Source organism: Olea europaea, unplaced genomic scaffold (assembly GCF_002742605.1).
Source record: "Olea europaea var. sylvestris unplaced genomic scaffold, O_europaea_v1 scaffold1107, whole genome shotgun sequence".
NCBI classification, from domain to species: domain Eukaryota; kingdom Viridiplantae; phylum Streptophyta; class Magnoliopsida; order Lamiales; family Oleaceae; genus Olea; species Olea europaea.
In genome coordinates, this window is record NW_019228437.1 from 66,280 (window position 1) to 138,368 (window position 72,089).

At 33.7% G+C, this 72,089-nt stretch overlaps 1 protein-coding gene, 1 long non-coding RNA gene and 1 pseudogene across 2 annotated transcripts; 2 read left to right on the forward strand and 1 right to left on the reverse strand.

Annotated features, from left to right (window-relative positions):
* Positions 1–13,858: 13,858 nt before the first annotated feature.
* Positions 13,859–15,433, reverse strand: LOC111373280. The gene is made up of 2 exons (XR_002698931.1): positions 14,364–15,433; positions 13,859–14,199 (listed from the first exon to the last, which is right to left on the reverse strand). It is a non-coding gene; the product is annotated as an uncharacterized LOC111373280 (long non-coding RNA).
* Positions 15,434–15,532: 99 nt separating this feature from the next.
* LOC111373279 (polypyrimidine tract-binding protein homolog 3) lies at positions 15,533–33,984 on the forward strand. Its single transcript, XM_022995783.1, has 15 exons — positions 15,533–15,673; positions 16,441–16,507; positions 18,300–18,371; positions 18,460–18,536; positions 18,660–18,741; positions 22,096–22,219; positions 22,518–22,582; positions 22,675–22,724; positions 22,838–22,879; positions 22,972–23,023; positions 23,123–23,159; positions 23,271–23,284; positions 23,595–23,702; positions 23,792–23,935; positions 33,363–33,984. The coding sequence occupies exons 2-15, from the start codon at positions 16,451–16,453 to the stop codon at positions 33,750–33,752; spliced, it is 1,314 nt and encodes a 437-aa protein (XP_022851551.1). The 5' UTR covers positions 15,533–15,673; positions 16,441–16,450; the 3' UTR covers positions 33,753–33,984.
* Positions 33,985–48,896: 14,912 nt separating this feature from the next.
* Positions 48,897–50,742, forward strand: LOC111373288 (annotated as a pseudogene).
* The last annotated feature ends 21,347 nt before the right edge of the window (positions 50,743–72,089 follow it).

Here is a 72,089-nt window from a genome sequence, read left to right on the forward strand (position 1 = left end):
TCATTTATGTTGGTAATAATAAACTGCACTTTGTATATTTGATTTGGCACCCTGAGTGTGCTGCTGTTGTGTTTACGTGTGGCGCTGGAGTTGGCCCTTCTAGATTTTGGATATCATAGATTGCTGCTTAGGGTGCACCCTTAATAGCTAGTTGAGGCTGGCTTTCTCTAGTATACATACAAATAGAGAACTCCAGACTGATCTCTCTCACTCTCACTCTCTCACACACACACACACACACACACTAAAGGTGAGTCTTCTATTTCTCGATAACAAATCACTACAGAATTATTTCACCTTATTTGCAAATAAATGGATATTTTAGAAAACAAAACCAAAATGGTGGTGGTTGAGTTTCGGACTATTAAAGTTGGTGATGCAATTTTTTTTAACAAAACACACTACTCTTTATCGACAAACACTATTCGTATCGCCTCTCCCCCAAATGCACCCAAAAGAGATTTTCTTACAACAAAAGAGCCAAAAGTTCGAAGTTTCAGTTGGAAATTCGGTAAATTTCATTAGTTCCTTACTTTTATCTACGTAATCTTTGTTGTACTAGTCTTTAAACTTTTAAAATTTTGACATGCGACATGCCCCTTGATAACAAAAAATGCTATTTGATTTTCCGAAAATATTTCATTTATTCCAAAAATATCAAAATATTGACGTCAACTGTCTTACAGAAATTCAAAGGGTGTAGAATCCATTAGTTAACCGCCCCCTCATTTTCGACATTACATGAATGTTATTCAGCCCGTTAACGTTCAAATAAATGTGATACGAGTATTACAAAATTTTACAAGGTCGAGACAACTTAAATGCAACAAATTCCTGCTGGGATTTTATTTTGTTTAAAATTTGTTTATTTTTCTTCGTTTTTAACTACACATTCTTCAATGAAATAAAATTATGTCTAAATTTAAAGCTTTTCATTCTTTTTTAATTACACATTGACCATAAAATTCACTATTTCACAAATGATTTTTTTCCCAAAAACATATTTTAATAGAGTCCAAACAAGGGCAGTAAGTTGAAAATACGAGTGTTCACGTGTAATTTAACCTACAAATTTTAAGTTCCCCATGAATTGCATTAAAAGTAGTCAAACTTTAATTTCAAATCCTATCACAACTATTATCAACTTATTATTTAGCCCTTGTTTGGTTCTCGTTACTTTTAAAATATATTTTTCTCTTTTCCTTATAATGACAAATTAAGTGCAATGTTACGTTATATCTTTATTACTAAGCTATTGTGACTTTAATAACATGTTACAAGATACGTTTTGTTAAAATATCTTCAAAAGGTTCTCTAAATACAAAATGTTCTTTATTTTAAAGAATTAATAGTTAAAAATAAGCCCAATGAGACTATTTTAATATTTTAAAATAGAATGAGTTTGACTCTTTAAATTAAAGAGCCAAACTCAATCTAATACTTGGAGCTAGCTTGATTTCAATTTTCTTCAAAATATATTTTTTGCTTTTATTTTCAACAACACATTTTTCAATAAAAAAATATTACACGTAAAATTTAACCACATTCTCCACCAGCCTATTATTCTAAAACACATTTTCACAATTTAGCGGGGTTCAAACATGCTAATAAATCACAAATTTCAATACTTATGAAATTAAATAGTAATTAGCACAAAACATCCTAACATTTCATGATTTTAGTAGAAAACATTCATACCTTTCGTTTTTTGGCGCATTTCATCCAACGGCTTGATTTCAATTTTCTTCAAAATATATTTTTTGCTTTTATTTTCAACAACACATTTTTCAATAAAAAAATATTACACGTAAAATTTAACCACATTCTCTACCAGCCTATTATTCTAAAACACATTTTCACAATTTAGCGGGGTTCAAACATGCTAATAAATCACAAATTTCAATACTTATGAAATTAAATGGTAATTAGCACAAAACATCCTAACATTTCATGATTTTAGTAGAAAACATTCATACCTTTCGTTTTTTGGCGCATTTCATCCAACATTTACCTTTTCTTGTGCAAAACATCATTTTTCTCAATAAAAAGCTATAAAATAACTAATATAGCCTTCTATTTGAATAAAAATAAATAAAGAACTAAATGCAATCGTAGTTCCAAATAAAAAAATAAAGGTAGTGATGAAATGCGTCAAAAAACGAAAAGTAGAAACGTTTTTCACAAAAATCATGAAAGGTATGGACATTTTGTACTAATTACCCTAAATTAAACTATTCAAACCATATGATTGACTATTGACATATAAAAAATTATGCAAAATAAAATATGAGGAAAAATCAATAAATGTTTTAAAAAAAAAAAAGCAAAATGAAATATTGAAATATAGAGCATGTTGAAATGAATAAAAATTTTGACTTTCTAAATTTAAAGATGTTCGGTAGAAACGTTTTTCACAAAAATCATGAAAGGTATGGACATTTTGTATTAATTACCCTAAATTAAACTATTCAAACCATATGATTGACTATTGACATATAAAAAATTATGCAAAATAAAATATGAGGAAAAATCAATAAATGTTTTAAAAAAAAAAGCAAAATGAAATATTGAAATATAGAGCATGTTGAAATGAATAAAAATTTTGACTTTCTAAATTTAAAGATGTTTTTTGTAATACATAAAATGATTTTTTTTTTTTTTTTATAAATAAAGAAACTCTTAAAAATGCTCTTACATGTTACAATGACAATTGTGATAAGCTCCTTGAGCTTGTTTGATACCCTTTTTTTTTTTTTTTTAAAATACAAAAAATACATTTTGTATTGTGTTTTGATGGAGAATGTTTAGTTAAAAAATAAAGAAAAGTTTTGAATTTGTGTATAATATTATTTTATTGAAAAATATATGATTAATAAAAAAAGAAATATGTATTTTGAAAAATGAGAATCAAACAAGGCCGAGATATCAGTTGTTGCATTTTAACCTAGTCACCAAATAGAATTGCTCGATTGAAAATTTCAGAAGATTCTCAGCAATATTAAACAACATTTCTATCTTTTTAGGCTGCTTCACCTCCATAAGCAACATTTTGTGAATTAACTTGTGTTTTCCTTCATAAAAAGAAATTGACTAAAACAATAATCTTCAAATTTCACTTTGCTATGACTTAGTTGAGCTTGAATCTATCCCCATACTTGTTTTAAGAGTGTATGTGGAGATCCCATTTTTTGTAATTTGAAGAGAGAGGTGAGTAGTAAATAAATTACGATACTACATTTAAAACAAAGGGTGAAAGTCAAATTAAAGATATCACGTATTGATGAACTGTTGCATTTCAAGTAATGCCACACATTTTAAAATCAATTATAAAACTTTAAATGTTGCACCATGATGCTTGATCTCAAATGTATCTTAACCACAGCACTTTCAATTTATGAGTGTGACTAAAACATTGACACGCTACGTCACATATAAAATATCAAATACAAAAACTTTGAAATTGCAAACAATAATATTAGTTCAAAATCAAAGAGCTCAACACAACTAAACGCTAGGATCCATAGATATAGTAAAAAAAGTGAAAATAAAAGCCAATGCTAAGTTATAACTAAACAATAGAACTGTACATGGTTCGATTCAATTCGGTTCTACCGAGAATCGAACTGGATTCAATATTTTAGGGTATTTAGTAAATAGAATAGTCGGGGTTCAAATTTAAATATGAAATCGTTTGACTTAGATTTCATTTGGTTCCATTTGATTTGGTTCGATTCCATTCGATTTTTAGATTTTGTATTATAATTAATTTTTTTAGTATTTATAAAGCTACATTAATTCAACTAATAATATGTTTAATCTTAACTTTCACAAAATAACGTAATTTAATCTTTTGTGTCTCTCTTTACTGAGTTCTTTATAGATTTGATTGTTAAAATCATAGAAAGAGGAAGATAACGGGCTCACAATAATTAAGAGAGGGAGTAATTGGCACAAAACGTTCCTTCCTTTCGAAGTTATTGTGAAAAACGTCTATACCTTTCATTTTTTGACATTTTTGCCCCTATTTCAACATTTCTTTGCGTTGAACGTCATTTTCACCAATTTTTGACATTAAATGACCAATATACCCTTCCATTTAAATAAAACAAGAAAAAAAGAAAAGAAAAATAAAGAACAAATTTCAACAGTGGGCCAAACTTTTAAAAAAGTGCAAATGAGTCCAAAAATCTTTATTAAAATATTTTTTTTTTAAAAAAATTCTCTCTCCTCTTTTTCTCCTCCCCGCGCCTCGTCCACCACCGCCAACGCCAACGCCGCAACTGCGGGCAAAACCACAATGCACAGAACACAAAATTCTTAACTACTTTCAGAAATTTCTCAACAAATTTTAGAAACCACAATGCATAGAGCACAAAATTCCCGATTTACCCAAGGATCCATCGCTGCCAATTGGTATTGTCATTACCTTCTTCTTTGCGTCTCTCCTAACACCACAACTCAATGGAATCTATATTTACTTTAGTTTCTCACTCCTCAATTGAGAGAAAACGAGTAAACTGAAAAGAAAAAAAAAGTACTGAAATTTAAACCATTTTTTGGGCGACGGCTCGTAAACTTCTTCAGGCGCTTCATCATTGAGGAAAAGTGGAGAATCAGCCACGTTTCTAGAGTGTTGATGGAGTCATCTTGCTCATGAAATCTACCTTCCATTATTATCATGCATTTGTATCTATATATGTATGTATAAGTCTCATTTTATAGTCTCCAGAAAGAGTTGGTGAGGATTGGGAGAGGTAGTGGAGGGTATAATTGCTAATGGTTGGACCATATACGATGAGGATGAGAGTGATTGGAAGAGCCATGCCTTTGCAATTGCTCTGTCCATTCATCTTATCAAGAAACAATTTCATTCAATTTTAAACTTGTTTACTTAAAATTTCTGAAATTTGTTGGAAAATTTCTGAAAGCTGTGCATTGAGGTTTTGGCCGCCACCAGTGGTAGACGAGGCATAGGAAGGGAAGGAGAAGAGGAGAGAGTTTTTTTTTTTAAAAAATATATATATATTTGAATAAATTTTTTGGACTTATTTGCACTTTTTTAAAAGTTTGGCCCATAGTTGAAATTTATTCTTTATTTTTCTTTTCTTTTTTTATTGTTTTGTTTAAATGGAAGGGTATATTGGTCATTTAATGTCAAAAATTGGTGAAAAGAACGTTCAACGCAAAGAAAGGTTGAAATAGGGGCAAAAATGTCAAAAAACAAAAGGTAGGGACGTTTTCCACAATAATTTCGAAAGGTAGGGACGTTTTGTACCAATTACCCTTAAGAGAGGCATTGTCGAGTTTTAATTCGATTTTTCCATAACGATAGAAACGACACTACGGTAGAGTAACAGTTTTGGATAAAATTTAGATCAAATTGATTAAGTTCGCGTTGAACTGAAAATTAGAAATATGAAAATCATATTTTTGAGTTTGAATTAAATTTAGCAAATTTATTTAGAAAAAATAAAATAATTTGATTTATTTAAAATAAATTAATTAAAAAATTAAGGAGATTCAATCTTATTCGATTCTTCATCAAGAATCGAACCAAACTCATTGTTTCTCAATTCAGATACTCGTTCGAGTATTTGACTTAAGAAGAATCATTCGGTTCGATTCGGTTCGAGAGTTTTTTCCAATCCTACTAAACAATACCATTACAACAAAATTGAAGTTATCAAAGATAAAACTGAAAATGTTACATATTCAATCACATGTCATAATGTGTTATATATAGTGAAATAAGTTAAAAACTTGAACCAATTTAGCCCTTGTTTGAGCCCCATTCTTTTGATAATAATGAATTTTTAAATAGTCTTTTCATGGAAAATGTATGGTTAAAAAGTAATAAAAAGTTTTGAATTTTCGTATACTATTATTTTATTGAAAAATATGTGGTTGAAATAATGTCAAAATACTATTTGTTTTAAAGAATGGAGATCAAACAAGGACTTACATATCGAATTAGCAAATTAAAATAAACATGAAGTTGATGCACAAGCTCAAATGTAGTGATGGAAAAAAAAAAACCCGTGATAGAATGGGGGCAAAAAGCCCACCCCAAAAGAGTGGGCGGGCGAGAGGAGGATGCACCTCGTGAAAAGAAAAAAATTAAAAATAATTTTATTTCTAAACAATTCATATGTTAAAAATTCATTTTGAATTTGTATTTTATTTTCTAACAATAGCATAGCTAAAAATTTTGAAAATGTTTAAAGTGGGGGCGCCCCACTGCCATCCCTACTCAATTGTAACATATTGTTCCACCCCGAACCCTCTTCACTGCCATCCCTACACAAATGTAGCATATTGTATTATTAGGGATGATAATTTGAACCGTCAAAATCGAAAATCGGGGTTAACCGAATCGAATGGGGCAAAAAAAATCGAACCGATGGTGCAATGGGGCGGATATGATTTTTATTTTAATGAACCGGTTCCTGACGATGCGGGTATAGTATTTACGCCGTCGAACCGAAACTGAACCGATTACCCGCTAAAAAAAAAAAAAATTTGAATTGATTATTGGGTTTTACACTACTTTTCTATCTAGCTAAAAACAAAATCCCCCCCATTACATCTACATGATTCATCCAGCAATCCACTTACTATTAGCCCATAATAATAGCATTAGTATGACAGTATATAAATAAAAACCCTACTCTTTATAAACCACAAACTCACGCACGGTTCCTTTTATTGTTAATTTTTTCTATTGTGTGTAAAAAATTCTACTTCTTCATCATACTCTAGAGTTTGTGCAACGTTTAGCGAGAAGGAAGCTGACGAAGATATACTTTTTTTTAAATTTAAATCTTAATAAAGACCATTCTGGAATAGGTAATATCGTTGTATTCTTTACTTACATTTCTTATTTACTATATAGGAATTAACTTTGAGTGTTGATCTATGTTAGTAAGACTTGTGAGGAAGAATGAATCAAGTAACTTCGATGCACAACAATTAAGAATGAAGAAAAAGTTTAGTTTTGTTATATCTATAATATTGTTTGTTAAATTTGTATTTTACAATTGAAAATTGGGATAATGTTTGCATTTTCATTTGGAATATTATTTGATAATGTTTGCATTTTCGTTTAGAATATTGTATTTTTATTTTCATTGACTTTTTTCATAAATTGTTATATATCAATTTGATGGATGAACATATAAAAAATAATTTATTTTCGTGGTTATTAATCGAACTGAACCGTGCCGAACCGAGATACGAACCGAACCGAACCGATTTACGTGGTTATGGTGTGGTCAAAAAATTGGTGGTGCGGTTATGGTTTTGGCCGAACCGACCCATAACCGAATCGTTGCCAACCCTATGTATTATGCAATTTATCCATATCATTACGACGCACTATAATATGTGCTTTACATGCTAAGATATAAAAATGCTCAAACCTGTAAAAATTTCTTCCAAATCATGTACACAAGCATGTCAAATACTAAAAAAAATGAGCAACATATCATGTATACAAGCAAGCAAAGATTAAATTATAGAATGTTGCTCAAAACATTATCAATGCATGAAAAAAAAAAAAAAAAGGCGACACATCAACATTGTGACAACTTGAAAATAAATACACATATTAGTGTATTGTAAGACATTGAAAAATGCATAAGATTACAAGTAAAAATGTAGAAGTAATTAAACCGCTTGATATGTGAAAGCTCATAAAAAATAAATAAGGTCGCAGCCAGTTTGCTAACCATAGTTTAACATTTTCTATTGCAACATAAATTGGATAAAAATATATAAAATGCATGAACCTTACACAAAATATGAAAGGGAAAAATCATTCGCTTGAGGATAAAAAAGCTGCACTACTTTTTCAACTCTAACGAGTAAGTGTTTCAATATTCTCAATTTTTGGGTTCAAGATCAGATCACTACAGACACGTTTACTCCGTTGGAAGACAACTTGTTTGAGACAGATAGAGTAAGATGACCAGTTAGGATTTCCATAACCATAATTTCTTCGCTTTAGACACTGTTTTCAAAATCAAAATTATTATTGTGATGAGGGTAGAATTAAATATGGGTATTATGATTTGACTGTTAGAGATTTAACAAAATTGTTGTAAAATCTGATAGAGATGAGAAGTGTTGAGAAAATCATGAATCGGGTTTTGAAGAAAACCAAAAAATAAACAATTTTTTTTAAAATGAGAATTCATGAACAGCGTATATGAAATATCCGTGAAATGAACATAAAATGAACTACCGAATGAATAATGAATAAAGACAAATCTGGAACAAGAAGAAATTTCGTTGAGGAGATTGGGTGGAATTTCGGATTTAGGGCCCTTTTGTTTGGATTAAAATCAGATTTTAATCTAAGGGGGATGTCCTCAAACGGGAGTTCAATGGATTTTGAAATTTTGTGTAAATTGAGGTGTCCTCAACTTAGATTAGAATATAATTCATCAAAATATAGGTGTCTTCAATATAGATTTTTAGAAATACTTAAAAATTTAGGTGTCCTCAACTTAAATTTCAATAATTTATTAAGAAATTTAGGTATCCTTAATAGCTACCTAATTTAGAAGAATTTCAATAATTTGATGGATTTGAGTAGATTTTAAAAGATTTCAAGACATAAATATAAATACCCAAACCTTATGACAATTCTATACCCAATCTTCAAAATTTTAAAGACTCTCACGAGGTGCTCACACCTTTCTCTGCTTCAAAGACTCTCACCCATTCTCACGCCTTTCTCTACCGTTAACAAGTTCATCTCTCTCTATCACTGGCTCTTCTTTGCTATGAAGCTTAACGTGAACAGGTTTCTCTCTCTTTGGCCTTTCTTGTGAAAGCTTACCTATATATGTATGCTATTTTATCAATTGATTATGATTTTTCGAAGTTTTTGTTGAGTAACTACCAAAAATCTATAACACTACTTTTTGTTGAATATTCAAATTAGCTATATATATATATATATATAATCAGGACCTAGGCTTATTTGCTAACTTTCTTGGCATTTTTATATGTGTACTCATGTTTGCTATCATTATGTAATGCTGACCCAAAATAGGAAGGCAACTGAAGAGTTCCATTGGTATCAACCTCTATGAGTGTTTTGTCAATGTAATTATGTTTATGCAGTTTGGAATGAATACTTTTCTGTAGCAAGAGCTTCTCTTAGACAAATTTATACTCGCTGCTAATTCATTGATAAACATGGAATAATTCCCCTTCTATTTGTCAATTAATATATCTTTGTTGAAAATTCCATCTGATTCTGAGCACCGTTCTGTTGCGGGACGAAATGGGTAACGTTCCCCAGCTGGATGACATGTAATGAGGAAAGTATCAGAAACGATGATGCCAGGTGAAGTTTTTGTGAACAGAAATTAGAATTATAATTTTTAGGCTGTGCCTATATTACAGAAAGTTGAACATGTTCGAGAGAAATTTGAGTTATATTTTGATATGGGAAGAGATTGAAAAAAATGAAGTTTTGCGCTTATCGAGTTAGTTTTGAACTCTTATCTTATATAATCTCAAAAATTGAATAGTAGCAAGTAATTTTAAGAATTTTAACATGTCAATAATTTACTATATATTTTCTAATAGTAGCATTTGGTGCCACTGACCCCACTAGAGGATGGGTGGGAAAGTTAGCAAGTTTATTGTGCAAAATTAATAACCACAACGGCTCACTGTTAGCCTATTGGACAACGTTAGAGATTGTTTTTATTTTTGTTTTGACGCTTGCTATGTGGGTTAAAGTGGATGTACTGCCAATGGAATGATTTCGACAACATAGATTGATTTGCTTTATAATTTACTGACTTCACGAGATACCAATTGAATAGACTCAACAAGATTTGTTATTTGTGAAGCTATATATATATATAGAGATAGAGAGAGAGAGAGAGAGAGAGAGATCATGAATGGAAATAATGCATGGAGCATGAAAGAAAATTCTAAATTGTTAGAACTTCTGGTTGATGTTGCCAATCGTGGATGGTGTAATACCAATGGGGTTCTAAGTAAATAAATAGTTGAAAAAATAAAATAAAGCCTTCCCGCTCTAAATGAAAAGCTTGGATGTCAAAAGAACTGTACTACGTACCAAAGTCGATTGAGTTATTTTAAGCAACAATATCACAAATACTTTGAACTTATGCGGCATAGCTCTGGTTTTGGATGGGAACCAATCACAAAAAAGTTCACCTGCTAGTGACAAAGTGTGGCATAATTACTTTGAGGTAAGTGTTCCATATAATTTTTGGATAGAGATTAAATTATAATTCTTTAACAATAAAGGGTGACTTATCATTTTTTACTATATTTTGTTCTTTAACAGTCCCATCCAAAACAGAGGTACTTTCGTACCGACAACTTTCTTGACTATAAAGACTTAAGAATAGCAATTGGCAATGGCATGAACACATATACCGACTATGACACCAGGGCATGACATGAACAATTATCGTAATCGTCATGGAACAATATCACAAAATGTATTGACGACTTGCAATTTTGATTTGGAATTCATTACATCCTTAGTGGATGGGAATGTTCAACTCATGATTCCAGACCACTAAATGATACGTTAGTAAGAAGAAATGGACTTAAAATACCAAGAGGTAATCATTTTTTTCTTGAATTGATTATAAGTTATCTTTTTGGTGACATGAGATGATTTATGCATGAATTCTATACTTAGGTAAATATTTTCTTGTGGATTGTGGATTTTCAAATCGTCGTCAATTATTAACTCCATTTCAAGGTGTTCGGTATCATGTCAAGGATTTTGGTGGCCAGGATTGTAATCCAAAAAATGCTAACGAACTATTCAATCTTCATCTAGCTTAAGAAATGTAATCGAGATAATAAGCATTTTCAAATCGTGATTCACGATTTTTAAATTAGTACCTCTATTTCCATTTAAAACACAAGCAAAGATGGTGTTAGCATGTGCAAGACTGCACAATTTTCTTAGCAAAGAGTGTCGTCTTGATGAATTTCCTATTGAATCAAATAGTGAAGATTCATCTACATCATCATTACTAGTAATTGAAGAGGTTGAAAATATATCTTTGTTTGTCTCCAAGTTTTTCACATTTTACCATATTAATTTTTTTACAGTACTTATTTTCAACTACATATTTTTCATTAAAATAATAATATATGTAAATAAAATTTTTTTATTTCTTTTTGAACCACATAATACATCACTCACAAATAATGGAGCATAAACAAGCACTATATTTGAAACTCAAAAGCAACAAAGAGAGCATACAAATTAATGGAGATCTAATATGGCTTCAAATATGTGGGTAGCTATTTTGAACGAGTTGAATGAAGATTAATGGAAATTGAATTATGCTAAGATGACAGTTTACGAGTTTCTTTTAATAAAAAAAATGGTTTTTTTAGTATAAGATAAGACATCTTGACGTTTTAGTATCCAATTTCTCGTCACATTACAAATAAACTTGCTTACATGGGAGATGGGAGTCAAGAGAAGTAACATTTCAAAGGCAACTAAAAACATGTGAAGATGAACTTAGAGTGTGTTTGATTGATATGAAAAATATTACCTAGAAAAGAAAATATTTTCCATCTTTCGTGGAAAATAAAAACCACCTCTACCCAAGGAAAATAGTTTCCTTAAAAACAAGGAAAATTAGGCATATTTTCAAAAGTTGGAAAATGTTTTCCATGGAAAAAAATAGCAATCAAATACTCCAAGTGAAAATTTGGATGGAAAACTAATATTTTCCATGGAAAATAAATGTAATCAAACACACCTTTAGATTAACCATTAAAATTTGCACATTTCAACATAATAAGCATCAGAAAGTTGCGCATCTTGACATAATTTGGTTCACAAAGAAAAATAAACTTGAAATAATAGGTCTAGCTCTTTTTTATTTAAATTTTATTTTATTTATTTATTACTATTATTTTTACGGAGTTCAGTTAACGATTTGATTTGGGCAATTGAATAGTAAAAATACAATTATAATAGAGAAGCCTACAAATCCATGAGAATTTATAAAATCTATGAAAATCTACAAAATAGAAATTTATGCAAATCTAATGCAAATCTGTTAAATTCTATTGAATTTCATAAAATCCATGAGAATTTATAAACATTAAGAAATCTATTAAAACTTGAGTTGAGGACACCCCGTAAAAAAATCAAACAATCAATATTAATTATATATTTCATAGGTCCTATAACGTTTCAACAATATATTTCAAAAATTTCTATCTCAATTTACTAATCTAATTTTAATCCCCACCCAACATCCTAAAAAAATACATTATTAAACAATGATTCAACATCATTTCAACAACACATTCTACAATAAAATAATATTACATGCAAATTCAAAATTTTCCTTCTTTTTTAACTACACATTTCCTATCAATACACTATTTAAAAACGCATTCTTATAAAAATAATGTGACTCAAACAAGGACATAAGGAAAGAAATTTATGGGAATATGAAAAATCAAGAATTGTTCATTTTTAGTGTTGATAGCAAAATTTTGTTGAATTTATCGTTCCAATAGTCACCGAATTTATGTTCATATTTTCAATTGCTCACTGAAATTTAAAATGTCAAATTTTGATCATTAAACTTAAATCCATATCTTTGATTGCTCATTAAAGTTTAAAATGTCAAATTTTAACCATTAAATTTTGAAAAATATTATATATTACTCGTTAGCATAAATTTCGTCTCAAATTTCTAATGGAATTGATAACGTAGCCGACGAAATGCACATGTGACATCCTATCATACCGTTAAACTTTGAGATGATCGAACTTTGATCACTAAACTTCAAAAAATGTCTTCTATTACTCACTGAACTTTGAGGTAATCAAATTTATATCATTGAACTTTGAAAAAATTTGAACTTTGGCCACTAAACTTTGAAAAAAATATACTATTGCTCACTATAAATTTTGAATTTAATTTTATTTAAAAATTAACAAATTCATTATGTTTCGTTGTAAAATTCAAATATTATGATGAAAATAGCTTCAAATTCTAAAAAAATTAATTAATTAAATTTAAACATTCAAAGCAATATAACCAATGCTTACAAAGCTATGCAAATGAAGTAACTCCTAATTGTAATAAAGCACACAATATATTTATTTTAAAAATTAAATTAAATTCAAAAATTTTTAACAACAAATTTTAGACCCCTCTTTGATGACAATCATTTTTTTTCAAAGAATTCTAAAAATAGTAACTTTTTGAAAAACATGTGATTGAAAATTGAGTAAAATTTTGAATTTAGATGTGAAATATTTTATTGTATAAATGCATAATTAAATTTAAATTTATAATGAATAATAAAATATATTATTCAAATTTCAGTGACCAAAATTCAACAATTTCAAAGTTCCGTTAGAAATAGAAACATTTTTCAAAATTTAGTGATCAAAATTTGACCATCTCAAAATTTCCACATGTGCATTCCATTAGACACGTCACCTATTCCGTTAGAGATTTGAGACGAAAATTATACTAATAAATAACTTATAACATTTTTTAAAGTTTAGTGACTAAAATTTATTTTAAATTTAAGTGAGCAATTGAAAAAATGAACTTAAATTTAGTGGCCACTGAAACAATTAATTCAGGTTTGTTTGATGAAAGAAGGGTGACGTTATCCAAAATTTATTATTTGTACTTACATTAATATTTTTTAAAACTAAATTGGAATAAAACATTTATTTGAGCCTTTTTTTCCCCCAAAAAAGGCATTTTGAAATATCGTTAAGATAAAAAATGTGATGTTCAAAAAATAAGAATTTTTTTGATTTTTGTGTAATATTATTTTATTAAAAAATATGTAATTGAAATCAAATCACCATTGAAAATATATTTTAATGAAAAAATGGAGCTCGAACAAGGGCTAATGGTTTGCCAGTTTAGTCATCCATCCTAAAGTCCCTTTACTATTATACAATCTCAACCTTAACAAGTCTACATGTGAAATGTCAATAGCTCAGACCTCATCTGCACTTACTTGGTTCTGTGGTTGACATCAATGTGGTTACTTCACTTGATAATGATGTTGTACCCTTGTGCTTTTTAACAGAACAATTTCACTAAACTTCGTTTCGTGGCTTTGGTTGCAGTTCCTCCCGATAATCAATCTTCAATAATGTTGATTTTAAAACCTCGTGACTAATTACTACAAAATTTCATATAATCAACATTGAAACTCAAAAAAAAAAAAATAAATAACTTGGCAAAAGTTGAAAAAAATGGTATGAAATTCACACAAAAAACCCATCATCGATTCCCTCTGAAAATGGCAGTCTTATACTTCACAGATGAAATTCATATAAAACTCACTCTTTACATTTGCAGCTCTGCATCCCACTGCCTTGGGGGTTGTGCTGTGCAAGCACTTTCTACGATCTGTTTACATCGATTGAAACCAAAAAGAAAGAATTAAGCCTTTATTTGTCAACTGTTCCGTGACAGTATTCATTTTCAACAATAAATTCTTAATTAAAACAATATTACACATAAATCAAAAACTTTATCTTTATTTTTAATCACACATTTGAACTATTCCATAATACACTTTTTAAAATTAAAAGGGGACAGACAAACCTTAAATGAACTACTCTACTACACATGGTAATCAGTAAGAGGACGTGGAACAAAGAATTAAAAATCCAAGGGGAAATAAGCAATGCAAGTATTCGACAGACTCAAAAGTTTTAACACATCACAATCTCATTTCAAACAAAAAAAGACAAAGAACCTAAGCTCATATTTGCCATTAGTTACTTTACATTTTTTTTTTACAATGCCCATTTTTATCCAACACATTCCTAGATTCGCAAATAAAAAATATTTTCTTTTTTGACAACACATTCGTCGTCAATCTCTATTCCATAGCACATTTATTCAAATGAATGGGACTCAAACAAATGCAGAATAAGCAGCTCCATTCAAACATAAGCTAGTAGACAGGATTTGAACAAATTAAAGCTGCGGATCCAAAATATATCCACTGGGTAAAGTGGAGAATATCATCGACTGAAAGTTTTAACATAACAATATAGGGCTACCCACATAACGATTGAGGGATGCTCGGCTACAGACAAGAATATAATGAATGATATATCAGAGAAGGTGAACTAACAATAAATCTGGCAAAAATAACTATAGATTTGGGAAAAGCCCGCGCAACCATCATCGCCACATTAAAATGAAATAGGCTCCGATGGCGGGCAGTCTTCATCGCAGTACAGCCGTGAAAGGGGGCTCCGGGGAAGACTGACTTAACAAATTGTGAAGAAATCAGAGCCTCCGGCAGCCTCCGCTATTACTTTAGCGTGCTGGGTAGCATATTATTCTCACAATCTTCCCCGCAGCCTCCGTCTCCACCGCCGCCTGCTCAGATAAGATCAAGTAGTGCGTTAGAAATCCTCGCTTTGCATCATTATATATACAAGTGTCATTATAGTTGAATTCCTAAAATACCCCTCCTTTTCAGTTTCTACTTTGCAGGTTCGATCTCTACTTGAGTGATTCTCAAGGGTATAAACGTAACAAACTGGTGAAGTAAAAGCGCAAACCCTAATCATCGAATCCTCTTCTTACTCTCTCCGAATTGCTTCTCTGCTCTCTCGGTTCTTTGTGTTCGGAAGGTAATTCATAATTTTTTTCATCTTATCTGTGGCATTATATGCTGTCATCAAGATTTTTGCTGCTAAAATGATAGTATTGATCACAATATCCTTATGCTTCGATTAAATTTCCACGATACCCTAATACGCTTGGATTTGCAATTAGCAACGAATTCTGATCATTTTCCAGTTTCTCATACAAAGAAGGATTCAAGAATGTGTCAGTACTCTTAGAAGTAAAAAGTTGACTACTTCTAACGACGACGAGTTGTCCATATGAACTTGTTTGTGATAATTCTGGGTGGATGAGGGGCTTGAACCTCTATAAATGGGATTTCTTAAGGCTTGATACTCTCTTGACTGATGCATAACGTCATGGAGCTGATATGATAGCTGAAATGTAAAACTGCTATTATATATATGTGTGTGTGTGTGTGTGTATGTTTAGCAGTTAGATTTTGCATCTTCAGGTTCTTTGGGGATTATGTGTATCTCATGAATTCTCGAAAATGGGATTTGGCTTTGTAGCGGCATTTTCATGTACTTCTGTTCATGTATTTAATTGTTAGATCAAATGAAATGTGCAGTTAAACTACTGATTGAAAATGAAATACGTTGAAGCTGACTGGTTTGCAAATTTTTGAACCTTCACCTTTATTGAATTGTTATTATTAATTTTTTATTTTTCCCAGTACCGGCTCTAATTTTCTTGATGATTGTTACTTCTTGAGACGTCATTGTATGAAGACATCACCCTGTTATGCTTATTGAGCATTTTCCAATTTCAGGTTGTTGATAATGGCAGAGCCTTCAAAAGTCATTCATGTTCGTAATGTTGGACATGAAATTTCAGAGGTATAATATCTGTATCTCTCTTTGCATGTATTATTCATCCAGAAAGTGCTTTCATATTTTTTAGTACTTACGTAATACATGTCTGGAAGAATTTTCATCTTTATGTACATTCCTATATTCTCCATGGATACTAGAAGGAAATGAAGTTACTGTAAATGGATTTGAGTCTTTGTGGTTCATTATACGCATCATCACTGGCTTAGTTCGTCAATGTTGTATAATATATTCGTTTAGTAGCTCCTACTATAAGAATAAAGAGTACAAAAACTATTTGTGCATCTTAAATTGTTTTATAATGTTTCTTTCTCTCAAAATCCAAATCCTTTTTGGCCAGGTTAAGTTCAATTTTTTACGTTGACTTTTAGAGATTGATGTGCCTTGATTAAAGAATTTGTTGAATAATTCTGCAATCTTTGTGTGGTCAGTGGCCTCATTGCGATGAAGCAAAACTGTTTAATTTGTATTCTTAGTGCACTTGGCCTGATTTAATTTAAATTTATTTATTTATTTGTTGGGGGTGGGGTTCTGAGACATCTTGTAAGGAGCTTTCTTAATTATACAATTTCTTATATGTTTTTAATTTTAATACTCCACCCCCGTGTTTCCTTATTTGTTAGCTTCTATCCTTAGATTCGCCTAATAACTTAGTTAATAGGTTTTTCAATGCAACTAATACCCCATTCCACATCAAGTAACTCTTTTTTTATATTACTGTCCAATTTTTTTATTTTTATTTTTCTAAAGTTACTTGCACTTCACCGTATGGGTTACCAGCTTGTTATGTGGATACATACCTTTTTGGTTTCTGTTTTCAATTTCAGTAACCACATCAAGACCCATAAACCTACATTATGGGAGAAGGCTCTCGCTAGGAATAAGTTTACACTAGAAGCTATCGTCACTTTTTGTAATCACTTCTTAAAGTTAGTGTCCATCCCAAGTGCTGCATCCACCATTCCTTTCCATCCCACCATACCTAACAAGAATGTCTTCAGCGCCATCTCCTACTACTCTTTTATTAAAGCACATTTTTAGTAATACCAAAATCACGAGTCATTCCAAAGTTCAAAATGAGAGTTGCCTCTTCATTTCATCTCCAAATCCAAAATTCTTCATCTGCTTTATCATAGTCCAAGTCCCAAGTTCTTTCCCATGCATGATCATTCAAAACTCCTCTAATAAAGATATTATATGGAGTAGGTATTATCTAAATTAAAAAATAAAGTCTTCCTAAACTCATTGCTTTGTTGTCATACATAATTTTCTGTTTAGAAATACATGCAAGTGACATTAATAAACTACTTTTCTAACATATGCCAAATTAATAATCCATATTCGCATCTCAAACCCGTTTAACTTCTACCATGTGATCTTTTTATACCCTATTTCTCGTCTTACCGTTGAAGTTATTACTGTTTTTCTATATATTTTAAGTAATATGTTATTCAAATGAGAAAACTGATTTGCACTAATTGAATGCTACTGTTAACTAATCAGTACAGCTATCTTTATTGTGCTATGATGACAAGAAGAACTTAGTTGTGTATGATTCAATTGTTTGAATAAGCATCATCCAAAAAGTCCTGAATATTTATTTCAGCCATTTTTTAGCAACATCTCGTTATTATATCTCCATTAAAGCTCTCTCTGAGTTTGAGAACCTTGATGCCATAATTGATGTAGGTATTGTATTTCTAAACCTTTTATAATATGTATTGCTCTCCATTACATTTTTTTAAATAAAGTATCTCCTACTTACAGTGGCAAATGCCATTCTATGTTTTTTCCTCAGAACGATTTGCTTCAGCTATTCCAGCCATTTGGAGTTATCACGAAGCTTGTAATGCTTCGAGCCAAGAATCAGGTTTTTTTATGAACATATGGCCTGTGAACCTTTATGTTTTTTAAAAGTTATTTATTTTTGATATTTCCATTCTTTCCTAACATTTTAGGCCCTCCTCCAAATGCAAGATGTTCCTTCCGCTGTTACTGCATTGCAATTCTACACAAATGTTCAACCCAGCATTAGGTATCACAACAGCTAAATACTAATTTTTGCATGGGAAACTCCATGATGAGAATTTTGTTGTATTCTTGTTTTTTCCTGATTTACCTAGTTTATTTTGATGTCTTCCATCTTGATTGCTTATAGGGGAAGAAACGTTTACATTCAATTTTCATCACATCAAGAACTAACGACAATGGATCAGAATACTCAAGGACGAGGAGATGAGGTTAGTTTTGCGCTGTCTGGGACAAGTTTCCTTGGATGCACTGCTTCTGATGTTGTGATCAAGTGCATTAAAGTCCCCAGGAGCATGTTGTCTTTCTAGTAGTAAAGTTTTGCATAATACTCCTCGTTGTTGGGAGCATGAGTAGGACCCTCTTACCTGGAGGTTCCGGGACAAAAGTAAACAACAGATTGACAAGATTATCTGGTGACATTATATGGCTACTTCTATTCAAGAATGGAGATGTTACTTAGATCCTCATGGACTTTTTCACAATTGCTTGTATTAAATGGCTAGATTGTTGTGGGTCACCCATCTGTGGCCTTTTGTACACTTACAGGATAGAAGATAAGATGGTATATCTTTTAAGATTTTATGCTTGCAACATAAAATGATGACTTATGATGAAAGATAAAATAAACACTTGGTTCAGAATGCTGACTGGTTTAATCATCTTTTCGGTATCTAATGCTTTCCATGCTACATGGAGGGGGTCCGATTTAGGATTTGAAAGCATTAGGCCAAGCTGTCCAGCAGCTCTTAGATAACAGTTGTTGGCCCTTTATCAAGCTCTGAAATTACACCTAGGTAATAATTGACTCCCCTTAAGAATTGGAAAGGGGTAACCTCGAAACTAGAATAGGAAACACCGTATACTTTTCAGAGCTTCCAGCTAGAAGAGAACTGGAAACATAGAAATAACACCTTCATGGTATTAGAAGTCAAATTAAAGCACAAATAGCACTTCATCTGAAGCTTTTAAGAAAAATTAAAAACTTGATAAGATAGGAAGATAAATAGAAAAAATGGAAATGCAAAAAATGGAACAAGTACCCAATTCTTCTTTCTCCCTTCCTCATCTGACATGGTTTTCCCCTTAGCCTCTCTTATGACCCATCCTGCCCTTTCATCGTCTTCTCTTTAGCCTTACAATTCTTTGCTTCATCTTCATCTTTCCCAGAGTTCTTTCCCAGAGTGCATGCCCCTTTCCCCATAAACCCTCGACACACTCAACCGGTAAACAATTACTTTCTCATTCGAAAACTTAAGCACATGTCTGAGATTTAGAATACATAGTATTTAACTTCAAGTAGATCTTTCTCTACCATCACGATGCGATTGAAATATTTGACCCATATGGTGCAAATATATTGCCAATATTTTCCTATGGAGAATGTAAATGTTTGAATGTTGATTTGTGTGTTTTGTGGAGAAGGGGTGGTGGCTGTGGCTGTACAGGCTTATGGCTGTGTGTGTTAAATTCTGGTTGTGTACAACCATGTTTGCTTTGGTGTTGGTTTGGGAGGTGGAGGGGCCTGGCCAGCTTCTCTCTTGCTAGCAGCAGTAGTCAGGGAAGCCTGTGAGTTGCTGTGTGTTTAATTGGAGTGTGGGGGACCTTTGGGTATTACAGTTGTTGGTCTTGGTTTCAGGAGTAAAACTGGGAAGAGGCAGAAATTGAACAAGATTTTAATCATGGTCATGATACAGGTCAGCCCCAGCCAAACTTAAAGAACTGAAATGGTACATTCTAAATATGCTTGACCACCCTCCCTTTCTCTCAAATTCAAACATACCCTTAATGTAGTGTAGGATAAGAATGACTCTCTTTTAGACATTGCTTCTATTGGAATCATGGCTTGAATAAAATGACATCGCATTGAAAGGTAAAGTTGGAATTGCATTTATGCATGAAAATGCTCATTATTATGGTTTAGATGATGGGTTGGCATATGAGTCACAAATTATGGGCACATTACTTAATAGAAAGGTAATAATGGAGATCTAGTTGTTCATCTAATTTGATATCTGAAGAATAAAACTTTAGCACAAGATTAAGCAGACATAGAGATCCTGGTGCTATGTATGTGTTAGAAGTTGGTATATTAGATATTATATATTGTTGGTTAAATAAAGCAGTTGGGCAGAGACTTCAGAAACATTCCTTTATATGATAATAATTGATTTGCATGATTTTATTGATATATTTACATGCTGAAATTTCCATGGCGACATCTTTTCGGTAGTCTAAAACTAAAACATTGGAATTCTACTGAGTATATTGCATGGCTGATTTATCCAACCCAATGGCATACCCTCACATTAACTAGAGTTCTTGGAATACATGCTATCTGGAAGCAATAATTTTTTGTCGTAATGTTTGCATTATGTATTTTATTAGCCACAACCCATAGCACGTACACTTCAACTAGGGTAGTGTATCCAAGATCGACATGTATTGATACCCACTCCTCGAACACTCTACCATAGATATTTTTCTTTTTCAATTAAAAATATTAACTCAAAGTTATTAGTAAATAACAAATAAATACTTATATTTAAAAGATTTCAATAAGAAAAATTAATAACAAGTATGAAACTAAATTTATACTATATAAATGAAAAATTTTAAAGAATTTAATTAACGTGTAGGTGACGTGTCAGTACTTTTTGAAAATCACATGGGGTGTATCTGACACATATCATGTGGAATGCTCGTGTCCGTATTAGTGTGTCATAGACCACAACAACCGGTCGTGTGAACCTCCCTCTAACCATGGCTATGACTTTGCCCAACTATTATATGCATACTTGTGACCTTTGGTGTCTTCTATCTTGTACATATTCTGATTTCCTTTTTTTTCTTTTTATTTGCTTCATCAGGGTCTTGTTAAAATTTCAGCAGTTCATACAGGGTTTATGATTTTTAACAAAAAAATATTTTCTTTAATGGTTTTTCTTTTATTCCTCATTTCTTCTCTTTTTCTTATTTTCCCGGGGAATCGGAGATGTTGGTCTTGCAGAGGACTAAAATTAAGAATTTCAGGGTACAGGTTCTGGATAAATGGAATAGTCTTTAGTCCATGAACACAAATGTTTGTTTTTCACTCTAGGTATCCCATTGTTGATGTAAAAATCTATGGATCAGTTTTCTCTGGACTGGAAATCTTTCTTGATAGCCTGAATATGATATTTTGGAGTACTTCTAGTCCTGTTACTTGTTACTTGTTGGGGTGTCTGAGATCATCTACTGCTGATTTTCCCCTCTCTGTCCTATTTTTTGGAAATCTGAATTGGGGCTTATTATATGCACATGTTGATAGATATTGGGCTCAAGGGTAGTGATAGATTATCGAGTACCATAGGTCATTCTTGATTGCTTATTCTCTGTATGATTACGTTTAGTTGTTATTTTTCTAGTACTGTTATCCCTGTTTCTTTCTCCTTTTCTCTGTCTATATTCTGCTCTATTCATTCCCTTCTCTTCTCTCTCCTGTTTCTGTGCTGGTCTGCTGTTGGGCTCTTCTCTCTATTCTGTCTCTATGCTGGTCTGCTGTTGGGTTCTCTCTGGATACACAGCCTAATCGAATTCTCTTAGTTACAATACATCACATGCTATATCCTATAACTGTGGAAGTGCTGCATCAAGTTTTTTCTCCTCATGGGTTTGTGGAGAAGATTGTCACGTTTCAGAAGTCGGCTGGTTAGCATCTCAAAATTTTCTCTCTTTTCTCACTTTCTTAATTTTATTTGAGTTGGATGCATGCAATTGTCTTATTGAGTTTGGCTTTCGAGGAAACACTTCTATTCCTTATATGTATTTCCACTTTCATAAAGAATTGATCGATTTATTTGGGATTTGATATATAAACGTTTCCTATTTCTTGTGCTTGGAGTGTTAGATACTAATTTAACATGGTGCATTCTTAATCCCTATTTTGTTTAATTTTTTAATATATATATTAGTTTATGAGATTTTTCTAATTCTGCAAATTTTGTAGGTTTCCAAGCTTTAATTCAGTATCAATTACATCAAAGTGCTATTTCTGCAAGGAACTCTCTTCAGGTATTCTGTCTGTTATATTCTACTGACATGGATTGTATTGGCTTACACTTGATTGCAAAAAAAGAAGTTTGTCACTAGTAACTTCTTTATAGGGACGGAATATATACGATGGTTGCTGTCAGCTGGACATTCAATTCTCAAAGTAAGTACACTTCCATCTGCCAGCTGGTGTTTTGGGTCTTGAGTTTTTTGGTGCATTTGTTCCCACAACTTTATGCTGTGATAGAAACTTACTAAATTGCTTTCATGATCCAGCCTAGATGAATTGCAAGTGAACTACAATAATGAACGTTCTAGGTAGGTTGGTCAATTACCTGTTGTGTCATTCGGTTTTGTGGGTAACTGTGCTGCTATTTGCAAGAAGACTGCTTAATCTGTTCTTTGAATAGGGATTTCACGAACCCTTCTTTGCCTTCAGAACAGAAGGGAAGATCTTCTCAGGTAAATCCATGCTCTCTGTGCTTTTCAAGCCATATGACTTTTTTCATTCATTCTGCTTTCTGATTAGAAATTCTCTCTTTTCCCCCTTTTATGCACCAGCCTGGATATGGAGACGGAGAAATGTATGCCCATGCAGGTGCATAATTAATTTTATTGATACGTCTTGTTAGCAATATGTTGTTATTTTCCTTCTCATTCACACTTATCTGATATCTTCTCTTTTCTTTTTTCACCTTTCCCTTTCCAGCTGGATTTCCACAGGTGAGTACTGTGCTGACCGTGTTACGGCATAACGGATATATTCAAACACATTTCAAGTGGTCTTTACCACCCTTCACAATTATATCTGTCTCAAACAGTTGCCTAATATGAGGCTTGCGGCATTGTTTATCCCTGTTCTCCTTTTAACTTTTTTTATCCCTTTATTCTCTTGCCATCATATGGCTCTCTAACCGATAAGAGTTCTCTATCTAATTTTACCCATGAATTAATGTATATATGGAAACATTTGGTGAGGATGCTAATAGTAACTGCCCTGGATCTTTGTTTATTGTGCTGTCTTAAAATGTAGATGGGCAATGCTGCTGCTATTGCTGCTGCCTTTGGAAATGGTTTGCCTCCTGGGATAACTGGTACAAATGACAGGTGCACAGTTCTTGTATCTAATCTGAATTCTGATGTAAGTTTCCCTCTATCGTTACTGTTCTCATGAGTTTCAATTGTGTTATAATCCAGCCATCATCCTGGTAATACCTTCTTTTTTTGCAGAGAATAGATGAAGACAAGCTTTTTAATCTATTCTCAATATATGGAAATATTGTTAGAATCAAACTTCTCCGAAATAAACCAGATCATGCATTAGTTCAGATGGGTGATGGCTTTCAAGCTGAATTGGCTGTGCACTTTTTGAAGGTCAGCATAATTCTTTCTAAATTTTTATGTTTTCTGGTTAGATTTCTACATAAATGCTGCTGGTTTTTCTGTTGACTGAGCTGGGCCCATTTTAAATAAATATCTGGTCATGAAAGTGTGGATAGGAATGGAAAGGGTTAGGAATCCACTAGGCTAAGGCCCTGTGATGCAAGAGTATAAAATTTGTTAACGAACAAGACAACGAACAGAAAGAAAGGGGGCCAAAAAAGAGAAGAATTGATGGCAAAATAAGATATTAATTTATTCATATAATCAAGGGTTGAATATTACAATAAATAAGCCCTAATTTTATAGAGCAACTAATTAAAGTCAAATGATCCATTACCACAGTCTAGGAATTTATCAAGATATTAAATCTAATTTAATCTAATATAAATAAAATATTGGCAACTTGCACAAATACTTGCAGAATTAGAGAGGTCTTTTGAAAAATCGTGTAAAATGTGTTTTGGAAATTTAAAAAATAAATAAAATAAAATAAAATCTAAACTTGTAAAGTTAAGTGAGACTTTTTTATTAAAAAGGGACATTGGTTATAAGTGATGTATGTCGCTTTTTAATTAAAAGGTGAATTACTAATAAGAAGAAAGGGGCAAGCCAAAACCTATTCCGAACAAGTTGCTGGCTTATTTCTCGATGGGGGCAGGGAAGGGATAACTCAGACTGTCGGTGATAAGTCGGAGAAAGGTGAGGATGACATCATCATGCCCCTTATAACACAAGGTGCCAAACAAGCGCTAAGCGTGAGGAAAGCTTCACAGCCCTATTCCCTTATGTAGATAGTGTAACTTTCCCTTCTCTACATAAAAGCTTAATTCACATCTAACACAATACAAAATAAATTAACATCTAAAAGAAATTCTTATAAGCAAATTGAAAGCTTAGCCAAAGATGTATTTTTCTATTAGAAATTGATTGTTTGACATTCTAATTAAAAGGTGACACAACATGCTATCTCACTTTTTAATGAAAGGTCACTAAATGCAAATATAGAAGAAAATTGTATAAACACCATCACTGTTTATCAAAGCTTGTCATTTATATACAAATCATTATCATCAGTCATTTTCAATGCCATTTACAGGTTATCCTTGTCTCATCAAATATATCTTCATCCCTACCTCTATCATAAATTTCTTTCATTTGACACTCAATCATTGCATGTATCATAGTCTCATCATCTTTGCCCATTTCTCTTTCTGTGGCATTAAATATGAAAGTGATGCAGGACGAATTAAAAAATAGAAAAAAGAAACAAGAAAGAGGGGAGAACCGGAGAGAATGGGGGAGAAATCGGAGAAGAAGTAGAAATTCATGGGGGAGAGGGGGAGGAAGGAGAAGCCATAGGCAACAAACCATCAAAATATTCTTCAATTCATCAAAAACTAATGAAATTATATCGCATTTAGGTTTAAATAGTAAAGACTAAAACCCTAAGTAGAATGGACTTGGGCTTGGGCCAACACAAGCCCAATTACATAAATAAAATCTAAAACATAAATAAAGTCGAACTAAAAATAAATAAAAAGTAGATGTCCTCATCAACTCTTCCGGGATGGGAGAAAAACTCGACCCTGTCGAGTTGATAGATAGTATAGGCTGCAGTCAATCTGATACTTCAAATGCGTCAAGCCACGGGAGACGATCTTTCTGACGAACCAAGTAACGAAATTCCATGATTGATAGTACTGAAAATTGTAGCTTATTCCCAAGAATATGATCTGACCAAGGGGGGCGATCTTTCCTTCTAACCAAGTACTGATACTGGACTCCAAATAACCAATACTCATGCACCTCATTTTCAAGATTTTCACATGATTGTATATAATGAGAAGCATAAGAAGCACGTCGATCTACCCAACAAACAAGGAAGTACTGAATCTTGCCATCATTGGTCAATACAACACGTTCATCTAAAATAACATCAATTTTATCTTTGTGTGCTGTGATAAATGGTATTGAAGCAGAAATATCAACATAGTCAAGTTAGAGGTCCATAAAGCTAAGTAGAAATAAATCATCAAAGGAAGTAACACGGTATTTGTAAGTAATGAAGTCCTCAATATTTAAACCAGAGTAGTAGCCAAAATGTGATGAAAGGGCAATGACATGTGCATTTGAACCAACATGCTTTAAAATTTTTAAAGGACCAGTACTATAAGCTTGCAATATAACATAATCCCCAATATTAAATTTAAAATATCGTTTATGCGAATCAGCTTGAAGTTTATATAATGCATTACTTGTGTCATGTTGTTTATTGATCTCAATATGCAAGTCATGAAGATGATATACAAATGCTTCAGCTGACAATGACACACTAGCATGCGGGGACATGGGAATAAGATCTAACGACCACCTAGACTTATAACTATGAACAATTTCAAATGGATTTAGACCTAGAGGCCGATTCATAGAATTGTTATATGCAATGTGAACAGTTGTGGGGATCATGTCCCAATTCTCAAGATTTTTCTGGACTAGAGACTTGAATAAATTGCTAGGACTTTGGTTAACGACTTCATTTTGACTATCAGTCTGAGGTTGGTCTGCAGTGGACAATTTCGATTTAGTGTTAACCATAGGAGAATGGGTTCTCCAAAAGTGACTAGTGAAATCATGGGATACAGAATTTGGAGTCCCAAGAAGAGCTTGGATGCCACCTGAGGTGTCCTCACTATCATCATCAAAATCTTCAAGTTTAGGGTCATATGCTAGATCTTCTAACGACTCTTCTATTGCATTCTTTCGTTCTTCTATGAATAAGGCTCGGTTAGGACATTTGGAAGAGATGTGGCCAAAGTCCTTACAGCTAATGCATAGCAAGTGAGAAGTCTTTGGAGTTTCAAAAATTATACCCTTATTTTCCAAAATTGGAGGAACATTAGACGGGGGAGGTCCTAGAAGGGACTTAACAGGAGGAAGTGGAGCCAATGAAACCGAAGGATGATTGTCATTACGCTTTCTACATGAAGAAGATGACCTTGGGCTATCACAACCTTTACAGCTAATGCATAGCAAGTGAGAAGTCTTTGGAGTTTCAAATATTATACCCTTATTTTCCAAAATTGGAGGAACATTAGACGGGGGAGGTCCTAGAAGGGACTTAACAGGAGGAAGTGGAGCCAATGAAACCGAAGGATGATTGTTATTACGCTTTCTACATGAAGAAGATGACCTTGGGCTATCACGACCTTTACACTTGTTTTTCCAAAGGCAAGGAACACTAGACTGGGAAGGCTCTATGATAGACTTATGATGAGATGATGCTAATGAGATGGGTGAACGATGGTGATCACGCTTTTAATAGACAGTACTAATAAGTAACTCGTAGTCCCGAGCTGAAGAGTAAGCTTGATTAAGAGTAGTGATGCCTCGAAAGAAAAGCTCACGCCTAAGTTCATCTCGTAGATCTTGTATAAACCTACTTAAATTCAGGGCTTCATCCTCAACGACATGACATTTCAATCGAAATTCCTCAAATTGAGCAATGTACTCAATTACTAGCCGATTCTCTTGTGTAAGGGTGTTCCATTGGGTAAAAATTTCATGATCTAAGCAACCATCGAAAGTAGGAATATCTAAGTCAATGTCTCTAAAGAAACGCTCTTACGACGAGGAAGAGAATGAGTACCATGATGACCATGGCCTTGTTCTCGCTCACGAACCTGATCCCTATTCCTACGATCGCGTCGAAAATATTCTTGATCACTTTGTTCACGATGATATTGTTTATTATGAGACGCTTCAAAATTAGTGTCAGTCAAATGAGGGTTTCGCTTAAAATTGCTCAACTTAGCAGCTAGGGTATCTCTCCTCACGAGTAGCAGTTATATCTGATTGGACAGCCGATAGGCTAGTAGAAAGTTGTGCTAATTGTCTAGTGAGTGCATCAAATTGGGATGGATCCATGGTCAATGGATTGGAAATGGAGACGATAAGACGACCACTACGCTACTACATGCAATATAATACCAGCTAAATGATGTGCTATGATGAGATCAGTGAACAATACGTGCAAGCAATGAAAAATAACTTGTACCAATTTTTTTTATTTAATTTTAAATATTGGGAATAATTAAATCCAAAATAAGCTAATACTGCTGGTACATATAAAATGGCAAAGCAAGGGTCAACACACTAGTCAAATTCTCCAATCAATTTAAGTGGGGAACAATGGAAGTCAATTCGATCACTGGTGTCAATTCGATTAATGGTTTCGATCAAGTGGGATTTAAAGCTAAAATTATCACGATAACAGCAGCACAAGAATTTAATTGATGCAATTTTAAAAATGAAGCAGTAGTATAAACCAATACAAAATAGAGATCAAGGACTCCCTGTTGTTTAGTTTTGATTATTTGTATGCCGATTGATCTGAATTGCTGGCTTATGAGCCCCAACTATGCTTCTGTTCTTCCCTTCGTGTCCAATGGTTTTAGCCCTGTTGACTGTAACTTGTGCTGGTTTTGGTATGGACGTAAAACTGTGAGTGGTGACTATGGCTTTTAGATTGTTGAGATGGACGAAGAAATATGAGTGTGGTAATTGTGGTGGAAGTGTATGATCCTGGGTTGGTGGTGGTGGCGGCGGCGGCCTATGGCAATGAAGCGGTAGTGTTCTGGATGCCTGGGTACAATAGATAATGAAGTGGTGGCGTGATGGTGATTGGAGGCGGCAGCGGCAAGAGAGTGGCTGTGAGAAAAGAATCGGGTGAAACTGTGGGGTATTTGATGTTAATGGATTGGTTATAATCGGGTTTGGTTAGACATTTGGGACTGGGCCAGATGGGAAAGGGTTTGGATCCTGTTGTAGAGATTAGCCAGCTGGTGTTTGGGGAGTGGGTTTGAATTGGATTAAATGAGAGTGGGTTTTAACTAAGATTGGGAGTAATTTGGGCCACTAGTTTATGGCCCAAATGCCTTGATAAGAGGAATGGGCTCGCGGGTAATAATTATATGTGGATATATGGATTATTATAGGGTTGGGTTAACGTAAAGTGAGTTGATCTTGTATGTAGGCTGAATGTAAGTAGGGTTTGATTGTTAGGGATGAAATTTATGAAACAGCACACTTAGCAGCAGCAAACGCCTAAATCTCTAAAACTGAATTTTTATTTTATTTTATTTTTTTGTGGGAACTGCAGAAAATGATAAATAAATAAAAATGAAATTTCGGGTGTGAACAGTATCCGTGAACAGTAACTTTTTTTTTTTTTTTTTTTTTGATGAAATTGCTGAAAAATCTTAAAAAAAACTGAAATTCCGAGTGTGAACAATACTCGTGAACAGTGACTCCTTTTTTTTTTTCTAATCAACTAGAAAGAAAATTAAACAAGAAAACTGCTGCCTTACAACAATTTTTTTTTGTGTGCTGTTCCACAAGTTTTTTTGGGAAGAGGATAGGATGAAAGTTTTGGATTGTGGATGAAAAATTATCCAAATTTTGACTCTGATATCAAATTTGATGTAGGACGAATTAAAAAATAGAAAGAAGAAACAAGAAAGAGGGGAGAACCAGAGAGAATGGGGGGAGAAAGCAGAGAAGAAGTAGAAATTCATGGAGGAGAGTGGGAGGAAGGAGAAGCTATAGGCAACAAACCACCAAAATATTCTTCAATTCATCAAAAACTAATGAAATTACATCGCAATTAGGTTTAAATAGTAAAGACTAAAACTCTAAGTAGAATGAACTTGGGCTTGGGCCAACACAAGCTCAATTACATAAATAAAATATAAAACATAAATAAAGTCGAACTAAACATAAATAAAAAGTAGATGTCCTCATCAGAAAGCAAGTCAATAAAGTGACAGAAATTAAAGAAAAAAATGACTAATACTAAAAAAAAGTGATATGATATTTAACACCAATCAAAACCTTAGAATAGATCCAGGTGGTGGCTATTTTTTTTCCATGTCTCTTTGTGATTATGTTTCACTTCTGTTAACTCACATATTAACTTGGATTTGTAAGTTATTCAATAAGGGGACCCCAAAAAAAATTAAAAAGTGATAAATATTAAAAATAGTGACAACTCAAAGGAGTGATAACTAATATTGAACACCAGCTGGGGACCCCAAAAAAAATTAAAAAGTGATAAATATTAAAAATAGTGACAACTCAAAGGAGTGATAACTAATATTGAACACCAGCTGGGGACCCCAAAAAAAATTAAAAAGTGATAAATATTAAAAATAGTGACAACTCAAAGGAGTGATAACTAATATTGAACACCAGCTATAAATATTTAAGACATTTTGACACCAATCTCAGAGTAGGGAAATGAATTTTGATCAGATTTAAAATTTTGGGCACCAACAAAGTTTCTTGACAATTGGGAGCTCTGGAATTCCTTTCGATGTTATTCATAAGACAAAAACTTAACTTCATCGAGTGATCGGCAGCAGGAGGGTCATCGACAATTCCTTTGAGCTTATTACAGAACTCCATCACAGTAAGGCTATCCTTTGTGTAGTATAAAGAGAATCGCTTATTTGAAAGATTTTTTTATCTGCTCTCGGTTCCAGAATTTTTTCTATTACAACGAACAAATCTTTTGCCTATTCAAAATCTTTTAAGAGAATATAGTACTTCTGGAAGACATTAACCATGATTTCACAAAGGATTCTAATATTTTTCATCAAATAATTACTACCCAAAAATAGTAGAAAACAAAGTCATGCAACAACTAAAGATCAAGGAAACAAACATTTCATATAGAAGTTACACCTCACAAGTTCCCAAAATCTGATACTAACTTAATAGGCACTTCTCAGTTCTCACATCTCAAACAAATTGATTGAGGTATCCCTCAGCTGTGGTGTATTTGACATCTAGATAGAGCTCCGAAGCCTCATGCTCGAATGATGTCTCAATCTCAAAATAGGTCTGGTCACCTTACGCAAAAATTTAGTTGATTTAAAGTATAACGTTGACATGGATCGAAGATTCTGCAATGATGCATGAGAATAACAAGATTAATTTTCATAAAGCATTGATAAAGAATATCAAGATTTCAACAAAAGTAATATTGCTCACCATTGATTTTGTCACGAGCTGTTTTTCTAAAGCATATTCTTTCTCCAAAGTTTTGCTGATCTTTTTCTCCCACAAAGCAATAAGTTCATTGAATGAATATATGTACTTAGGAGGCTTAATGTAAACGATCTTATTCAAGATTCTTGGATTGACTACGGCCTTGACGGTGTAGGTGCTTGATGCGGACCCACGTAGTAATAGTAGCTTTGAAACCCGTGAAAGATTGAATCACAACCAAAGAAAGCTAAAATCCCGATTTGAAGCTTAACCCATTGATTTATTGAATCAAGGAACCAAAGTTATGGAAGGACTTGACCCCTTGATCACAAAAACTATAAACTTTGCTACTAAGTTTTTGAATGCCACAAAAGAGTACGAATCTTTGATAAGTTCAGATAGATTGAATGCCACAAATATTTGATAAATTCTGTTCAATTAAGAACAAGATTAGAAAGTGAAATTTCACATTATAATTAATGTATTTATTTTAAAATGGATGTGCTTTTATAGGCATAAAATAAGCTCCTAATCAAAACAAAACTCTAATTCTAAAGGCCAATCCAAATAAACTAGAAAATTACAAAACAAATCTGAATAAAACTAAAATATTATAAATAACGAAAATGTCCTTAAACTAATTCAAAACATAAAAACGCAAAATTGGATCCTTAAACAATCGAGTTTGACTCTCAAAGTTCGATAAAGTCATCCGACAAACTTGTGCAGAATTGAAAGACATTTCTGGATTGTATTCATGGAGAAACTTCGACAACCGAGTTGAAGGTTATACGCATTTTTGTACATCCAGTGTGTTTTCGCGCATACTTCATATTCCTTCCATTTTCTAATTAGTTTTGGATCTTCTCTTCTAATTGATCCGTATCAATTCGGAACATGCAATGGATCCTTGTTATCTTGTCCTCCGTAATTCTCATCGATGCCAATATGTTCTTTATACCTGAAATTGGAGCTGGAAACATCAGTTGCCATGATGACAAGGATTGCGACGATGACGAGGACTGGTTGGCCTGAAACACCAACGTATTGATCTAAAGTCAATTGAAAGAAATTATAGATTTAGGGTTTGGTTGAGGCTGATTCTATTTGGTTTTCTTCTTACCGTAATATCTATGGTTAATTAATGTATAATGAAAACTTAAGAAATTGAAAGTGTATTAATCATTTTTTTAATAAATGGACAGTACTGGGGCCTAATTTTGTCGTTATAATTAAATTCTACTTCTAAAATAATATCTAAATACTTTATCTTTATCATAATTGTGTATCCATCATTTCTCCCTTGCTGAAGCTTGAGAGAATTGGACTTTGACGAGGTAGATTGGTACGTCGTAATCTAAGAAGCTCGATCTTTTGTCTTGACCAAGGAAATTTTTGTGCTGATCCATACCTATTCCCAGCACTATTATCCGAAGGGTTTTACTCGTACACCAAGCTGGGCCCGCAATTTTTTTTTTGGATGCGGGGGCTGTATTCCTTATCCTAAACCTACTTCCAAAGTCTAAGACCCTTAAATCCTATAATAGCCCTGTAAAGCCTAAGCTAAGCGTAACAATCATTTACAACCCCATTGCCTGTAAACCTTTATCCATATGCAATTGGCCCAACCTCCAAACTCAACCCACAACAGGCCCATTCAGTCCGAATACTTCACCACCAAACCAAGTTCATTAGTGTTTTGTGTCTTGGAGGGGCAACTTATGTTACATGGCGATGCAATTGCTAGGTGACATCGATAGCATATGCTGCAGACAAGAAGAGAGGCTAAGTTTGATGCCGAACTAGCGGCGAACAAGGCGGTCGTGACGAATGAGGTTGGGTTATGGTTGTGGGTGGCGATGAATGTGTATGTTGAAGTTTCACAAATCGCCACCTTTCACCATCCATCCAAGCCCTATAAATACTTTCATACACATGCACCCAAAAAAAAAAAAAAAAAGCGCTAAATACAAGAATTCGTGTCGGCGGTGGCAGCAATTTTTTTTTCCTCCAATTTTTTCGTTATTTGTTCTTAGTTAGCACCAAAAAAGTAAAAATAAAATCTGAAAAACAGCAATCAATACATCTGTTTTCACTTTCTGCTGGAAAAAAAAAAATTGATGGAGATAAATTATAAGTCAATTAGAATTTTAAATACTTCGTCTCCATCTCCATCACCCTGACCTGTAGGTTGCTTTAATTCCAGGAAATTTAGCTATTTATATTGCTCTCTTGATGATTATGGCCCTGGAACATGCATGAATTTCCATTTTTATTCCTGAATATGTTTACTTGCTGCTTTCAACGTTAGAATATTTTGACTATTGATACTTTTATCTTGGATGTCTGTCACTGAAATTCCAATATTAAGGGGGCCATGCTGTTTGGGAAGCACTTGGAGGTCAATTTTTCAAAGCATCCAAACATTACAACTGGAGCTGACACCCATGAATATTCAAACTCAAATCTCAACCGATTCAATCGAAATGCTGCCAAAAATTATCGATACTGTTGCTCACCTACAAAAATGATCCACGTTTCCACCCTTCCTCAGGATGTGACTGAAGAGGAAATTGTAACTCATTTGGACGAGCATGGCACAATTGTTAGTACAAAACTATTTGAGATGAATGGAAAGAAGCAAGCTCTTATCCTTTTTGAAAATGAGGAACAGGCTACAGAAGCCCTTGTGTGCAAGCATGCCACATCCCTTGGTGGTGCAACCATTCGGATTTCCTTCTCTCAGCTACAAACCATATGAGGGCACCTTCTACTGTAAAACAATGAATGAAGTTGTAGACAGTATATTTCCTTTTCCGTCGACTTACTTTTGACTGTATCTTGTAACTTATTTTGAAAAAATAATAATTTGTTTCTTAACCTCTAATGCCTGTACCATTTGGAGAGCACATCATGTCTGGTTTTGAGGCAGATATTTGAAGTAGCCTTTAAGACGTTGTTAGCCAATCGTTTCTATCTCGCCTGATTTGTTCGCTGCTGCATTGTTCAGCCCCGGAAAACCTCCGTTTCTTTTCCCTTTATTGTGCATTTGAACAGATCTGTTAAGTGTGTGTTTCTTTTTCCCTCTTCTATTTCGGATGCAATCAGTTCTGTTAGTGGCAATCTTTGTGGACATCCTTGTCTTGTTTTGATTGCAGTGTGGTGTGGCAAATTTATGACCCTCCACGGACAATATGTGTGTCCATTCGCTTGAAAGGCAAAGCATCAAATGACCTTGAGCTTTGAACAAGGATGTTGCTATTATGGTGTATTAAGATTTATGAACCTAAATATTGCCCTTGAAAGGAAAATTAGTGCGGATCAAAGAGGTTGAATTTTGAATCAACGGGTGTTCGAGATATTAACTTTAACCATTCAAATTCACGCAGGAAGGCTAAGAAGTCTCTTTTACAAATTATAAAAAATGGCTTTACATTCTCACATTTCTTGATGCATGCTTGAAGTGGGAAAAAAGCTTCCAAAACAAGCCTGGCTAGCTTGTGCCAGCCATTATACATTAGGAAAATTTTCTAGCCCAGAAAATGAGGTTCTTTTTTTGATCGGGTAAATAAATATATTGATCAAAATTTTGAGTGCAAATATTCCAGGCATCCTTGAGCATAAAAATCAAACCTTACAAATGATATAAAGATCCAAGAGAGTAGACTCAAAATGAATCCAAAACACGAAGTTTCAGAAGTTTCAACTTCATCTAATTAAAAAATCATTCCCCTTTTGCTGGAAATTCATTTCGATATCAAAAGGGGGTTTTCCTTTTTTTTTTTTTTTTTTTTTTTATCTTTCTTGACTACCATGGTACGTAGATGATCCATCTCTCCTTTGAGCTTGTCATTGCAGATGGCCTTCGTTTGCCCTTCCTCCTTATCATGGCCATTGGACTTATTCATTCTTTTTGCTTACAAGCTCAACAAAGGGGCTTTCCGGTCCATTCTTCCTTATCATGGCAATCTTCATTTTGTCACCCGTCTTGTTAATGTATTGTTCACAATTTAGTCCAGGACTTTTGGATTTCTCCATTTTCACTACTTTTACATTCTTTTCTTCAATTTTTCATCAGATATCGAGTTTTATCTACAAAATGCAACTAGGTAATATTTTATCCAAAGAACGGTAAAATATCATCTTTTAGGCCTCAAATAAGTATAGAAACCACACTTATCAAATTCCCAAGCTTGAATCTTTGGTTGTCTTCAAACAAAAATAAATCTTAACAAACACACAATTTTAATTAGCTAATTGGTGGCCAATTTTAATACCCCAAACTTCACGTTATACATTTGGCCAATATGATTCATGCATTTCATGCTAATTATATTGTTATTTGTATCAATTTCCTAATTGTTTTCTCTTAAAATGATGCATTCAATTATCAAGGCTTTAAGATCTTTATGTGGTGATAGTCTTCGACTCCTCGACCTAAGTGGTGAATTTTACATTGAGCTATGATAGAAATTAGGTTAACTAAATGTTGAAAATTGGCTTGGTAAGTAATGAGAATATCAAAAAGGTCGGAGTTAATATCGACAAAGGTTCAAACTTTTCATTCGGTTGATCAAGGTCCCCTTTAAACCCTAAATAAGTAATTGACATAGTTAGGACATGAGGCATAAAGTGGAATGATCATGACGTAATAATATATGTCTTGTATGACATTATAAATATTGAGGTGCGAATTGTTGAAATTGATCGAGAATTGAGTGCCAATCGGTTAAGTAATCAAATGAACAGTTAAGGAATTAGGTCTATAAAATATGTTGGGATCTTAGGGCAAGTAAAATGGATTGTAAACACATTAAAATATGCCAAGGACACTTGATTTGTACCTACAAGGATTGGTACAAAATCAGATTTTTACCACAAAAGACCACCTCATGCTTGAACACATCATGCTTGGAATAGTTGTCATTTTAACATCAAATTCCTTTATCCTTAAGGTATTCAACACGTCCCCATATATATATATATATATATATATTAAAATAGTACAAGAGAAAAGTCAAATATAGCATGAAGAGGCCACCTCATGCTTAACACTTGGTAACTTGGCTGCATCCCACTTTTTCTTAATCCTTAAGGAAGAGTCGTGTCCCCAACCCTTTAAGACTCTATATACACCTCCTACCAACATGTTTAGCCTTCCAAGTTGTCCCCATTTGACCACCAATTGAAAGAGAAAGCAAAAAGGAATAGAGAGAAGCAGAAACAAGGAGTTGAAACTGAATTTCTGTATAGGTAGTTTAGCTCACGATTTTGAAGGTTGTTTTCATTGTCTTTGAGGGTATTATAGTCTCTTGAGCCTCTGAAATTACTTGATATTATGTTGGGGCTGGTGTTTGGAACGTTATTATGGCAAAAAGAGTGACAATTGTTGGAGATATATTGAGAAAAACAAGTAAGGATAGAAAGAGTATTGATAGTAAGAGTATAACTTATATCTATCAATATGAATGTTTTTACAACCCTTGATTTTGGATGATAGTAAGAGTATAACTTATATCTATCAATATGAATGTTTTTACATGCAATCAAGAAGTATAGAAATGATTTTTAGTGGCCGAGAGTTTTGTTGGTGGCATACTAATACAATGGAAAATCGAAAACTGTCATAAGGAAAACAAAACTGCCTGATTTGATGTGGTGAAAAATGGACGGTTTTTGAGGCTGAAAAACTTCATTTGTCACGACTAGAGCATAATTATCTTCACATATATGTTATAGAAGTGTGGTAAAAATTTGGGAGTCGTCGGATATAGATAAGAGGGTGAGAAAGGATTGGAAAAATAATTGGACGGGAATGGAAATCTGAAAACAGGTTCTGTCCATTTGTGTGTTTAATGTGATTTCAACCTTTAAATGTCAATTAATTATCTCTTGGGCCTAGAAAATAGATTCTATAGGATTGTTAGGTTGTTGACAATAATTGGATGACATTGGTGTTCATAATTGGACTCAAGAAATAGCGAGACTTATGTAACGAGATTGTAATACCGTTAGTAACTTGAAATGATGAATTCGTTTAAATTATTTTGACGTGAATGGACGTATTTTGGGATTGTGTTTGTGAAGGCTGTTAAATGTGATTTTTCGACGTTGAGTAAAAAAGGAAAGTGATCTAATCTTCGTAGAAGCTTGCACACACAAGGGCAAAAAGGTAAGTAAAAATCCATTTTCAACTACGATGCAAGAAACTAGTATTGGTGATATGGTAATATTGGAATATTTACATAACTTTGATAAGAGGCTTATTACACATCATATGATGGTTATGATCGTGAGTATGAGGTTGTGGAACCTATTGACATCGATTTTCATTAAATATGTCATTCATAAGTATTTTCATTTGCATGCACGACATGTGATCATAGTTGAAAATCCTGCATGTGAAACATGATTTCAAACTGAGTTTTCATTATAAATGTTTTATTGACCACTACTAGGGCACCGTGGCATGCTTACTTGATATGTTTTGGTATCGCGAGTGATACTTCTTGGGTGATTGCAAAGGTAGACAGGGGATGGACTTTTGGTGATCACGAGAGGGTAGACTACTCACTATGCCCTTGTGATATTATGATTATTAATACTGTCGAGTGGGATACTTCTTGGGGGATCATAGAAGTAGTTAGGGGATGAGCCTCTAATGGTCATGAGAGGATGGTACACTCACGGTGTTAATTTCATATTGACCATTTGATTATTGATTATTGATATTGGCATTATGCAGAGCTCTATTTGTTGCATAGTAGGTGAGTCAAGGGTTCAATGAAATGGAAACTTTCAAATGAAATGATTTCGAGTTAATTTTGATAAATATTGGAATATGATACATCTTTAACATAATGTTTAAAATGAATGACATGGTGTCATATATCATTGTTACTTATACTCATGACATGCATGATTTTTGCTTACTAAGCATTAGCTTATGTAGTTCTTGCATTGTAAGTGAGCATGGAACTACGTAGAGATCATGGCTAGTTATGAAGCTCTTAAGGGATTCCAGAGTTTGATGTACATGAATGACGACCTATAGGATTATTTTGTGGGCCGTTTTTTTAAACTTACAGTCTATTATGTTATATGTTGGGGATCCCGTATTGTATGACTTTTGAAATGGTCTGTAGATATGTTTATAACCTTATAACATATGTATTGGATTATGATTATATGATCTTTGGTTTCGATATACTATATGATCGTCACAAGTGATTAGGAGTTAATAAACAGGGACATAATTGGATGCTTGTTTCATTTTATCAGGTAGAAAAAAATGTATATGTGAAATTCTATTTCTAGGTCGAGTCATCAATTTCATCCCTAAACAGGTTAATGTATTGTTAGGTATAACATATCTATGTGAATGGGGGTGTAACACCAATCAATCAAGCAATGCAAAAAGATTTATCTAGATAACTAGGCTTTTTGATCAATTAAAAAACTTATGAGAGTAATCAAAAGAGATTCAAAAGTAAAAAGTACTAAAGCAAAAGCGTGAAATTGATACACAATCTTCTAACTTCATCGATTGTCCTCATTTTGAATTTGTATTAAAGCCGATGAGGAGGTAGAAGTCTTCATAGATCAAGTGAGAAAGTTGTAGTATTATGTTGAATGGGGCAAGGTACAAGTTTGGAGAATTATGAGTAATTGGAAAAAGTCAACAAAAGCAAACTATAAGGCATCAAAAACTTTCTTCAAAATTCCATGATGCAATATTGCAAAAGTCGGGTGGGACTATGAACAACTTACGAATATTATATCTTTCATGGAATCCACAACTTTTTAACCATATCTTTCACTAATTTTGATTAAAATTTACTAAAAATATGATTTTTATCCAAATGAAATAGGGGCTTAAAAAGGGTTGAAAATCAAACAGATTAATAAAGATTGAAAGTCTAAAGATCCAATTTTTTACTCTCTAAAAGGCCGCAACAGATCAAGGCAAAATCCAAGGTCATCGAAAATCTTAGCATTCTTCAATTGAAATTCCTTGTTTGGACGAAAGTAACATCCATACTTCTTTCTTTCTACAAAAACTCACCAAAAAACACACCCAAATCCTCTAAAAAGGAGGAAATCTTGCCTAAATTTTGGCAACTCTACCGTGTCCGTTATAACTAATTTCCCCCCCCCTTTTTTATTTTTTATATCCCAACTTATCGATGTGAAGACTCTAGTAATCTAATCTCATTTAGTGGTTAAGTTCACGAATAACAAACATTGCCCCGTAGCGGATTTAGGTAATTCATAAAACAATAACGTGAAATTAATTTCTTAGAAAGGTCTGGCTTAGAATTAATCAACACATAACAAAATGTCATAAATTATAGTTATGTCAATAGCACTACTGACAAACAATTTTTGGAGAAAGGAAACAATACCCTAAAGAATAAAAGAAACAAAAATTGATTTATAGGATTAATCATTCACTTTGATTATGATTGCTGGACTTTTAGGAAAAATTTAATTGGGACGCCCAACTTTAATTTTTAGCGTTGAGATTACTTAATTTTTATTTATATTCAATGTTAATGACTTCATTATTTTCAATTACTATATGTAATGTCGCAATTCAACATGAACGTTAAAAACTGGCAATAATACTATGTGTTTTATGTTTCTTGTTAAATGTCTAAATATGGCAAATAGCCATGCATTGCACTATCCCGCTAGGGATTTGGGGACGGGTCCCACTCCCAGCTATTATCTTATATTTTTAAATTTAAATCATTTAAAAAATAAAAAAATATATATATAAGAATTAAATAAGTAATTAATTATAAGGGATAGAAAATGAGGATATTTTAACCTCGTTCCAGCCCCAAAATTTAAATTCAAAATCCCTAAATATGCCATATAATAAATTCATGGCTGCAAAATTTAAAAATATATGCCACTTGATTATATCTAAGAACAACAATTTAGTTTCTGATTTTGCAATCGCACTTAGATGGAATAGTTTGTCACATTGTCTTCAATTTTTACTGTTCTCGAGGATCTTAAGTTTAATAATATGGACTAAACATGGTGACTGTCAGTCAAATAAAATTAATGTCAAATAATCTTATTGCAACAAATTAAAGATGAGCGTCCTAATTGAAATTTTACAAAGTTCAATGACCAAAAATGAGAATAAATCTGATTTGCAAGGTAGGAAGTGTCGTGGGCGATAAGCAGAGGCAGAGCCAGCACCTAGTGATCCCTTACGACCGCCCGTACTGACTAAATCGAATTATTTTCCTTTTGTTTTTTGGGCTGCTTTTATTGTCTATTAGTTAGGATTGAATCGAATGCTTTTCTTTATCTTCTGCGATTGTTGATAAGTTCGGGTTTCCAATGTTTAATCGTGGGATTGAGGAAGAATTTGACCTATGTTGTATTACTTTGAGGTGAATATTATTTTAAAGAATAGGCTATATATTTGTATCTCGAAGTTGATTTGATTACTCTGTCAAAGAAAAATTACTGGAAATGGATTGTATTTTCGGTAGGTTTGAAATGTGTGGTACATGTGACTTAGGTATTTACAGTTTTGAATGGATATTCGGATGTTTGTTTTGAAGCAATTTTCTTTATGGTTTTTATCATCCAATATATTTTTTTGGTCTAAAATCTAAACCGACCAACCCAACCCGATCGAAACTTGATTGGATTGGGTTGGGTTGGATTGAAACACATAAATGGGTTGGGTAGGGGATTTTAGATTAAATCGGCCATATTAGGCTGGGTAAAAAATTGACCCAACCTAACCCATGCCCGTCCCCAGATCGATCCATGTAAAAGTAATATTGACAAGGTTTTGACCAGCTTTATGCAGAAATAAAACTCAAATTCAAAAAGATAGGATTAATTGCACTTTCTATCAGTAAACTTTTACTGAAATCTTAATTAGGTTTAAATTATGTCTATTAGATTACTAACTTTCATTTTACCTTCAACTTTATACTGAAATCTTAATTACCTTCAACTTCACAATCTTACCTAGAAGTTAAAATTTGGCAACATTCTAATTGTCTTTTGCATAAATATGCCCTCTAACGTTTGGACAAGAAGTGCTTACATGGAAGTATTTTTTTTTTTCTCCACACTCATTTTCAATTTTAAATTCTACAAAATGAATCATTTTCACATTTTCCCATAATTTTTCCTACTTTTTAATAGAGTAATGATACTTAACACCAATTGTGTTAAAATAGCAGTTTATGTGGCACTCATATAACATTAAATGGGATGTATAATTAAATGAAGATAATCCTATCTAGTACCATCGTTACTAGAACTCCACTCTATACGGTATTATGTGATAAATTCAATTAAAGATGAAATTACGTGATTCATTTAATTGTATCTCTCATTTAATGACACGGTGCAATCCAGACTGGAGTTATACTGAATAGTATCACTCTTAGAAGAATCACTTAATTTTATCTTTCATTGAGCATATCACTTAATGTCATTTAAATTGATATTGAAGCACCATTGATGCTGATAACATCATTCTTATTGTTTAGGATAATGTTATATGGCATTAATGGTGTAGAAACATTATCTTATGTGACATTAGATGATAAGTCCAATTAAATATGATATTCTGGAGATAATTTAATTAAATATATCATGTGCTTCCATGTGAGGTGGAGTTTTAACATATAAATTTATTTTTCTTTTTAATTACACATTCTTCAAAACCCTCTTTCACACAAGCACTAAATTTAAAAATCGTGTTAAAAATTGATAATAGTTTAATCAAAAGCGTGTACTTAGAGCTCTATTCATTTTCAATTTTAAGAATTTGCAATTACGGCACGTTTGGATAACATATTTACTTAGAAACCACGTTAATGGATGATTGAGATGATAATTTTAGTAATAGAATGATTAAACTTGAAAGTTCATTTACCTAATTACAACAAATGAAAGATACATATTTGCTTACAAGCCTGTATTGCCCTTCTCTTCCCCAAAGAAGCTTTCATTCTAAATTCTTAAAGCTCCAGTTTTCAATATTCTCTATCCAAACATCCCCACCCTACCCCTGCAGCCCAAAAAAAAAAAATAAATAAATAATTGTTGGTGAAGTGAAACAATTTGAGAATACCGAACATGAAATGAAATGATCGAGTCAGCCTATTTGATTTAAGTGAATACATACAAATTTAGTTTATAGTGTTTTATTTCTGTAATTAAATAAAAAATGCTTGTTGTTAAGCTTATTGATGCAAAATCCCTATTATTTGGATCTATTACTAAATACATGATATCCTTATATATTGACCAACCCCCCCCCCCTTCCTTTTCATGACCTTTGAGGTCCGAAGGGTCTCCTTGTTGGAAAAAATGAGTAAATAACTCACTTTCTGCAAGATTTTTGGTGGGACCCCCCCCCCCTCCCCCTCCTTTTTGACCTTTGAGGTGCGAAGGATCCCCCTACTATCCATTCTTTTTACTGCTACTGTTAATTTCAATTGTAAAGGACCAAAATGAATAATTTTAAAAGGGTACAATCATCTTTGAGTTGGTCTATGGGTAGATAAGGGTTGGTACACAATGGTGTCCACACCCTCACATGAGGGGGGCCCGCCCTGTTTGCCTGTAGTAAGGACAGTAAGCATGGAAAAAATATTTACTCATAACCCACTTTATCTAAAGCTGCAATGGTGCTCTTTCGATGTGGGATGGAGATTCAGTAAAAGATTTCATGGATACAAGCCATCCGGAAAAAAGGTTTTGAAATGCACACGATGCTTGGTAATGAAAATCCAAACCCCTTATCTTTAATTCTTTTGCAATTGTTTGTATGGCTAATTTATTATTATTATTATTATTATTATTATTTTTTTTGTTTTACAGCAAAATGGAGGTTGTGGGTTCTTCTCATGATGTGACCCCCCTATGTGTCATAGATTTGTGGAGATCATACCTAGTCTAAGAACAACATATCTTGGAATTGTAGATGCAGAACAATGTTTTTCAGGTTCTAGGAGCTGAATTTTTTGTTTTTTTATGTGAGTATGTTTTGATGTGGATTTTAGAGGAAAATATAGCTTCTGTAGTCTTGCTCATTTGGATAATAATTGGATGTTAGTAAATGTGGTTGGTTTCAATAGAAGTGTTGCAATGATTTTGATTTCCTAAATATCTGGTGTGTAATAAAATATTCTTACTCATGTTTAGATTTTCAATTTTGTATATTTCTTTTATTATTTCCGGTTGCTCAATATTTGTACGAAAACCCCTTAAAATAGGAAAGGTCGTTAGAAACAACGTCGTCAATGTGAAATAAGACGCAATACAAACCTACATATGGCAAATGTTGTGCAATGCAACCTTGACGTTGGATGATGTTGGTGGTTTGTTTGCCTCCTTTCTCCACTTTTTCTTTGGTCTTTCTGACTTCTTCAAGTATATCAAAGGTGTCAATGGATTTAGTCCTGAATTTGGCCATGTATTCGAATGTATGCTTCCTTCTTATAAACGTCATCAACATATTTTGTAATAGATTGGATGCCACGTGAAAATAGTGCTGCAATAACATGGTTGCAAGGTATCCCTATTAACTTTTATGAACGACATGAACATGCCCTCGCAATCAAGTGACTGCATGTAGCGTTTAGCTTGCATTGTGGCGTATTTGAAATTTATGGTTCCCAAAGTAATCAACATATCCAGCCCTCACAATTGAAGTCTCTGTATAATCTTCACGATCCAAGGGCCAGCCTATTTGATCCAACTGTTGTATTCCCTCCTAACCACAATTCTCCGCATCAAGTAAATTCTGATTTATCCTACATTGTCAAAGTCGACTTCTTCGGTGTAATCAAGATGGTACTGTTGAATAATCCACGAAAGTTATTCAAATGTATATTCTATAATCTAACAAAACTTCATAATGGTCTACCACACTGCCCCTTATGAACTTCATTACCTTTTCTTTTTTTTGATAAACATGCCACCTTAAAACATCTCCAAAATTATCCCTTTTAACTAAATCAATAAACTCGCTCACAGACATGTTAGGATCAGCCTTCCATGCATACAAATATCTAAAGGCTAAGTAGCTCGAAGTAAGATTCTTATTCCATTACACCATTGCACAAGTGTTATCACCTCTATATGTCTTCACCATAAAGCTTGCTAAACCTTTCTCTTTACTTGCAGACAGTATCCACGGACACAATTTATCTTTACATGCTGCTCGCAACTTGACTCATTCATCTTTAATATATCTGGTTTCTCGATTTGCTCTGACAGAATGCATATTGTTGCTTTCAAAAAGGTGCTTATCTCAAAAACACTAAACCCATTCCGCACACAATTGAAAACTTCAAAGGGGGGTATTCCATCATCCTTCAACATGTTAGGGAATACTACCAACATGTGGTAAAAGTAAGGGGTTACACATAACATAATCAAAAGATTAATGTGCTTACCTGTTTCGAAAACTAGTTCTGTCAGTATCGGGTTGAATACGTCAACTCATCGCCTCTTCCTTGATGTTGTCATTCATCATCTTTACAGTCCAAACTTTGTAATTTATTGAAAATTCCATAATTTTTGTCATTCTCTCTAACTTCTTGTTTGTCATATTAACTAAAGTAGGCTGGACAAAATTTTCAAACCGGATCGGACCGGACCTGAATCGAATTAAGTGATTCTTCTAAATTTAAATACCTGAATGGTTATCTGAATCGAGAATCGACGGATTTGGTTTGGTTCTCGATTCTAGATCAATAACCAAAAAACTGAATAAGAGCCGAATCTCCCTAATTTTTTTTTTTTTTTTAAATTTATTGATTCTAAATAAACCAAATTATTTTTTCTAAATAAATTTGCTAACAAATTAATTTGGGTAAAATAATCTATTATTATATTATAGTGTCGTTTCCACTAACCTGGAGAAACCGAATTGAAGGTCGTATGCACCTCTTTTAATTATTGTGAACTCGATATCTTCCTCTTCCTATAATTTTAACAATCAAATATATAAAAAATTCAATAAAGTCTGTAAAAGATATATAAAATTGGACTACATTATTTTGTAAGAGCTAAGATTGAACATGTTAGTAGTTGAATTAATGTCGTTTTGTAAATATTAAATATTTAATTATAGTATGGAACTTGAGAACCGAACCCAGACGATTCCATAATTAAATTTGAACCCGACGGTTCCACTTACTAAATACTCGAAAATTTGGATCCAATTCAATTCTTTTTAGAATCGAACCGAACTTGATCATGTCTAGCTCTAAACTAAACCCAAAATCGAAAACAAGATTCACTATTTAAGCTAGAGGTTTATCACTACCTAATTATTTATCATCTACTTCATAGTCACCCTTGACAAAATCTTCGATTGGTTCATCCATTGTGTCATCATCACTATGTTCATTTGTGTCCCGATCACCTAATTTTTTTTTATCAACCTATTCAGGTTGTACACTATCGTACTAGTGTCGAACGTTAGCGATTCCTCAAATTGTGACCATGACTCCTCTACATTTTCAATTTCAAAATCACCGATATCATGCTCGATCATACCACTTTCACTAGCGTCAAACATCAAACGTAGTATTCTTCAGTTACTACATTCACCCCTTCATTATGGGCACTAGGAACATCTTGTATTGGTTCTTCATACGGTTCATTTGGTAGTGCATGTGCTTGGTTAGGTACTACCACATAAATCTCCTCCAATATATGTCCCATAACATTTTTTAAGATTTTCCTTCAAATGTGATATACTACGTAATTTTCGCAAGGTACTACCCAAACTACCTTTCTACTTCCTAAAGTAGAAGTCTTGAGGTCCACAATCTCCCACACAAGAGCAAATGCTTTAAACCAATTCTTATTGAAATAAGCAGGCTTCATATAGTTCAAGAACATTACCATACCGTGTTCGTATATCATATTATTCAACTTACCGAAAAAACCCCTCAATGTGAATAACTATTGTGAAGTAGTCCATGTCTCCAGCTAGAATAACATGAAAAAAATTAATTACTACTGAAATAGATCATAACCCACAACAATCAACACATATACACGTAATAAATCAAAATTCAAACAACAACAGGTATAAAATTGAGCCAAAAACATTATTTCAAAATGCGCTACAAAGACAGTTTCCAGGAGCTTCATCTTAAATACCTCTTATTGTATAAATAAACATTCTTGATAAACATAGGAGGACATATAACAAAATTCGATTAATTAGAGAAACCTATTTCAAAATTTGAATTTTCATGCAAAAATCAAATTAGAAATATTGAAGATTCACAAATCGTGGGTAAAGTCGTACAATGTTGATGTCGATCGTGGGTTTGCATTGGAAGGAAAATAGGTTACTGGTCGTTTCTTGGTACTACCCTTACTCTAGGCAAACAAGCCCATAACAAGTGAGGAGGATTGGAAAGACGATCTTGTCCTTTTAAAACTATTAATTTTGTACCTTTTTAATTGGAATTAATTGTAGCTGTAATTGGAGTGGACGGCAGGGAGCACCTTTAAAAAAAAAAACAAAAAACAGCCAACCTTGAGGGCCCCTAGAGCTTTGCAAGGAAGCAAATCGCGGAATGTGCCCTATCAAGTTAGGGAATAAGAGTTGCCTATATATTGCGCCTACAAGGAGTCCAATTTCATGTCTCAAAAATCGAACCCCCACACTGGACTGGCAATAAAGCGTGAGATAACCCCACTCCTATCCTTTGTACCTTAAATATCATATAAATGGGGTTTTTCGTCAATTTGAAAGGATAGAGGAATATTCTACTGCAGATGCAAAGGATATGGTGTTTGCATTAATGAGCCCTCGTATGTTGTATCATGCTCTCAACTTCCTCTTTATGTTTAAAAAAGAATAATATTATTTACAGTAATTCATTATTGCAGTCATCTTAAATGGCATAAATATGATGGTTAGTAATTTGATATATGAGGCAATCAAAGATTATCACATTAATACATCAAATCACAAAATCGTCATGGAGAATATCACGTAAGGCAATTAGCCCATACATCTTCTATAGGTTTAATCTTGCCAAAACCGCGTATATCTATCTATCCTTTTGAGAATAAAAACTCGAGAGAGGTTTTAATCACTATACACTAGTACCTCCTCTAACCCACTTATCCACAAACTTTTGTCAACATTATACGCTATTTTTCACCCTATGTGGGGGCTTCCATACACGTTGTTGCCCCCATTACTCACATTCATTCATATTCACAATATTTTATTTTGGGGTCTCTTTCCTTAAAGTACCGGTTTTACATAATCGTTAATCAAGAAATCAATTTTGTTTGGTTTTGAATAAGAAACTTATTTTTGAACCTTGAAACTAATGAGAGAAAATTGGGTTTTGATGCATCCGTTGACATTTTGGGTTGTTGGGTGGGTTAGTTGAAGGGCTCGGTGTGAACTGGCGCACAATGGCACGCCACAAGTTTTAAAAAAAAAAAAAAACAAAAAAAAAAGAAAAAAAAAAGAGGTTGAACCCCAACCTTGAGCCCTATCGCCCCAAATGGCACGCCACAAGTTTTAAAAAAAAAAAAACAAAAAAAAAAGAAAAAAAAAAGAGGTTGAACCCCAACCTTGAGCCCTATCGCCCCAAATGGCACGCCACAAGTTTTAAAAAAAAAAAAACAAAAAAAAAAGAAAAAAAAAAGAGGTTGAACCCCAACCTTGAGCCCTATCGCCCCAAATGGCACGCCACAAGTTTTAAAAAAAAAAAAAAACAAAAAAAAAAGAAAAAAAAAAGAGGTTGAACCCCAACCTTGAGCCCTATCGCCCCAAATGGCACGCCACAAGTTGCCTCCCAAAGTAGTGGCGCAGATACTAGAAGATAATGGAATAAAGAAGGTAAAACTATATGATGCAGATGAGTCCAGCATGAGTGCTTTGGCAGGCACTGACATTGAAGTCATGGTTGCAATACGGATACCAAATACCAAATGACCAGCTAGCCGTCATGGGCAGTTACAATCGAGCCAAGGACTGGGTCAGGCGCAATGTGACCCGATACAATTTCAATGGCGGTGTCAACATCAAGTATGATGTTTTACCTATCAAGTTTCCTTGGATAAATTTGAATTTTGATTTATTTAAAGCTTAAGTTTCGTAGGGTTGTAAGCAAATTGACTAGAAAAATAAACTGCTTGTACAATCTTCTCTTCTTGAAGATAGAAGTAGCATTATCGCACCATATGTGGATCTGTGCAGGAATTATGCCTAGTTATTGGCTGTCCATACTTTGAAGAATTTATGGAAAGATGGGTCTGCAATTTTATTCGATGGAATTAGAACTAGATAAGATTATTTTGATCCATAAGCTAGATAATATTATTTTTTTCCCTTTCTACCAGATCAGTTTTGATTTTTTTTCTTGCCTCCACAACGCAACCACGAAGTTCCCTCGAGAAGATAAAGAAGTACAGATAAATTTGAAATTCATCTTGCCTTGTATCATTGAGGAATTTGCAGGATGATTCCATACTAATTAGTGAGATATTAGATTGCTCCCTTGCTGATTGAGATTCGTGTAGCTTGTATCCTGAATGCTGAGGCAACATTTCTTTCACCTAAATAAAATTTTGTTGTCAAGCTCGTTACGTGCTCCTTAGATTATAAAATTTACAAATTGGGGATATTGAAGTTAGTATTAGGTGTGTCATCAGACGTTCCATTTTTCCTTCCAAGAAATGCTGAACTACGAAAGGATCTTTCTTGGACATGCTCTGCTCCACAAGAGTTGATATCGTTGCCTTTGAAGAATGAGGTCATTTATGCGTCAATTCCTTGTGAAAATTATGCATGCATGTATAACTTGTATGATTAGATCTTGCAAGCAATTGGATGTTTTTCTTGATATTAAATGCTTCCATGGGGAGTAGTCGTCTTCTGCTTTTTGTGAAAATTCACCTTGGCAATTTGGTATTTTTCTTGTACGATCTCGGTGATTACATGTTTTGGCAGTAGTAGCTTAGATTTACAGTGTTCTCAGTTCTTGCTTCCTTGGGGCTCTGAACAGATATGTGGCAGTTGGTAATGAGCCTTTCCTCACTTCCTCCAACAACTCATTCTTGAACGCAACCTTCCTAGCTCTTCAGAACATTCAAAATGCCTTAAATGATGCAGGGCTAGGGGATTCCATAAAAGCAACTGTGCCTTTAAATGCTAATGTTTATGGTTCCCCACCAGACAATCCTATCCCGTCTGCTGGAACGTTCAGGACCGATATCCTTGAAGAAATGACCCAGATTGTCAAATTCCTAAACCAGAGTAAAGCACCCTTCACTGTAAACAGTTGATTATGCCTTCTTTGATGGGTGAGTAATCTATTGTTGATAATGGAATTCCCTACACTAATGTCTTTGATGCCAACTTCAACACCTTGGTGGCATCACTTTAAGTTGTTGGGTATGGTGACATGACCATTATTGTTGGGAAGGTGGGAAGGCCTAAAAATGGGGATAGGAATGCAAATATAAATTTTGCTTTGAGGTTCTATAGAGGGCTTCTACCTAGACTTGCATCAAATAGAGGAACCCCTGTTCGGCCTGGGCTTATAGAAGTTTATTTGTTTGGTCTTATTGATGAGGATGGCAAGAGTATAGCTCCTGGTATTTTTGAACGCCACTGGGGCATCTTCAGATATGATGGGCAACCCAAGTTCATTATGGATCTTTCAGGTCAGCTACAGGACAAGTACCTTGTGGGTGTGCAAAATGTGCAATATCTTCCTAAGAAATGGTGTGTGCTGGGACCAGATGCCAAGGGTATGAGCAAATTAGCAGAAAACATTAATTACTCTTGCACCTTTTCAGACTGCACCTCTGATGCTCGGACTCTTCGAAATAGTTGCAGTATCCGTGTCGAACACGACACGACATGGGTATGGGTATGAGATATGTGTCGGATCCTCCAAATTTTAATCGGAGACTTCATTGTTTTTGCTTTTCTTCTTTCTTTTTTTTTCTCTCCTTTTCTTCTTTCCCGTTTCTAATTAGTTCTCCATTAAGTCCAAATTATAATCAAGTCCCTTATTTGCTATTTTATATAACATTTAATAATGTCTATAATTGAAAACTAAACCCCAAAATTCTATTTTATTCGTCTCAACTCCTTATTCAATATCCATTTCCTTCTTTGTGAATAATTGATTTTGATTTATTTAAAATGACTTCTTGAAGTAGTAAAAAAATTGAACCTTGAAAGACGTATCCATGTACCCGTGTCTGAAAATTGAACTCTTTTCAACCATGTCCCCGTATCCTATATTTTAGAAAATCAAAAATCCGACACCTAAATATGTACCCATACCGGATACCCGTAATCGAGTCCGAGCATCATAGGATTGCACTGCCCTTTGGTATGGTTCTTGCAACGGATTGGATCCCAATGGGAATGCAACATATGCGTTTAATATGTATTTCCAGGTCTAGAATCAGAAAGATTTGAGCTGTAGCTTTCAGGGCCTCACCATGGTGACTGATCAGAAGGGAACTGCAACTTTAGTATTCAGATAGCTACCTCTTATTATTCAAGCTTGTCGCCCATGACTTTGGTATTTTTAATATCATTCATTATTCTATTGCTATAGACATATCTCTGTCAATGGACTACTTTTTATATTTATTTGAGTTAAACCATCTGTAATTGTGACTGTTGCATCATTTAGCCTACTCTCTCATCTCCTGATACTTCAATAAGACTGTTCTCTTTTTCTTCTTGTTTTATGGGGCGCTGGAGTCTAATTGTTAAAATTATCTTCTTGTTTTACTGGTCCAACTTTCTTAAGCAGAATATGATCTTTGGAACCAGTGAAGGACACAATATACTTAATAACCTTAAAAGGTGGAAACGGATCCGAAGATTAGATGCGTTCTAAACATGAGGAAGTCAACAGCATAAATGGAAGACAAGTAGTTTCAAATATGAACAATTTTTTGTTCTAGAGTTGCATTTAATTTGCAGTGGAGAATGTACACGCCCCTTAATTTGATGTCATGGTAGTGCATATGACTTTGATAGGCGGTGCTGCCACTCCTCTCGCATTTTCAGCATCTTTAGAGCAGTGTATGTCAAGGGTACAACAAGTATGTCATAGTCCTTGGGAACCTTTACAAAAGTAAAATTGTCAAAGTAGAAACTCTCTCCATGGCTAAACAATTGGTAATCTCAAACGATGAAAGAATCCTGTGGGGCCAACTAAAATATAGACTGGACAGACAATAAGCTGGAACAACAAACACAACATGCTAAAGTCGGAAAAGATAATTAAATTCTTAGAAGCATCCGATTTTTGTTAACTTTCTTTTACATAAGCAGCGGTTAGTCTGTGAACTATCAAGGAATTAGACGAAGTGAATATTGTTGAATGAATTAGTCTAGCATTATAATTCTCTAGCTCCACTTGGATAATTTGTTACCCATGCGTGGCGTTGAAAGTGAAGATAAATAGACGAAAGTAATTGCCACAATGTTATGCGGCTTGCAGGATTGCACAATGGACAAATTGTCTACAGCTTGAGTATCCCTTGCATAGGCCACCACTAATTAAGTACAAGAGGCAGATGATAAAGTTTTTTGAGTGCGTCAAGTACAAGAGGCAGATGATAAAGATTGGAAACTTCAAAGGCACCAGCAATAGACATTCATGTAAGAAAATAAGCAATTATGTGACTGCCAACATACGGTATAGTCCCCACTTAATGAACTCTCTTCGTACTTCTTCCAATGTCCTTGTTACCTTGAAATTCCACCTTGAAACTCCAGTATCAGATTATTATGGCTTAGAATGTCTATGGTAGTGTTTGATTACATTTATTTTTTCCATGAAAAATATCAGTTTTTTGGCCGAATTCTTACTTTGGGTGTTTTTATTTTTTTCCATTCAAAATATTTTCCAATTTTTAAAAATATGCCTAGTTTTCCTTTTTTTAAGGAAAATATTTTCTTTGGATGAGGTGGTTTTTGTTTTTCTCAAAATAAGGAAAATATTTTCTTTTTTAAATGATATTTTTTTATGCCAATCAAACACACTGTAAATGAAATAGCATAAGATTCTCAATTTTTTCCCCAAAATATCCATTTCAACAGAAAGATGCTTCACTGAGATGCACATCACATTGGAAAACAAGCCCATTGAAACAAATAAAGTTCTTGAAAAATCACTTTGTTAAAACATAAAAGTTTTCAAAAGAAAGAGAAAAGTTCGAACAATATATTCAAACTTAAAATCTTCAAAACCAAAATAATGTGATCATCAAAACATCAATAAATCATAACATGATATTTTATTAGCCACCGTTGTGTACTCGCGCAATCTTCATCCATCTCAAATCACTGATTAATTATTGCCTAAAACAAAATTCATGTTTCATATGAGATGTTGATATTAATAAGTGAAATAACATAACATGAATAATAGAAGCCCATGAGATAAGTGAACACTCTTGACGAGGCAGGCACAAAATTATAAGAACCGAACTTCATGGTTCTAATTCCGTGCGTAGTGCTACTAAACTCCATGATAGTTACCAAGATTTGCATCAAATTATTTCTTACCATGTATGTAGATACTATATGCATATATACATACTTTAAATATCACACACACAGTCCTTCAACTATGGACAGGTATGAAACTTAGCCCTATTCTTTTATCGACATGCGATATTATCCCTAAATTATCGTTGATGTGTAAATCTGTCCCTGAACCTTAGTCTCTATATAAATTGGTCCTTAAACTATGGTTATCGAGCAATTTGGTTTCTATACTTAGGTTAATGACATGTAGAGAATTTTAGATTATTGTAATCTACCCATCTAAAAAAATATTCGTCCTTGAAAATTACATCAGTTGTCTTTGTCAAATAGTTGGCGATATTTGGTTTTCATTTTATCTTCGCGTTCCCAAGTTGCTTCGTCGATTGAATGATGTTGCCATAATAGCTTGACAAGTGATATTTCCTTATTGCAAAACTTTTGTACCTTCTAGGCTATAACGTAAAGCAGGACTTCTTCGTAACTCAAATTTAGTTAAATCTTCAATAGTTCATACTTTACTACATAACTCGAATCTAGGACATATTTCTTGAGTGTAAATACATGGAAGACATCATGCATTGCAGAAAGTTCTGGCGGCAAAGCTAGTTGATATAAACTTGTTTGAGTATCTCAAAGGGTCTAATGTACCTCGGTCAAAGTTTTCCTTTCTTATCGGAACATAGGATGCCCTTCATTGGAATGAGTTTAAAAAATATGCGATCACCAACAACAAATTCTAGGTCTTTAGTTTTCTATTCGCATAGCCTTTCTGTCTGTTTTAGGCGATTTTGATACTAGCTTGGATCTTTTCAATGGCCCGAACTGTTTGTCCCACAATTTCAGGCCCTAATATCTAAAGGCATGGTAGCTATTATTGTAAGCGAACTCAATCAATGGTACATGTTTTTCCTAATGCCCTACAAATTCTAAGACAAACATTCGGAGCATGTCTTCTAGAGTTTGAATAGTTCGCTCCGATTGTCCATCCATTTGGGGATGGAGTGATGTACTAAACTTTAGCTTAGTTCCCATCGCTTGATGCAAACTTTTCCAGAAGTTTGATGTAAACCTTGGGGTTATGTCTGATACAATCGAGATTGGAACACCATGCAATCTCACCACTTCGTTGACATATAATTGTGCTAATTGGTCCATAGAAAAGATCATCCGGATAGGTATAAAGTGAGCTGCTTTGGTCAATCTATAAATTATTACCCAAATGGCCTCCTGGTCCTTCATTGACTTTGGAAAGCCAATAGCAAAATTCATTGTCAAATGCTCCCATTTCCATTGCGAAACTTCCAATGATTGTAGTAACCCTGATGGTTAATGATGTTCAGCTTTCATTTGTTGACATACAAGGCATCTCTCAACAAACTCAGCTATGTCGTCTTTATATTCTTCTGCCAAAATACGGCTTTTAGGTCACGATACATCTTTGTATTCATATGTGTACTGAATAAGCGTGGCATGGGCTTATTCTAGAATCTCCCTTTTCAATTCCTCAAAATCTAGTATACATAAACGTCCTTGATAATACAATATTTTGTCCTCGATTATGGTAAATCCTTTTCATTTTTCTGTATCAGTTTCAGCTTTAATAAATTTAAATGACTGATCGCCCTTCTGGTGGTCCTTGATTCTATTACAGAGTAGTCAAATCAAGAATGCTGTCATTCGAGCTATATTTTCGATAGAGTTGTGACTATTTTGAGGCTCAATCTCTCAAATTCCTTATATAGAGGTTCCCGCACTGTTAATATTGCAAAATTGCCGTGGTTTTCCTACTCAAAGTGTCTGCCACTACGTTCGCATTGCCTGGATGGTAATGGATTTCACAATCATAATCCTTTACCAATTCAAGCCATCGTCTCTGCCTCATGTTCAACTTCTTTTGAGTGAAATGTAATTGAGGCTTTTATGATCTGTATAAATGTCACATTTACACTTATATAGGTAGTGTCTCCAAATTTTCAAAGCGTGTACAACTGTTGTGAGTTCTAGGTCAGTGTGATAGTTCTGTTCATAAGGTTTCAATTGTCTAGATGCATAGGTGATTATCTTGCCTTGTTGTATCAAAACACAACCTAAGCCTTGTCTGGATACATCATTGTATATTACGAAACCTTTTGATCCTTTAGGTATAGTCAGCACCAGTGCATTAACTAGCCTCTTCTTCAATTCTTCAAAAGTACGTTTGTATTTTTCGATCCATTCGAATTTCGCACCCTTATGCGTCAACTAAGTTATGGTTCTCGATATTTTGGAAAATCCTTCTATAAATCTTCTGTAGTATCATGTTAAACCCAGAAAGCTTCGAACTTCTTCTACATTAGTTGGTCTTGACCAGTTTAACACCACTTCTACCTTATTTGGGTCTACTTCAATTCCCTGGGCTATGTCCACGTGTCCAAGGAACACAACTCTTTCTAACCAAAATTCACACTTTTTGAATTTGGCGTAAAGTTTCCCCTTCTTCAAAATTTGTAACACAATTTTCAAATGTTCTTCATGATCCCTTTTAGTCTTTGAGTAGATCAGTATATCATTGATGAACACGATAAAAAATTGATCTAGGTATTCGCGAAACACACGATTCATCAAGTCCATGAATGCTCTTGGAGCCTTAGTCAGGCCAAAAGGCATAACTACGAACTCATAATGGCTAACCAAGGTCTAAAGGTTGTCTTCAAGATATCAGTAGCTTTTATCCTCAACTAGTGATATCCTGACCTTAGATCGATTTTTTAGAATACCGTCTCACCTTGTAACTGATCAAACAGATCCTCAATGCTAGGAAATAGATACTTATTCTTGATGGTAGTCCTATTCAATTCTCGATAGTCGATATACATCCTCATAGATCCATCTTTCTTCTTAATGAATAACACTAGTGCCCCCAAGGCAACACACTGGGTCTTATAAAGCCCTTTCCCAATAATTTCTTGATTTGTGCTTTCAATTCCTGCAATTCCCTTGATACCATTCTATAGGGAGCATTCGAAATAGGAGCAGAACAGGGAGTCAAATCAATTTTAAACTTTACTTCCCGTTTTGGAGGCATTCCATGTAAGTCTTCGGGAAAGATTTTCGAAAATTCCCATACTACTTTGACATCTACAATTGTCTGGGCTTTATCTTCTTTGACCAGCAATGACATCAAGAACCCTATGCATCCATCTGACTTTAAAAGTTTTCGGGTCTTTAACGCAGAAATGACATTAGGTAGGGGTTTTGTTTTGTGCACTGAAAGGCGAAGTTCTACTCCTCTAGGCAATTTAAAAATTACTTCTATCTCAAAGTATAGAATTGTTGCATGCTTATTTGAAAGTCAGTCCATCCAAGGATTATGTCGAACTCAAGCATGTTTAAGACATATAAGTTCATGTCCAAGATTTTACCATCAATTTCTATTCCTACTATCTTGACTATGTGACTTGTGTTAAGTACATTCCCTAAAGGGATGACAACCTCTAATGGTATATTGGCAACTTCACTACTTACATTTATTGTGCTCGTGAATTTCGACGATATAAAGAAATGGGTGGAACCAGAATCTATCAAAACATATGCGGGAGTATCAGATATGAGAATGTTACTTGCCAAAAAATTTTGGCCAGCATCTTCCTTACGTTTAATAAGCGTAAAGAACCTGGCTTACCCTTTAGGTGGATTCCGGGTTTTTGCTGCTGTGGTAGTTGCCTCAGCTTCTAATTCTTAGGGCAAAACTTTGCCACATTACCTGTCTCTCTATAATAGAAGCATACGTTGGTTCCCTTGAGGTATTTTCCAGCGTGACACTTTTGACACTTGTCACAAATTGAATTCTCTAAATATATGCTTATGCCGACCCTTCTTTTCCTTTCTTTGTAAAATTCTGCTTCACTGTATTTTTATGATCCTCACATTTACGGTTCTCTGCCAATACAAGTTGCTGGGGTTTACTAGTATTGTTGGCGTTTTCCTTGAAGTTTGCCAAGTGTGCCTTCGCCAATACTTCATGGTATGTACCCAATTCAAAGGTGACCAATGATTATTGAAGATCATCACATAGACATTTTTCAAAGCGTCTCGCTTTCTTTTTCTCCATATCAACCAATTGTAGAGCATAGCGAGATAGTCCCTCAAACTTTCTTTCATAATCCACAGGTATGAAATTTTCCTGTCCAAACACCAAGAACTCCGCTTCCTTCTAGTTTCGGATGTTGGTGGGGAAGTATTTTATAGGAATAAATCTTTTATTTCATTCCACATCAAGACTTGTCCAACTACTCTGGACCGTTGGTCATTTCCCACCAGTGTCTTGCTCCTTTATCCAAATTAAAGGTTGCATAGATTAATTTTTGAGTTTCGAGGCACTCAACAAATTCAAATATGCGTTCTTACTTGCTTAGCCACTCTTTTGCCGCTAGTGGATCCATGTTTCCTAAAAGCTAGAGGGTTGTAGCTTACGATATTGTCCCACTATTGCAGCCACACTCCTCTCTGCAGGTGGTGGTACAACAGGTGGTGTGGTAAATGGTGCCATGTTGCATATCGCTTCAAGAAACTACATGAATTGGTCATTCTGGTAGTGATCCTTGTCATTTTTCATTTTAGTTGCTCTGGTCTGGGGTTGACCTTTCCTATTGTTCGTGTTTTTAGAGAGAGTTGTCATAATCTTGATAAAATGCCAATATAAAATCATTTAACTACTAGATTAAGAATAAGAGGAAAAATGGAAAAAGCAATTTTTTTTATTTTTAATTTTTTTTGTCAATCATAATAACTTGCATAAACCAAATGGATTTCATGGTATCCCATACATCCACGTATTTAAATAAAATTTAGTCCAAACATGACAATCATATATAATTTCCTATCATCTTCCTATCATCTAAAAATTTTCTCCTACTCCCTCATCTCGGCCTGCCTCTAGATTCTCTCCAGGGTTCTCCTCAAGTTCTTCTTCAAGGTCTTTCTCTTCCTCTATCACTTTGCCAATAATATTATCCCTTCTGTCAACTGCTGGTATATTAGGGAAATAGAAGTTTGTTAATAGTCTCTCTAAAAATAGGAATTTCCAAATTTAGAAATTTTTTTGATTGGGTACTCTTCTATTTCTAAAGCTAGAAGTTTCTTCAGTCTTCACAAACCTACACTTTCCAATATAGGATGGAATTTTCTATAATTAAGTACCGATTCGTAATTATGCACAACTTAATAAAATAACCATTCCCAATAAATTTATACATAATTTCGCGCATATTCATTTACGTGCACATAATCATGCATTTACATATAATTTTCATAAAATTGCATGTTAGGCAATTGTAATTTCGTAAATAACATAATATAATTCAAACAATATCACATATAATTCTACCTGATTTGAGACACCGAAGATTATGACATATCATCACGTGACGGTGGCCTTAACATTCATCAAATATATTATTATTTTTACTATTTTTTTAATAAAATAATGCACGTGTTACTACTCATTGTAAACAGTGCACGCGTCACTGTTGAACGATAACTGCGCGGTCATTGTTCTTATGAATAGTAATTCTTTTTTTTTTTTTTTGTCTACATAAACTTAAACTCACTCTGATACTATTTGAAATGGATAAAATTCTTGAACAGTCACTTTAATATTTTTAACGAATAAAATTTTTGAACAATCACTTTATTAAAATATAAAAGTTTTCAAAAGAAAGAGAAAATTATGAAACAACATATTCAAACTTAAAATCTTCAAAACCCAAAATATGTGATCCTCAAAATATTAATAAATTGTAACATAATATTATTAATATATTTTATTAGCCACCATTGCGTGCTCATCCAATCTTCATCCATCTCAAATCACTCTGATTAATTATTACCTAAAAGATTCATGTTTCATATGAGATGATGATTTCAATAAGTGAAATAAAATAACATGATTAATTTAAGTACATGAAATCGTGAACATACTTGATGAGACACGAAATTATAATAACCGAACTTTGTGGTTCTAATTTTGTTCGTAGCACTACCAAATTTCAAGAAAATAATATTGACTTTTGTAACTTTAAATAATAAAATACATATATGTCACTTAACTTGAATCTGATGATCGTATTAGCATGTAGGAGAATTTTTTCGAAAAAATGTTCATGTGTGTTTTTTTGGTGTGTATATGTTATATTATATTATATGATACTATTTTCATTTTATTATTCTTATTAAAATAGAAGGAACGTTTGCTTAGTGAATACTTTTAATTATGTATCACATGTTGGCTTCTTTCCTATTTTGAGTGAGAAATTTTTTGTTATCATGAGAAATTTTTGATATCAAATAAAGTGGCCCATAAATTCTGCCAATTTTGTCAATAATTGCATAATTATTGATATTGAATAATGTAGATTCAATAATGGTAGAGCTTATATATGGAACATGATTTTGGGTCCCTAATGCTATCTTATTCCATTCGGTTTTCTCACACCATTGTCAAGGAATTGAGAAGGCATTACAAGCACTCCAATCCAAAATGTAAAGCTGCATTCTCATATTGCACAATTGACATCAATATGTGGAGGTATATTTTCGGTCCATTTAATTTCGGCAATTGATCTATGTGCTATTTAAAGTTTATATGGCATGATTAGATCGTAAGTATATAGTCTAATAGTTGGTATCGGAGCATCACTTTACCTCTGCCTTGTTCGTTTTGCTCTCTGCAATTTTTTCCAGAGGTTTACTGTAATTTTTAGGGATTTCAAATTCTTATTTCATAGCTTTTTATGAAAAATAAGGTTAGGAATCATTAAGAAATTGGATTTCTAATATTTCTAAGTTTTGATACGTAAATTTTGGTGTCCGGAATACGTACAAACTACAAGTTTCTATTTGGGTTGGAACCGGGTTAAATAGACCCAGCTAAAGGTTGAAGACGACCTATTAATAAAAAAAAAAATTTGGTAGACAATCTTTTCAAACTCGTAGTTGGCTTTTCTTTATTATCGTTGCAGAGAGATGGGCTAAATTGTGTTGACATGCAGTAGGCTTTTCAATCCATGTCATTTACTAATTAAAGTACGAGAATGAATTTTGTTTTGACCATCAGTTTCCAGCATATAGGCCCACTTGCATCTCAATAAAGACTACTGTTGTACTACAATTCTAATAAAGTAATGGTTTGGCAAAGACAAAATTCACACTACCAATTTATTACTGCATGTGTATAAGTTACATATTAACGGGAATTGTTTAGTGGTTTTCTTTTTATATGTACTGAAATTATTTTATTTTGTTGTTTTGTATGTATAAACTTTTATTGGTTGTAATACATGCAATATTAATTTAAATAATTTAGTATAACTAAATTTAATTTTTGTGCTCATATTACTTATGGGTTTGTGCAATTTATATGAGAATATTTTGTGAATCATGTTTAATGTCAAGTGCTCCATATAATTTTAATTAATTATGGAGAAGCCACAACATCCTTAATTGTGCAAAATTTTATATTAAAGTATAGGATCACATATTAAGGAAAGACATTAATTGTGATTAATCATATTTAATATAGTAAATTTTATCCCACATGAATTTTTATTGTATTTGTATGATCAACTAGGACAAAATATTTAATTACTTTCTTAATTACCTACAGGAATTAAGAGTTGGAACGTGATTTAATAGTTTTATGATAAAGTTTATATGGATCTAATTGAGTAGGACTTTAACCCACATGCAAGTTCTATGTCACTAGATTCATAATTTTGAAACATGATTTACATTGGGTAAACTTGATCTGATTCATTTGTCTCAAATTTTATGCATGTTTTATTTTCTTGTAGTCATGCAACCTGCGAATATCTCTAATATTAAGTGTGAAATTCCCAAACTGAAAGGGGACAACTATAAAGTATGGAAAGAAAGATTTCTTCTTCATTTGGGGTGCATGGATATCGATTATGCTATAAGGAAAGACAAGCCGAATATTACTGCAACCAACACTTCAGAAGAAAATGCTCTTTATAAACCCTGGGAGCGGTCTAATCGCCTTAGTATGATGTTCATAAAGACCAAAATCTCTGCTGGTATTCGAGGCTCTATTGAAAAGCATGATGATGTTAAAGCATTACTAAAGGCTATTGATGAACAGTTTATAACTTCAGACAAAGCACTTGCTAGCACTCTAATAATGAAAATTTTATCCTTAAGGCTCAACAGTGTAAAAGGTGTGCGTGAGCACATCATACAAATGAGGGACATTGCAGCTCAGCTGAAAACTCTGGAGGTTGATATGTCTGATTCTTTCCTTGTGCACTATATATTGAATACTCTTCTGTAGTAATATGGACCCTTAAAAATCTCTTATAATCGCATAAAGACAAATGGTCAATCAATGAACTTCTGACCATGTGTGTTCAAGAAGAAGGGAGGTTGGCTATGGAAATGGGTGAGAGTACAATGTTGACAACACGTGAAAAGGATCGAAACCAAGGGAAGAATCATAACCAAGCCAAGCAAAAGGGGAAAGGTAAAAAACCACCCCAAGGTGAAATCAAAAAGGAAAATAAGTGCTTTCTCTGTAAAAAAAAAAAATAAAAAAAAAAAAAAAAAGGGGGGGGGGGGCACATGAAGAAAGATTGCATCAAATTTCAGAAATGGCTTGAGATGAAAGACAATTCAATCTCCTTTGTTTGTTATGAATCTAATATGGTTGATGTTAAGCATAATACATGGTGGGTTGATTATGGTGCTACAATCCATATTTCAAATACCTTGCAGAGTATGCGAAATTTAAAAAAGCTAGTGTGAAGTGAACAAAGCATCTTATCAGGAAACAAGATGGGTGTGGAGGCTATTGGAACATACAGTTTAGTTTTAAATAATGGCTATGTTTTTTAATTGGAAAAGACTTTTTATGTTCCAAGTTTTTCTAGAAATTTAATTTTGATTTCAAGACTTGTACCTTTGGGATATTTCTTTAATTTTTCAAACATATCTTTAAGTTTATTTTATAAATCCGATCTTATTGGGAATGGTAATTTATCTAATGGTCTTTTCTCTATTAATTTATAACGTAGTACTGATAATAATGTTATGCATGTTCACATTGGTATGAAACGATGTGTTATAAATGAAGATTCCTCTACATTGTGGCACCGGAGATTTAGACATATCTTCATAGAAAGGATTAAGAGATTGGTGAACGATAGAGTACTTAGTACTTTTGATTTTACTGATTTCGGCACTTGTGTGGACTATATTAATAGAAAGCAGACCAACAAGTCCAAGAAAGGTGCTAAGAGGAGTGCAAACATGTTAGAAATCATACATTGAGATATTTTTAGTCTAGATGTGGACTCGTATGGTTCGAAATACTTCATCTCTTTCATCGATGATTATTCACCATACATGTATATCTACTTGCTTTATAACAAGAACAAAGCACTAGATGCCTTTAAGGTTTTTAATGTCGAAGTAGAGAAACAATGTGTAAAGCAAATTAAGATCTTGAGAACAGATAGAGGTGAAAAATATTATGGTAGATACACCAAGGATGGACAAGCACCTGGTCCATTTGCGAAGTTTCTTCAAGAGAATGGGATAGTTGCCTAATACACCATGCCTGGTTCTTCGGATCAAAATGGTGTGTTTGAAAGAAGAAATCAAACGTTATTGGACATGGTGCGATTTATGCTTAGTAGCTCCAAGCTTCTTAAATCCTCGTGGACCGAAACTCTTAAAACAACAATGTATATATTAAACTGAGTTCCAACCAAGGCTATCCCAAAGACACCATTTAAATTATGGAAAGGTTGAAACCTGAGTTTAGGACATATGCGCATTTGGGGATGCCCGTCTGAAGTTAGAGTTTATAATCCACAAGAGAAGAAACTAAACCTAAAGACTATTAATGGGTATTTCATTGGATATGTCGAAAGGGTACAAATTCTATTGTCTATCTTACAGCATTAGGATTGTGGAGTCAAGAATTGTGAAGTTTCTTGAGAATGACTTGATTAGTGGGAGTGATCGATTCCCGGACATTGTTTCTGGAAGGAATCATATTGATGCTCAGCCTTCCACTTCAAGTGATAGATTGATTATCATTCACAACACCCCTTAAGTTCAAACAGATGATAGACAACCAATCGTTGAAGTTCTACAAGTTGCTAATAACAATCCAATAGATCAAGATGTTCAAGAATTGCCTGAAATTATTGAACAACATGATCCTTAGGAAAGTGTTGATACAACATTGGTGGTGAATTTTGGTGTGCAAACTTAAGAAATCCATATATGGATTGAAACAAGCCTCCCGTTAATTGTATTTAAAATTTGATGATGTTGTCTCTTCATTTAGCTTTGTAGAGAACATTATGGATCAATGTATTTATCAGAAGGTTAGTGGGAGTAAAATTTGTTTTCTTATTCTATATATGGATGATATTTTACTTGCAGCCAAAGATAGGGTTTGCTATATGAGGTGAAACAATTTCTCTCTAAAAACTTTAACATAAAAGATATAGGTGATGCATCTTATGCCATTGGCATAAGAATCTACAAAGACAGACTACGAGATATTTTAGGTCTGTCACAAGAAACCTATATTATAAGATTTTAGAGAGGTTTCGAATGAAATATTGTTCATCAAGGATAGCCCTCATTGTGAAGGGTGATAGATTAAGTTTGAACCAATGCCCGAAAAATGATTTTGAAAGGGAACAAATGAAAAACAATCCATATGCTTCTCCTGTCGGAAGCCTAATGTATGCGTTGGTCTGCACAAGACCTGACATTGGATTTGCTCTTGGAACTTTGGGAAGATATCAAATAATTCAGGTATGGACCACTGAAGAGTTGCAAAGAAGGTGATGAGTTACCTTCAAGGGATGAAAGATTACATGCTTATGTATAGACGAATTGATAATCTGAAAGTGATTGATTACTCAGATTTAAACTTAGCTGGCTGTGTTGATTCACGAAAATCAACATCTAGATACATTTTTCATGATTGCTGGTGGAGCTGCATCTTGGTGAAGTGCAAAGCAAACATTAACTGCTATTTCCACTATGGGGGCTGAGTTCGTATCTTGTTTTGAGGCAACCTCGCATGGTGTTTGTATGAAGAGTTTTATCTTTGGACTTAGAATTGTAGATTCAATTTCTAGGCCACTGAGGATATTTTGTGATAATTCAGCTGCAGTTTTTATGGCAAAAAATAACAAATGTCGCAGTCGAAGCAAACATATCGACATCAAATACTCAGCCATAAGAGAACGTGTCAAAGATAAAACAGTGGTCATTGAACATGTTAACACTGAATTAATGATTGCTGATCCTTTGACAAAAGGCATGCCACCATTCAAGTTCAAGGATCATGTAGACTGATTGGGACTTGGTTCCTTAAATGATTTCGTAGTATGGACCAATGTCATTAGTAATAAAACTCAATTTTCAATTGTGATAATTTCTCATTTCTATTGTGTACACATTCATTGGTTGGAGAAATATCATTAATGTTTGGACCTTGAATAAATATAACGTTTATTCATTAAGCTATATGGGCATATGTTAAGATACACAATACATAGAAGATAATACTCGTTCTAAGAGGACCTATCATCATGATTCATGTATTTGTTTCTTATTATTGGAAATGACAAAATTTTTGGGTCAAGTGGGAGAATGTTGGTTTCTTTCCTATTTTGAGTGAGAAGTTTTTGGTATTGTGAGAAATTTTTATATCAAATAAAGTGGCCCATAAATTCTGCTAGTTTTGTCAATAATTGCATAATTATTGGTATTGAATAAGGTAGACTCAATAATGGTAGAGCTTATATATAGAACACGGTTTTGGGTCCCTAATGCTATCATTCCATTCAGTTTTCTTACACCGTTGTCAAGGAATTGAGAAGGCATTAGAAGCACTCCAATCCAAAACGTAAAGCTGCATTCTCAGATTGCACAATTGACATCAATGGTTGGAAGTATATTTTCGATCCATTTAATAATTTCCGCAATTGATTTATGTGCTATTTAAAGTTTATATGGCATGATTAGATCGTGAATATATAGTCTAATATAACATATACGTTAATTATCTTTTTTGTTTTTCATATGATTAACAAAAAAGGAAAGTTTCCTTAATTTAATCTTTTAATTATGATAGCTATCAAAATTTGAATCCAATTATTTCTTACCACAATACAACATGCAATAATTTTTTCTTATCATGTATGTAGATACTATATGTATATATACACATATAAATATCACACACACGCTTGCGCGTTAAGCTGCTTATTACATGACTAATTGATGGAGAACTTACTGACAAGTGATATTCTGACGAAAGAAAATATTTCTCTGGCTAAGGTTTCTTTCGAGTGCATCAAGTGTATCACAAATTCTTGGTCTAGATGATACAAAATCTGATGAAGATTCATGTGGCGCACCTCAATCTACAGTTAAACCTTAGAGAATCAGTAATGATGCTAAAACGAGTAAACTTCTGTAAATTTGGAACACACAAGAAATTATTTTTACTACACAAGGAACTTGTACAATTCATTTTGTGACAAACACACCTTACCACACTACACTAAATTCTACTCAAGCAGGTAGCTCACTATTTAATTATAACACTCCACTATATTTCTTACTTCACTCTCTCTCTGCTCTCTACTCAAGCACCATTCACACTCAACACACACTTCTTTATTTTAATTATATGGAAACGCTCATTGCATTGCCACACTTTCTTTCTTTCCTGCTTCTCTCTTTTATCTCTATTCACACCAAACTCTTCACACACTCTCTCTACACATGCATACACACATATATATAGATAACAATGGCAGTGATTTCTTCTTCTACATTATTCTATAATGTCGGTGATGGTGGCTACCTTCAACTTCTAGAGAATTCATCCATTGAAATAAATTCACACTAATCCTTCCAGATTCTTCTAGCTATTTAGATGAAGATGAAGAACCCACATAAATCTGGAATCTTCCTTCTAAGTCGGTGGTTATGGCAAATATATGGAAAATCGATGATGGTTCTTCAACTTTCAGTCCAAGAATCGACCAAAGCACCATGGGTCAATCTATTCAAGTGCCAGTACTGTGTGCATAATAGTGTTGGCTCATTTTCAAATTTGAGAATGATGTAGATAGACAATGTATACTAGAAAAAGACCATATCTTGTGTTCAGAAGACTTTAATGCTAAAAATTATGCCAAAGTGTTTTGAGTTTGACAATAAAAGTACAATGTCGGTATGGATTAACCTAGCCAAAGCTTACTCAGAAGCACGAGCTAGAGTTGTAAATACTACAACACTTAGGCGAACTAACAAAGCCTGCTCTTTAATACATCGAGTTAAGTTTGTAAGTGCTACAATATGTAAATAACATGACCAAGCCTCTTCTTTAGCAATTTGATTTCAGTTCTAATTGATCCTTCACAGAAGGTCACCATATTCGATTCATTAAAAATCTAACGATGAGAAAATTGTGCGCCAAAAGTCGATAAAATGAATAACATTAATAGTTAAGCAGTAGATGGAGATTATCTTGGGAGTCGTGGAGGTAGTCCAGCAAAGCTGAAAGATCAACTAGATTAGTGGCAGGTTCATCATCATTAGGCGCATGACAAGTACCAGCTCCAGCCATATCTTCTAGCAATGTATCTGAACGCTCCAATTCCTTCTGGAATAAATCAATGTTTGAATTGGGCACCTTTATCACAATGAAGTTAATAACCTCATTTAGGGTAACGACGTAAACCTCCTTGTTCAAAGTGTCAGCTTCCAAAAAGGCCTTCCATTCCTCCAATGTATTGATTGCCCTGGCCACGGCTTCGTTAACTGGGAAGTTATTGCTTCCACTTTTCCGATCTCCACAGCGACTTTGGCTCTTCCTTGCCTCAGTCCGCCATGATGAGCTCTTTCCTTGCCTTGTACCCTTAACTTTCCTCTCTAGCAGTGCCTTAGCAAGCTTGACCTCCAAACGAGCAGTCAAAGCAGTCCTCTCCTGATTCTATTTCGTCTTAGCCTTCTCCATGACGAGCTCTTCAATCTTTGGCAACTCGATACATAGCAGTATCATCCCTGATCTTGGCCTCAACCTCGGCATTCAACTAAGTTCAGTTCAAACAAAGAGAAAAAGTCAAATGACTTGAAAAAAATGAAAACGTCACAAAAACAACATAAGTCAATGAAACTGTACCTTTCCCAAAATCGACATCATATGGAGAATGGAACGATAGACATAAATGGTTGTTGTGATACAACACTCATTGTGCTCATTTTACCTAGGAAACTCTTCTCACAATCACTCCAGCTACCGATAAGTAGGGGAGCTGAATTCCTTCGGGGAGGAAGTAGAGCTGAGATCATTGCCATGGATGGAGGAGACTTGCAGGAGTCCAGAAGCATCTAAGATCGACTCATTACGAGCTTGCCCATATTTGACCTAGGTATGCTACTAGAAACGCTGGCCTTTGATCGTGAAACCAATTGGACCTCATCCTCAATTGGTGCTTTCCTTTTTTATCCCATGGAATGATTTTATGATTGGTAAATTTTCCTGAAACCACTCAACTTGAGATTTCGATCCGCAAAGAAGAACTAAGGTCAAAATTCTGAAAAATCCAACTTGGAAGAGGCTAGTCATTCATCATACATGGGTAAACCTCACTTGAATTGGAGAGGGGATGTAAAGAAAGTCCAACTTGGAAGAGGCTAGTCATTGATCATACCTCATTCATGAACCAACCAATGATCGATCAACTTCTAAAATAGGGGATCATAGTTATTTTGTACTGGAGATTAAAGGTTTGAATTTTACTGAAGTAAACGTCCAGACCTTAGAGAATATTTATTTGTGTTTGAACTAACAAAACCAGCTTAGACTTTCCTTAATTTAAGTAAGAGAGCTTATAAAGATTCAATAGTCACTTCAAAAGATATCACCAGGAGAGCTTTTAAAGATTCAACAATCACTTCAAAAGATATCACCAGGTTAGCTCTACCCATGTTAGGTTAGCTCGATTAATAACATGTCAGCTTGGCCCATGCTCTATCGTCATCCAGAAATATCATCATTTCAATTCTAAATACATGTCTTTTGAGTGATGTCATCACCACTTGGACGACCACTCCCAAAACAAGAAGTAGCTCCCATGATATCAGCACTTCATTTTCAACCAATCAGAAATCAACCATGATTGCATAAGTGACATGTAATCATGAACTAGGCCACAGTTATGACCTAGGTACCATGATGACCTATTCGGTTGACGTTGACAACCAATTAGCAAACTTAAATCTAGCAATGACACGCACTTCTAGGTTAGTATTTTAGCTAATATGATATTGGACGGTCAAGTTATTTAATTTAGAGGCTTATAAATAGGGAATCTTCCAAAGGAACGAACTCAATGTATTCTCTCCAAAAACACTTCAGTTAATACATGCTGCCCTTTTTTTTTTGGCTATTCTAGTAGATTACCTCATTTAAATTATCAATTAAGTTAATCAAAATTGCCATGTAATTTTTGAACGTCAACATTCCTAATATCTATAGGACATTATGTTGATTATCACAATGTGTTGAACCTATGTCGAGCCAACCGAAAATAAAATAATCCACTTATTATCTAAATGATTCTCAAGCTTGCAAATAATTAATATAAATGTGGCAACAACACAAACCATACTTAAAAGATGAAGTCTTTGAATAAAAACAGTGAATTAAGATTTATATCACCATTCCAACAAAGGTTTTAGCCTAGAATGCTAATTATACAAAAAGAATCGTAGTATTGATTATTAATCATCAGAAATATAGAGTTGCAAAGAGATGAAAGCGAATCAATTTTGCGTCTGTTGAATACTTTCAATTGAATCTTCAATTAATTCCCGAATTCATTCTTCTTTTGATCTTCAATATTGAAGCACAAGTGCAAGCTCCTGATGTTTGATGAGTTGTAACTCTTCCTAGCCTTCATCTTCAAGTTATGATGTCCAGAATGTCAAAATTTACCTCCCAACTTAGGTTAAAGTCGTGACAAATTCCATTCCATAAAGAGTTCAAGTTAATTTAAGAAACAAGATTTTAGCTGCCAGAGTGCATTGCTGCGCGATTGTAGAATATTCTACTTTTGCATCTCTTTCCTGTTGAGATTGCAAATAGATCACAAGTCACAATCTTTTTTCCTACTTTTGGATTTTTTCCTCATTTTTAATTTTCCATTCAACTCCTGTCCTTCATAATTGTAATTTAAGCCCTATATCTCCCTAATCATGTCACATTGGTACACATTCTCTGAATCGTGAACAAATCACATCCTTATTTCTTGATTTTCATTTCTTTTCTTCAAAAGCTGTCTAACATCGGGTTTCTTTTACCTAAACAAATGATATTTATACAAGATTAAGTAATAATTCCCTAAAACTACTTTTAAATATCCACTTTTATAGCCCAAATAATTGTGCAAATTATATTTATTACCATTGGGGCTTGATAATAATAATATTACTCTTAAATATTAGGTAAAGCAAACTTAACGTCCCCAACTTTTCACTCGTAGTTTTGTATCAAACAATTTTTATGCCACAAATCAAAGAGAGCTTCTACGTTGCCATGCCCACATTCTTCTCCCCCCTCTCTCACCTATCACAGGGGGCCAATTGTTCTCATGGCATTGCCAAGGCCCACGTGACATTGTCTCCCCTCCCCCTACCTATCACAAGCGGACAGTTGGCCACATCCAAACAAGACTTATTTCAGATGAAAAAGCAGACTAATTAATTTTTGGCTTTCGTCCTTAATCATTTGGAGTAAAAATAATATTTTAACTTATTGAACAATGTGATAATAATTAAATTGCCAAGTAGACAAGTGCTTATCACCATTTGGAATAGATAGCCTTACTCTTAATTATTGGATGAGGTAAAGTTACAATCCCTAAATTTTGACTGTTGCTGTAGTCGTGTCTCTAACTTGAAATGAAAAGGGATTATATTCATCCTAAACCTTTTAATTGATATACAACATTTTAATTAAATGAAAGGTAATTAACCTTAAATAATTGTCACATTTACTTTCCTAAAATTATCATCATATTTGAATATCGTTAACCTTTCATAAAGTAGCAAATTTTATACTTAATCACAATTTTCTTCAAAAAAAAAAAATGCTATTTGTGCGTTTTAACTTTTTAAATGAGCAACAAATATTTTGTCTTAATTTTATTTTTGAATTTTTCTTCACTTGTTCAAATATATGAGGGGCAAATAAGACTTTTTACTCTATCTTAATGAAGATTTTGACAAAATCATCATCAAAGATAATTTTTAATAATTTAAGAATAAAAATATAATAAAAAAATGTTTGAGAGATAAATGGATTATGAGTAAATGTTATGAACATTTTGTATCGTTCCGAAGATTCATCCAATGGTTATATCAATTTATTAACATTAATTGTGAACTTCATTTCGAATAAAACTTTACTTGGTTAGATGTCAAAATTAGTAGAATTTCAATTGAAATTTTATTTTGTGTAGCTATCTTTGACTCGATCATTGGGAGAAGGGTAATTGGTGCAAAACCTCGATATTTGTCTCTGAAATATCTATTTATCCTTTCAGATTAGAGGAAAACCTCCTGGATGACCTTTTAAGTGTAAAAGAAAACATTTTCTTTCACTTATCAATAAAACCTTATGAAATTGACTAATACACCACCTTAATTAAATAAAATAAAAAGAAAGAGAAGAAAAAAAATAAAAAATTAATTGAAACCATAGTTCCAACTTTTTTAATAAACTGCAAACGAGTCCCAAATAACTAATTAAAAAACCTCTCTCTCTCTCACCTACGCCATCTTCTGCCGCCACGGCTACTACCACCACATCACTCAAGCTAACCACATCCACACTATCTTCCCGAGTCCAAGCCATTCTCAGCATTATCCTTACAAGTTGGAGTAGTTATCTTCTTCAAATAATGCTCAGTTACACGAATATGCGTGCATGTGTGGATGCATGTGCTTCTACTATAAATGAAATAAATGGACCCAATTTCTTAGTTGGTGATTAAGGGACTTAGTTCAAGTGAAAGTGAAATTGATACAGTTTTGAAGTCCACCGCATCTCTCTCTGTCTGTCTCTCTAATGTGGAATCAATAGATTGAACTGTTAGAAGTATGATTCAAATAGGAGTCTAAATTGCATTAGATTTCTTACCTTTTTTGAGACTCTTTTAGGGCTAGAATTTATACTATAAATAGGGCTCCTCTTTCAGTATTTTGAAGCCATTATTGTTGTAATTCTCTCCTTTCATAGATTGAATAAAATAATATCGTTCCTCTGTCAGTTCTTTTATTTCTTTACTTTAATATTGTTCTTTGGTTATTCGTGATCTTGTTAATTACTTCAATTACAACAAGTTGTATTCATTAAATCTCAATTCCTGCATTATTGGCCAATCGGTCCCAACAAGTGGTATCAGAGCGGGGTTATTGGTGGAATTTTTGCCTGAAACTGATCGAAAAATCGTCTGAAAATTACCAGAAAATCAGAAAACGAATCTGTCCAATTTTTTCGATTTTCTGCCGGATCTATTTTTGCGTTTTCTGGTCAAACCAAAAAATTTTGGAGAAACGAACACCACCAGTGGACTCAGCAGGCAGAAACGGTCCAGAAAGGGTCACAGATCGTCGGCGCATTTTCCGGCCAGTCGCCGACGGTGGTAACTTCGACGAGCGAGTGGTGGCGCGTGAGGCGTTTTTCGACGACGGTGTCTTCAGACACTTTTTTTCGGGACGACGAGACGGACCTTGTGGTGGTGTCCAATTTTAGTTTTGGGCAAAATTGTGATTTTAGACTATTTTGCCCCTTTTCGGTAGTTTTCAATTTTAGGTGTTGCAAGTTTTTCGCGATTAGATTGAGATTTTTCAGAGATGAATTCGTTGAAGTATGAAATTTCGCTATTGGATCGCAATACAAGATTTTCGTTGTGACAAGTAAAGGTGAGAGCTGTGTTGACGCAGATGGATCTTGATGATGCTTTGCTGGGTTTTGATAGGATGCCAGCAAGTTTGTCTATGGAGGAGAAACAATGAAAGGATCGGAAGGCTTTAGCGCAAATCTAACTTCATTTATCCAACAATTTGCTGCAAGATGTTTTGAAGGAGAAGACAGCGGCTGTTTTATGGCTCAAGCTGGAGCAGTTGTACATGACAAAGAGTTTGACGAGCAAACTAACTCTAAAGTAGAGGTTGTATTCTCATCGCATGGCGGAAGGAGGGTCACTGCAGGACCATCTTGCTGTGTTCAAGGAGATCGTTGCAGATTTGAAGACGTTGGATGTAAAATATGATGAAGAGGATCTAGCCTTGGTCCTGTTGTGTTCGCTAACCAATTCTTTTTCGTCATTTCGTGATACTATTCTGTATAGTCGTGACACATTATCCATTGAGGAGGTATACGACGCCCTGTTCTCAAAAAGAGAAGATGGAGTTGTTGGT

What these genes read in the sequence shown, in the direction of transcription:
- LOC111373279 (XM_022995783.1), top strand. Translation starts at nt 16,451, where the DNA reads ATGGCAGAGCCTTCAAAAGTCATTCATGTTCGTAATGTTGGACATGAA. An exon ending in TGCTTCGAGCCAAGAATCAG is followed by an intron (nt 18,372 to 18,459) that starts GTTTTTTTATGA and finishes CTAACATTTTAG; the next exon opens with GCCCTCCTCCAAATGCAAGA. An exon ending in TATCTAATCTGAATTCTGAT is followed by an intron (nt 23,703 to 23,791) that starts GTAAGTTTCCCT and finishes CTTTTTTTGCAG; the next exon opens with AGAATAGATGAAGACAAGCT.